This window comes from Typopeltis vanoorti, chromosome 8, assembly GCF_054136105.1.
Source record: "Typopeltis vanoorti isolate ZY-2024b chromosome 8, IOZ_Tvanoo_1.0, whole genome shotgun sequence".
NCBI lineage: Eukaryota > Metazoa > Arthropoda > Arachnida > Uropygi > Thelyphonidae > Typopeltis > Typopeltis vanoorti.
Window position 1 is genome coordinate 86,169,436 of NC_143556.1, and position 72,089 is coordinate 86,241,524.

The following is a 72,089-nucleotide window of genomic DNA, read 5'->3' on the forward strand; positions in this document are numbered from 1 at the left end:
GGTAAGTTTTCCCACTGATAAGGAAAGGGTTGGTTTCCTCCCCAAACAGATACAGAGAAATATATATCTAGGTATAAGGATATCATTCACTGTTCTCTTTAATGTTCTGTACTTCACTTTTCTCCTTCTTATCTATTGTTAATTTGTCCTATTGTCGCCAGTTTATTCTATTCCGTGTCATTTTCTTAGCGTGTTTCCATTCATTAGAATCGCTTTATTATTTGATGTTGTCCTTTGAGTCTAGTTCCTTCGTCTCTTGTTTATTTTTCATTTCATTTGTGTTCAAATTATGATTTGACAATGTAGATGACATCTACAAAAAGCTATATAGTCATATACCGGATTCATGTATAAATTTCTTACTTTAAAAATTCCTGGACCCTAACTTACAATATTTAATAATAGCACCATTGATAATGGAAACAAATATAATGATAAATTCAGTTTAAAGGTGTTCATTATTAAGAAAACTTATAAAAGGCCTGGAGTTATTATTATTATTATTATTTCATTATTATCGTCTAAGACTTCCAGGGAGTCAAGGACTCATAGAGTGAGGCTGTAAATTACCCAACCCAGCTATCATACCTACCCTTGAATTCATTCACACTAGATGCACTCACTACCCGTAAGGACAAATTATTCCACTCATTCACTGCTCTCTGGGAGAAAAACCTAGCTCTTAACCCTTTCTTGACTGAGAACAACCTTAACTTCCATGGATGCCCCCGTGTTGTCTCTCCCCGCCTTCCATATACCGAAATATTTCATCTGTTGAAATGCTATAACACCCATTCAAACGTTTATAGACCTCTATCATATCACCCCTCTTTCTCCTGTTAACTAGAGTCTGTAATCCACATATTCGCAATCTGTCCTCATAATCTAAATCCCATAATCCGGATATAATCTTTGTAACTCTTCTTTGCACCCTTTCCACATCTTCTTTATCCACTTGGAATCTGGGAGTCCAAATCTGCGCACAATAAACCAGATGTGGTCTTATCAAAGCCTTATAAAGAGGCAAAATGACTTCCTTATCCTTACATGTCAAGGTTCGCTTCAACATCGCAATTATCCTCTGAGTTGTATTTGCAACTTTTGCTATGTGACCTTTGAACTTCAAATTCCTATCCACCAATACTCCAAGATCCCCTTGCCTCCTCGGTTTCTTGTAGCATAACCTGGCTAATATAATATTCTGCTGGAAATCTCATCATACCAACAGGCATAACTTTATATATAATATTTAATATTTATATTTAACAAAATATCCAAGATTTTATATCCTATATCCAAGAATATCCACGATTTTAGTATATACATTATATGCATACACTAAAATCTCGATATAAAACAGTATACGACCTGAGAGTGTATACGCGATTTAAGAATGTACATCTCTGTTTTTAACTATAAAAACCGTACACTTTTTACATATGGTTTACACTGACAACACAGAATTTCAATCAACTCTCATAAAAAAACCTGTTGTGATCATTCGTCATTTACGTTTGATTCAGTTTGCGTTATAATTGAACAAAAATGTTTAATAAATAGAAATGCGTATGCATAGTCAGTAATTAATAATGCTAAGGGGAGGAATAAATTGACCATTTTTACGAGTAGTTGTACTTGCATATGTGTTGAATTTGATGTTACAAGAAAGTTAGAGTGAAGACGAAGTACTGAATTACGAAATCTTCATTCCTTAATCGCAATTACAACAAATCTCATTCATAAATATATTACAACATGCTAATTTTAGAATGTGTGTGCGTGCAATTTTACTCCTTTTATTTATGATTTTCCTGCGCTACTATATTAGTGGTGATGACGTGAGAGATTCAGCGTTTTCCTATACTGAAAGAAAAGTGGAAAATTAATTACAACAAATATTTGGTAATAAAGAGCTTTTTTAACCCATGTGAATTGTCAGAATAAAGAACCTCGGCTATAATTCTCAGTTAAATATTTCTACTTTACTATTCCTATTATAAACTTTAAATGCACTAGTATATTTTGCACTTCTGAGAGAGTGTGTGTCTCAGTTTACAAGATAAACTATTTCGCAAAGGCATTTATGATACTATAAGTCCATTAGGTGATATTGCGCTTGCATAGGATACCCTAAGTTTGAAAAATTGCCTTTCAAGCTGTCCCGAAACAAACTGATCTTATTATCCTGTGATTAAGGTCAACCAACTGAAATTAAATTAGAGAATTGCTGGCTAGTCGTCCTCAGCATGTCAACGACAAATTTCCTTGTCACAAAGTAAAAGTGTAAATGATTGAACTTTCATTGTAATCTTGTTAGGTTCTTGAGAAACACAGATAAATAACCTTTTTTCCCACAGCTTTAAAAGTAGAGCTCTGTCCTTATTTAACAAGTATGGCGTAGGAAAGAAATGGATTAATTTATATTTGTATGAAAAATAATTGGTTTTCAACAAAAACAATAAAAAAGAAGACACAACTTGACCCGAATCCTAGAATATAAAATTCTGAACAAAATTAATGTTGCATTCAATACAGGCCTTTCGTGGTTCCTTAAATAGAAATTTCTGCATAATATCCAGTACAATCCTTTAGAGAATTAAAAACAATTGCATTGATTCCAGAAGATCATCAAGGATGCATGTTTGCAAGATTTCTAGCCTGTCAAAAGAAGAGTTGCTCACTTGATTTCAAGGTCAAGGAATGGGGGATGAGGGAAAATTACTTCATTAAGCAAACTTATGAAACTGGTAAAGAAAGGAAAGGGAGGAACGAAAAGTTACCCCTTGTTCCAGAAATTTATACACAAAATATAAGCCCTTTGCAATCGCGTTATCTTTTTGTAAGTATCCATCATATGAAGAATGTGTCACCATGAAAAAAGCGATATGGCGTAGAAAATACTTACTAAGGTGTAAACGCCAAGCCAGCAGTGGTCGACTGATATCAGGAGACTACGCGTATTCCAGAAAAGCATGGCCCAAATCAGTTATATTGCACTTACTGAAAACAATGGATTATGATGCTTTTTATTTATATATTCCGGTGCCTTTTCTCACAGGGATTTGCTGAGGTAGGAATTCATTAAGTCCGTCGACATTGACTTTTTTCCCTCCATTTTTCAGGTAATCAATTTCTCTTGCCTACAGCGTTTATTTATTTATTTATTATTATTATTATTTTTTTAAATCTCTTGATCATAAAAGTTTCGTCAGATACCAAATTTTCCAAATAAACACAACACGATGCATAAAGTTGAAACAAGGCAAAGTGATTGTCTAACTGGGCATTAGGAATGAATTATATATATTTTTCTGTTACATAATATTCAACTAATATTCAATGTAGGATATTATGAAAAAAATAGGGGGGTCTATAACTGCTCTTCTAAATAGTAATTATTTAACATTTCATTTAACAGCGCCGATATTAGTCTATTCTCTCTTCCCTCTTTGAGGTAGATATATATCCCCTTGTGCTTTAACCTCCTATATGACATTCATCAGCCAACTATTGTTAACTCATTACCCTAATGCTATTAGAATATTCGGGGGACATGGGTCATTCTATCTCTCTCTCTCTCTTTAATTTATCTCGATGTCTTCTCTTTAAAATTTCCTTTTACAATTTTAAGGCAAGCTGGAAGGCCTCAAGATGACAGTCCCATCACCAATCTAGACTGCAGATCAGTCCAAAGCAACTCTTTAGAGCCTTATTTAATATATCAAGATAATAAAATATATTGATATATATAAATGGGAATACTGTGAAGTACAATAAATGAACATCAAGCTGGAAACCAATAAATAGAGGAATACGTTAGGGCTGCCCTCTCTCACCGGTTTTATTTAATATATACATAGATAAAATAATAAAAGAATAGAAGAATAAATAATGAAGGAGGATTCAAGATAAACCGTAAGAACAGATTAGCTACTATACTTTTTGCTGATGACCAAATAACCCTTGCAAACAATGAAGATGAACTACAAAAATCATTATGCAGTCTAAATCTAAATATTATATGGTATAGAAATGTATAGAAATATAGAAATGTATAGAAATAAATAAATGGTATAGAAATAATAGAGCAAGTAAATATCATTCAAATAATTAGGATACACAGTGCCATATGAAAATGAAGCTGATATAGAACCGAAACTATCACAACACAGTTGCTGCCTTATATGTTATTTTACATAAATCGTATTTAAAACTCGAAGAAATTAAAAGATAAAGACACTCTATAAAATTAGGTACAGTAAGTGTAAATCTCCACTATTCAAATTTCCTCTCCCCATAACACCTAGAAGAGAAATTTTCGTGAGCATTCGCTCATGAAATGGCATCATTTAGCGTCGTAGGGTTGAAATATCAAGTTGGAAGGACCTAGAAACATGATCATAGCCGACGGTGATTATCCTTATCCGATTTTTACATGCAAACCGTATATGAATGGAAGAAAATCGGAAATATACAGAGAAAATGTTCTCTAAGAGAGCAGGTTGTTGTCGTTTGGTTAATAATTTTGCTAACTGCAGAATCGGTATCAAAATCGAGCAAAGAGAGTGAGGTTCTGCACTGATGGCTCACGGAACCTATCTTGCACTCAGTGATTTCGATCTTTATGAACCAATTATGGAGCGCTTCCGTAACTGATTTGAAGCCTGCTTTTGTTTCCTGGTTAAAGATAATTTACATCATTTTCTATTACGTGATAGACGCCTTGGTAGGAGAAATATATGAACATTGTGAAGACTTTGAGCCATGAGTTAATGTCAGTATAAAGTCTTTATTCCGATATACGTATTATATTATTACCTTATTTATGGAGACTATCTCTTAAATAATTTTCAACATTTCAAAATCGCTTTAAGTATAAGAGAAATATTGTTTTAAAAAAATTATTGTTATTATTATTATCAACTAGTTTAATACTGAAAAAAATAACGAACATCAAGTGAACCATATACGGAGTAATCGTCGCTGTAGTCCAAGCTTTACTCATATCGATTTAGTCACAGTGGTCGGCAGGTGTTTGTAATTTTTGCTTGTAATGTTAACTAGCGAATACTCATAAAATTTCCTTTAGATTCTATATTTAGTAGAATATCAGAAAAATTTCCATACCAAGGAAATCTAGCTATAATATGTGACTATCGACACGTTCTAGTATCGGCTACAAAGAGGCAGAACAGAAGTAATGACTGTACGTTCACCTGTATGTAATAAGCAGCAATTTATGAAAGCTACGATATGAGTGACTCGAATAGAGGATGAGAGGTAAAGTGAAGCCTTCAAGAGCATTTTGGAAACTGCTTTCGATCTTTGTAGGAATATCAGGAACGAGATTGGATACTGAATAAGGGTAATAAATAAGCTACGCATCACACACATTGTCCAGAATGGGATAACTGCTAGAAACATTGATGGTACTACTTTTGTATAATTGCAACAAACCCTCCAGAATAGCTAACAAATCAGCATTGTAAATAAAAAAAAAAGACTAATGGAAGTTTGCATGGAATGATGGATAATGGATTTTCTTATTTCATTCTAACGGCTGGGATGTGGTTTACGAACACAGCATAAACCTACGGATCATTCATTGTGCTCATAACACTAAAACGTAATAAGGATAAAGAGGTAGATAAGACATATTTTCGTAGTACTTTGATCCCTTATAGAGTAATTATGTTAGTTCCATCCCATCAGTATTTGTCAGTATAGTACCCCATTTATGATCACAGTTTATCTTGCATGATAGCGTATTACAGAAAAATAACTCTCCATATCACCCGGCATCGTTCAGGAAAGGTTGCAGGGAAAATGACGGTACTTTTTCTCTGGTTCTCTCTCTCTCTCTCTGTTTAATCCCTCGCATATGGAGTAATGTAATGTCAATCCATTTGATCATCTGCAATGAGATGGAATGAAATGTTTGTGGAAGAGATCCGATATCAGAAAATTTTACGGAACTACCGGAATTCATTACTCTTCCTGGAACGGGATATTTATATCGTGTTCAATACCTGTTATGTCAATAAGTGCTGTTAAATCGAAGCTACTTTGAAGACTCATCATGGGTAAGAACGCAATTTATTCGATATTTTTAATAGTCCGACAGTTTAATGTGAAACACAGCAGAATTCTTCTTCTTGGAAAAATTTGATTGGGAATCAGATCTTAGCTTCAGAAGTGCGACTAAGTTAGTTGGCCTCCTTTGTCTCTCCCGAAGATTAGAGATTTTAATCCCGCAACTAGGAACTTATCCCGTGGACTTGCACATCTCCAGGCATAATAATCCGTCCTTACGAAATGCAGCAGAAGAATGGAAAGCTCTCCTTAATCATCTCCAACGTAACATGGTAAAGTGGCTTGAGCGCACCAATTACCTCAAGAACTGAGACCAAGACCAGACTAAGAGATCTTTCTTAAAAACCTGGTAGACCAGATACCCTGTTGAAAGGTATGCGGATTTCAGCTGAAGGAGAGTTAGCGGACTCATAATAATGTAGCAGGGTTTTCATCACTTAGTCATAAAATCCGAAAACAAAGACTTTTTCATGAGTGAAATGCTCAAAAGTATAATAATTATTGTCTGATTAATTTTGCTCCAAAATAACCGCTTTTGCCGGTGCTGGCAATGTGGTTAACGTAACCAGCTATTGAGCCAACAAGCTGAGGGTCTCTGAACTGTTATTCTTACCCCTCTGTCCACGAGGATTGTTGTGAATATCATTAGGTATGAGATCCTACTTATCGATGCACCTGAAGTAGTTGAAAAAAGTTCGATATTCGGTTTCTAGAAGATGGTTTCGTAATTATGAATAAACTGTTACAAATATAAAAAATAAATAAAAAATGATGTAGAAAAATGAAAAATATAAAAATGAATAAAAATACAATATTAAATTTTAAAAAGAGTAGAAATATAAAAATAAATAAAACAATAAATAAATAAATAAAACAAGAAATAAAGAAAAAAATACGAATATATATATAAAAATCAATAACATAAAAAAATGACCATAATACTAATGTACTGTTGCTCGACAACCTTTCATGGGTGCAATTCACATAAAAAAATATTCTTATAAGTGAAAGAACTATGATTTCGTTAAGAAAAAAAGAGAGTTAGTATATCAAGAGGCATCATATTGTAACATCTCCAAAGAAGTATTTTACAGAAATGAGTCCCCTATGCCTAATATTATGTAACAAATTATTGTCTACAAGTTCTCTTGTGTGTTATGCTTTTTTTTTTGAGAAACTACAGAAGTACTATCGAATCCGACCAGTCCAGTATGCCCTAAGGTAAAGTTGTTCCGTTCTTCAGAAGTCATTTTAAATTGCTCCAGAGAAAATAATATACAGAAACTAGAGGAAAGAAAAAAAAAAGTTCGATTTTTTCACAGAAATCCTCGAGAATGAAATCCTTTCATCTCGAATAACACGTATTCCCACCATCTTCATATTTCACTATTATTTTAAACTTTACTGCAATAACAGGATAACTTTTTCAAGCAGTCTACCTTAAATTACTAAACAAATATCAAGAGATTGACAAATAGTCTTAAAATTTCTTTCTTTCTTTTTTTTATTTGAAAACTAAGTCAAACCATTCTTCCCCATGTTCACCTGCTCCGTATTTGTATACAGTGAAGAGCATCTGATTGGAAGAATCTTGCTCTTTAGTTTAGGGTTCAGAGCTCATACCGTCTCGTCTCCCTTTTTATGCTTTACAGTAAAACCAACTTACTCTTCAACTGCTATCTTGATCCATTCGTTCTTTTTCAGTGTATGCTTTCAAATATTTTATAGGCAATTGGAATCTTTATGAATATTCAAAGTTTCAATTTCAAAAAAGTGATATATTTATCAGTTCATCTACTTCTCTTTATATAAGTCATATGCCAGTTTCCCGCAACCTACCTGTGCTTTTGCGAACTGAATGCTTCTCCAGGTCATTTCCTCAGATGTATATCCATTTACCATCATATGATGGCGTTGTTGTCAACACACATGCGAATATGTTCTTCATCACCTAGATTTATGACTGTTGGGAAGATGCCAAGAGCATGGGTTCCTCAGTACCACGAAGTAGGGAAAAAAGCTGCTGTTGAAATATCTGGTCCATATATAACTAGAGAATTTGCGATTCCCGCGAGCCATAATAATCAAATCTGACGTAAGAGATGACCTGGAAAGTTGTAGGGGAAAGTGACGAAGAAGCCTCTAAGCTAGTGAATACTTTTCGTTACTGTTGAGCAGAACAGAAAGCATTGGATATCTTTCTTCTGATTCTTCTTTTCCGCTATGCGATACTGAATTTTCCATATTTCTTTTCTGAAGTTCCTAAATTGTAATTACAGCAGAAAACATATTTTTCATTTTAAAAATAAATTGTAAACATAAAATTATTAAATATTTTTCATTAAGAAGGATAAAAGTTATTGAATAATGGAGGGTATAGCTTATTCAGAGAGTAATTTAAAAATATTCAGAAACCTTAAATAAAAATTTAAGAATAAAATATGCGATAGAATTTCCAAGGTTCTGTGCGATTTCCATGATATCTTCTACAATATTTTATACAAAGTAAGGTCATTTTTGAGTAATTAATTATTTTTGTAAAATTAAAGCACCTGAAAATTCAATTTAGGTTGCATTTTGTTCATTAAATTAACAGATACACAATTTAGATAAGTTGTATAAAATGGTATTAGTAGGATAAGAAAGCTATATGGAATATGGATAAGATAAATATTATTTAAGATAATACTTATCTTATCGGCTGATTATTATATAAATATTCCTGAAAACTAACATTCATTTAGGGAGACAAATCTGGGAAACAGTACATCGCTGGCATTCATGTTGAATGACAGAGATTATTTTGTACAATTCGAACAGAAGTTAGCATGTTTTTATAAGGATAACCTACGTAGCTCTGTCGGTTTTAACGATGCCTTTTGTTTAGAAAAAACATAGGTTCGAATCCCGTCTATTATTCGTACAAAAAGTGGAATGTTTTTTTAATCCATTTAAACTGGCAAATCTACGAGAACTCATGTAATTGACGAACATACTACACCGACTTTAAAGCTTTAGACGCTTTGCCGTATTCACAACCACCCAATTATCTTATTCTTCTAATGCACTCGTGGACTTTGAAAAACACTAAAGTTCTTTATTTAAATGTAGAAATAAAGTCATGAAAATAAATAGAACGTTTTTATTGTTTTGCTTAACACGAGTTGACAAAATAAAATATAATCGTAAATTAAATTAATTGATTAAAATAGATACAAATTTATACCGGATATGTGTGAATTTCTGCTGGGTATTATAATTTGGCTACTGGAGAAATGATAACATCATAGTAAACCATTTAAAATAACTATAAATGTGTCACGAGTTTAATATTTATTTAGCGTTAGACAATTTGTTTAGACAATTTAATGTCATAAATGAGAAGTCTTATTGTAATGCTTGCATTGTAAAAACAGACACAAAAAAAAGGAAGCAATTTGAACTGAACTACACTCTCATTCCTCATACTTTCTCAGCAAGTCTATAGAAAGTTTCACCGTTGTCGCAAGTATCACTAAATAATACAATGTAAACAGCATAGTCTATGAATGAAAGTGTAAAATGATCATGGTTTCTGATTCCAACTACAAGCATTTGCCAAAAAAATAAAAGTATCGTAACGAATTCATGATGCCTACATATAAGACTGGGTTCGAGACTACATTGTGATGGGTCGGTGAATTTTGTGCTCTTCTAAAATAGGTGATTTTTATCTGCATTATTGTGGTTTTCCCTTAGAAAATATGTGTTTTATGGTATATTAGTTTAACCAGTCACTATTAACAAATAATCAACTGCAACTGAAAAATTACTACTCACCAGTTTATACAATTTGTCGTCAAACCATGCTGATACGAGTTTGATAATGGGCAAATGATTCATTAAATTTGAACTGATACTGTAATTTTTTGTAAAAATTATAAATATAAATTTAGTTCTAGGCTACATTTTGATCAGTGAATTTAGCACTCTTGTAAAAGTTAGTGATTTTTTTTATTGTGCTTTTCCCCTAGAAAAGTAGTCTTTTATAGTAGATTAGTGTACATTTTCGTGTTTTTAGTATATTTAGTGTTTTACAATATATCTTTGTTAAGATATTACAATATTAAACTATATTGCAATGTAATTTAAAATGGCGCCAAAGCGCACAAGAAATGTGACGCTGAGAAGTGCAGCAAAATCGAGAATAAAAAGGATTGCCTCGCTAAAGAGGGTATTGAAGATATTGAGGAATTTATTGAAAATGAATTAACTTCCAATATAGCGAAGATAAAGCAGATTTTTAGAGAGACGACTCAGTAATTGTAGCGGAGTAACACAGCGAAATAACAAACAACAAACCACAGAATCAGGGAAGTTAGTAAGTAACATTCTTGTAAAAAGAAGGATGTTATGTGGTATGGTGACTCTATCATATAACATTATTTAAATTAAGGGGCTATTAAATTAAATCCCACATTGTTTCAAAACCGAATAAGAAACTCAAAGATCGGAATCAAAGAGTTTCATGCCGAATATAGTAAACTATAAAAATATCGGCGAATACTAGCGTAAGCCAAAGCACCTAGTCCAACACTAGGGCAACTCGTTGCAAAGGAGGAGAAAGTTCTGATCACTATTCTTGGTATTTCCCATAATGTAAAACACATCTCCTAGGAGATGTATGATGTTATACATCATGGTGGAAGGTCACTACCCAGACCGGTTTCGACCTTTATTGAGGTTTCATGAATGAGTAGGACCAAATTAAAGCTAGGGTTTGCTAGGCTTAAGCTAGTATTCGCCGATATTTTTATAGTTTACTATATTCGGCATGAAACTCTTTGATTCCGATCTTTGAGTTTCTTATTCGGTTTTGAAACAATGTGGGATTTAATTTAATATCCCCTTAATTTAAATAATGTTACATCGCCGAAATGAAGCCTATTGGCTCTTTATTTAAGTAACTTAATGGGTGAACCTTTTTTGACAACTCGTATAGCAGAGTATATAAGTTCTTTTCACCAATATTTTTATAGTTTACTATTTTTTATTAATCTTTGATTCCGATCTTTGAGTTTCGTATACGGTTTTGAAACAATGTGGGATTTAATTTAATTTAGTGTCCTCTTAATTTAAATAATGTTACATCGCCGAAATGAAGCATATTGGGTGTTTATATTTAAGTAATAAGTAAGCGGGTTATAACTTCAAGTTTTTCCGGAGCAAAAATTTTAAAAATTATATAACACATGCAATGCAAAAACAGAAAAGAGTAGTAAACGGATATCGGAAATTTGGTTGTACTAACAATTTAATTAGCGATAGTTTCAGGAAGAGAGACGATATAAAAAAAAAAGACGCTGGAAGAAGCGAGAGAGTGAAGAGTGAAAATGTAAACTCGTAAGTATGAGTTTACATTTTCACCTCGATATGATAAAAGTGAATTAACACGTACATTGCCAATCACGCGATATCGCGCGATGCGAGTTCTCACCGAACGGCCGATCACGCGTAATCGTGTTGACGTCGCTAACTAAATAAAAAAATAAAAAAAAAAATTGGCCACCACACGAAATTCCAATTTTCAGCTTGGCAATGAAAGTGTTAAGAAAGGATATCAAGGCAAACGATTCAACGGGTAGACTGAGCAGATGGAATGGATGCGAGTTTTTGGATGTGTGAAGTGAGTTTGAGAGAATATTAAATTTGTATAAGAGGACGGCCTGCACTGGAATGCATTTGGTATCAGTAGTCTTAAAAAAATAATAATTTTTATGAGATCGAACCTAGAGAGTCAGAGAAACTAAATATATTGTGAGAAATGGTGAGAATATAACTGTTAATGATGGGAATGAGCATTATCGTGAAAATGATTGCGAGGAGAGAAAGATTTCGACTTTGTGTTCGTCCGGTTCGGACCCATCAAAGTGTGCAAAATAGTTCTACATGTATAAGGCACTAGAGAATACAGAGATATGCAAGTTGTTCAACTGTGTCATGCACACTGCAGACAAGAGTATACAAAAATAACATGCAGGTAGATTATTACGTCTGTACACCAATGCTAGGAATATCGGATTGTAGGCATTAATGAGACGTAGCTGTCAGAAATCGATATACTAACTGGTATCAAGAGTAAAGGATACAGTATTTTAGGAAGGATAGAAAGTATAGGAGAGAAGGTGGTGTGTTGTTAATGATTACTTGAATCCAGTAAGTGTTGAGACCTATTCTTGTAGTACTAGTAACAGGGTCAAAGAGCATTAGACTTGATTATAGTGTCAATGGGTGTTTCAGTTAAAGATTAACTGTTCTGCCTCTGCTTGGTGACAGTGGCCATGTGGTACTCACTCTAGAATACTCGCATAATACTCCAACTAAGAAGTATTGGGTTCAGCATAATGGTTTCGGTTGCTGGATGGGAAGAATATCGACAGCATGGGAAACATTTGCAAATATAAATAAACAATGCAATATCAAAAAGTGTCCAGTGAGTTCGAAGAATAAATAGGATAGGAGACAAATGGATGTGTAATTTTATCAAGAAAGAGACTCCTAAGAAACGAAGGATGTAGAGAGAGAATACCGTTTAAATAAGGATGATGTTCGTTATGAAAATTATAATCAGAAGAGTCACAATTGACTCAGCAAGTTGAAGACAACCCCCAAAGAATTCTATATTTATCGATGTGCTGCAAGTAAAAGAAAGAATGAATAAGAAAGATGACTGTGGTGAATGCAGATAGGACTGAGAGATGAAGAAGAAGGGGTGTTCAGCTGAGTGTCAATTTTGGTAAAAGCTATCAACACGACGTGTGCAGCATTGAGCTCACTACCACTACCGCTTCATGGGATGAAGCTCAGGTGTATGAGGAGGAGGAGGAGGTATCAGAGTTGTTGCTTAAAATGAATAAGAATTCAGCAATAGGTACTGATGGGATATCAGCACAGAATGTTAGCTGAAGTGGCTAGTCCTTTGTCCAGGCTGTATAATTTGACCCCCTCATATTAGGAAAAATCTCCAAGAAAGAATCCATTGCACATGGTTGGTGCAAAGACCGATGGATCCAACAACCGATCAATCAGTATCTCCGCAGTGATGGCGAAGATTTTGGAAACATAGTTAGGGCTTACATTCAGAAATGGATTGATAAAGAATCTCTACTTTGCAATGAACGCCATAGGTTTACTAAGGGAAGGTCCTGTTTTAGCAAATTTATCACGTTCTATAATAATGTTACTATTGAGCTAGACAAGGAGAAATGATATACCATGGGAATTTTGGATTTTGCTAGGGCTTTTGAAAAAATTCTGCATGGAAGTCTGTTGCATAAATTAGATAATATGGGTTTAGATTACAAAATAGTATATGGATAAGAGGAAGGCTGACAAACATATCAAAAAGTGGTATACGGGGGGGGGTGCGTGAGCAAGATTTAAAGTAACCAGCGGTGCACCACAAGAATGAGTCCCTGATCCACTTTTATTCGATATGGACATTGGGAAGGATTTGACCGGCGACATATAGCTATTTGCTGATGATGCAAAGACAGGTTTGGCAATTAGGAATGCGGGAATTCGGCTGATATGCAGTATATGTGGAATCATTTGAATAAAGAGGAATTATGGGCATGGAAAAATGGATATCAGTTAAATGTCGGTAAATGTAAAGTCATGATATGATTAGAGATATAATTTCGCATTAATTTGGTGGAATTATTCTAGAAGAAACATATTAGTTTGGGATCTCAGACTGTTAGTAACTTGGGAGTCGAAGTTCAGTGGCCATGTAGCGAAGATTGCAATTGAACTCAAACGACAATTGCAGTGTAAAAGATGTAATTTTGCCTCTTTTACAGGTCCTTCATAAGACCTCACTTCGAGTACTGTGCGCAGGTCTAGTCTCCTTGTTTCTGTTGTGATTCTGATAGAGTAGTGAGAGTGTTAAAATGATGTCAGGATTGTGAAATACTTTGGTTTCTTCTTTAAACGTTCGTATTGTAGTTTTAGAGAATGAAGTTCTTGACGGAGTTATGTTTCTTTCATCAAATTGTATTGCCTGTCATTTAGTGCATTAATGCTGATTTTGATGTATTTTACCGTTTGCAACATTTCTATCACTGCTAAATTATTATGTTTGACCAAATCTTCATATTGTTTGTTATTTCTTAGCTCTGTTTGTCAAAGAGTTCTTGCACAAGATCTACTAAGCTGGCTTTTATAGTCTCTAGACCGTTTTCTATTAGTATATTTAAAGAGTTGAAATTATAGGACTCACCTGCATTTTTTTGTCTATTCAGTTCGTCATCTGATTTTGCCTCCAGTACAATCGGTTGTGTCATAGATGGCTGCCTTAGGTCGTTTCTTTGTTCCTCCTGCAGATTACACACTTTCATTCCTTGCGTGTTTCATTGGTTTTACGTTGCCAGGTTGTTTCTGAAAAGCCAGCACACATTTTAAGTGTAGAATCCTACTGCATTTCGTACAGGTTATTTGATTTCCATCGGACGATCAATCCTCCAGGCATTTGATACACTTCATGACTCACCGCTCTTCCCTTGAGCAATTGTGGCGTGATTGTAAAAATGCGAGTTCCTTTGTTCTTCGCTCTTTGTTAACGGCGGTCCTCTCTGTTCACTTTTCAACACTTCAAAATTTTGGTTTCTTCTTACCCGATTTCGGTGAATTTTATATCACTGTCTTCGGCGTGACTGGTGGAGTTATTTGGGAACACTTTCAAATTAAAAATAGAAGTTGGAACCACTTTAAAACTATAAAAAACGGCGGCAGCGATAACACCGTGCGCCCGTTCATATGCCTATACAGTGCCCTCTTTTTCTATATAATAATAATAATAATAATAATAATAATAATAATAATAATGACGAAGCATGTGAGCCTCAGGGGTAATTATGTTGAGAAAATAGTCGTGAAAAAATTTTTCAGATTTTAGTGAATCGTGTTGATTTTTACTGGAAAAGGATAAAGCGTTCCACATAAATTCATGTATGCACTTTTATCAATTTTATATGACTGTTTTAGAATGGCTAAGATACTCTCACCTTCGATTTAGAGAGTTACCTAAAAAGATATTCAAAAAGTTATGATTTAAATTAACATCTTTCGGATCAAAACATGCTTTATGCTGACTGCAGCACTTGAGATACTCCATTTTGACAAAATATATTGAAAATTATGATACTATTAGGATATTAGGCTAAAAGTAAACTGTAAAAAATGTATAAATATAGTTTTTTTTAATATATTATTTTTCTCAACTGTGGGTTAACATACACTTTATTTTAATGTCATATCTAAGAAATAAATTTAAATTCATATACAAACTTATTACTAAAATGCGGATACTACTTTTACTGGGTTTATAGTTTACAATGCTATTTATAAGAATATTCTAAAGTCTGAAATATCTATGTACAGAATTTCATTCACCGACTGGGAACTTTCATTAAAATCTCTAGATTTTTTATCACTGTTTATTAGGAAGGGCTACTGCTAAAACTCTTTTTTTTTTTCAGTTTCTGAAAACTTCGGATTACCTTTGATAACATCAAGTGCAATTTATGTTTTCCTACAGCTTGACATTGGAGCTTTAAATTATAAAAGTATGTTGATGTGTATATGCTCTGCGACATTCTTTTGTTGTTTCGTCACCTGGAGTTCTACTTAAATCTGGGATTGATTCAGAATGTCTTTTCTTCCTTTGTGTTCCTTTCTGAATTATGAAGAACTGCTCTCAACGGTTTTAGTGGCTTTCCTGAGAGGAATACGAATCTTTGGTTTTGTTTTGGAAGAAAACATTTAAAGTTCAAGATAAGGTAAGGTAATAAGGTAGTAAGGTAACACTGTGTGTCGGTATTCTGCACGTGAAAAGCCAAACTTGTATGAAATGGAAATTCTGTTTATTCACTTTCAGTCACTCAATTTAATCAGAATTTAAAACATATCGCTAGTTCGCATATATTCCGAATAAACAGCTAGATTTGTTTAATTTGTTTTACTGAATTTGGTTTTATTCATAATTTCTATATAAAAAGATTGACATAATATTAATTTGTTTTACGGAATTTGGTTTTACGGGTTTATTGATAAGTTCTATATAAAAAGATAAAAATAATAATTATTAATCCTGAGTAATTATGTACTATTTCTACAATAATAATGAAATATCTATCTTTTAACAAATTAGTTAAATTATAAGTTAACAGACTATACTATTCAAATATTTTAGCATAATGCCATAATTAATGCAATTTAATAAGGAAAAAATTCTAATTTAGAGAAATACATTTTATTATCCTGTGTGATTTCAACTTACCGCTTATTTAAGGCCTGGAGTTCCATGTTTAGTCTCTAGAGAAGGATTTCTAGAATATTAAGAAATAAATTAAAATACATTTTTAAATATGAATAAAAATACATACTTAAAATATGAATACTATAGGTTTCCAAGAATTTTTCTTAGGTGGGAGCTACAAAATTGGATTTCCACTCACACTGTTACAACTTACTTTCAGTTGAAAATACCCTTACTAGAAATCTTCACCTACCACGCAAAAATAAAACATCGTCAATAACTAATAAACAGGGTGTGAACAACAAATTTAAATTTAGAAAGATTGTTGTACAGAACCTCCGTATCTCATGCAACGATTTCGTTCACAAAGTTAGGGCATCAGCTGGGTAGAGTTAAGGGCATTGATTGTTATGAAAGATCCTGAAGCTTGAAATAATCATTATCAAAACTATGGTTAGCGGTTGTGGTTAATGATAGAATGTAATTTATGGACAGGACTAAAGTCGTAGGTAAAATCACGGTAGGATTAATGAGATAGTTCAGCATTTGCGGAGAAATTTGAAGAGAGAAATCCATTTACTCCAATGTTAGTTTCGTCAAAAGACTTATGGACCAGATCCAATCGAATTTCCTCGAAATGTCACTACCCGAGTTTCTCCAGACCTTTTCATACCTTGTTTTCATAGCTGAAAGTAATGGGTAAGAGACTTGTCGTAGATCCAGAGTTGCAGATTCCACACTGAAGATCACATATTAGCTATGCAGCTTGTAATTGGCAATGAAGAAGTCGGATGGCCTTACCATGATAATCAAAGCAGTGAAGTGAAAACAATACAACAATATCTAGATCATTGACCATTTTGAATGGGCTGATATACGAGTAGTCTTGCTTCCATGCTGTGGACTAGATTTGGACGAGTAAAAAATGTTGAAAATACGATACAAGATGGGTTCTAATTATAAAGCACAAGTGGAGGATACAATCCAGACTGGGACACATATAGAATACACAAGTTGTTTACAATGGTTCTGACTTGTTTTTGATGAAAGCCTGCAGGAGTCATGGAATAAATTCCTCTTAGAAGAATTTATTCTTCTTAATGACTCCTGCAGCCTCTAATATCATGGCAGTGAATTATGGCCAGTGTTCTGAATTGTATGAGAAAATTATATCACAGTCATCTTTTTCTTTAGTTTTGTGACATGTTATTTTTTTTAATCTTGATTTGAATTGGCACAATTGTTGGAGAACTAAGCTTGGAAAATGGCGATAATTTAATTTGGAGTATACCGAGATGCAAAGACTTTCATTCCAGTTGGAATTATTTTTGTTATTCGTCTGAGTAGGTGTTAGGATTAAGTGAATAAAAACAGTAATCAGATTAATGAAAGAAGGAGCAGTAGAAACTTGAGTCCTTACGGTTATCACAGATGCAATGCTAAAGAGGTTATGAAGGCAGTTTCGTAGAAAATCGAACTTGGAGGTTATGGATTGAGTCAATAGGAGGGGTGCTGACAGACAGTATACTGAACAAGATATGGTTAATAAGGAACGGTAGAGCAGACAATCGGATTTCTTGATTGATAGATAGATAGACACTTCTGAATGATGATTGTTAACAGTATTGTTATTACGGCTTAATCCCTAGAAAAGGAGAGGGGAAGTCAATGTGTGTGTGTGTGTGTGTGTGTGTGTGTGTGTGTGTGTGTGTGTGTGTGTGTGTGTGTGTGTGTGTGTGTGTGTGTGTGTGTGTGTGTGTGTGTGTAGGCCGGATTCTCAAATTAAAGATGAAATCACTGTTGCGAGTTTGAGGTGCAGAAAATCGAGGTTTCAAGTTTTAAAAGTTCGAGGATTAGCTTGGCTATCGGAGTTCGAAAAGCAGTACAGATATCAAAAGTTGGTAAATAAATTTCAGAGAGAGAGAGAGAGAGAGAGAGATTATAAATTCAGAGTTATGACATATGGATTTTGTTCTGAACAATGAAAATCTACCTTTCTTTTTAGGGAAAAATTGGGTAATGTGTTATGGATGGTTAATCGACTGTAATCTGTGTTTCTTATCGTTTATGTGCACAAAATACAGGAATAGCGGAGGTGGCAATATTGTTCTCTTTTTTTGTGTTCTTTGTATTATTTTTATAAAATGTTGGTATTGTTCCTTGTGTTTTGTTTATGCGTTTATGTATATCTTAAAAGAATGCAAAACATTGTTTATATATTTATACAATAGGATCATCACTTTCATTTGTGAAGTTGGCATAGAGATTGTTAGCAATAATAAGTCTGGTATAAAATTTGCACAGCCATACTTGAGAAATCTAAGAAAAAATATATCATGGAAGACAAAATGAGAGAAGTACAAGGTCAATACACATAAGGGATGTCAGGATTACATTTTCACTTTACAACAAACAGGTGAGGTATCGTAGGAATATAACAAGGGGCGATCTGGAAACGGTATAGGACAAACTACCAAGTAAAAAAAAAGTTTTTCAAATCGCTACGTGATTCTGGCGTTATTGAATAAATGGAAAACATTATACAGAAAAATCCATAGTCTATATTTAACTTGTATGTCAGCATTTAGGGCTGAAGGAAATACAGGATGATAGTATGATGTACATGACCTAAGAGAAGAGTCTTATTCATGATCTATGTAAATCACATTATGAAAAATAATGATATTTACACCTAATGCCATTTTAGGAGATGGAATAGGAGATATCGAACTTAGCTCTTTACTATATGAAGATGATGTTGTACTACTAAACAAATCCAGTGCAAATCTCCAGGTTTCTTTAACTATATTGAATAATTTTTACAACAAATAAGATATGAAAATCTACAGTAAAAAAACCAAAATTATTAAAATAGGCACGAATATAGAAAACGTGACCTGTTTTCAATGGAGAACCTATAACAGAATTAAAATATCTCAGCTCTCATTTACGCAGCAATTTTGAATTAATTAATTAAATATAGAAAAACACAATAGGATAAGAAAAACTGGTATTGTTGAGCAAGTTGAATAAATTTATATGGAAAAAGAGAAATTTTGCAAGACACTAAAACGAACAGTATACAAGAAAGTGTTCCAATCAATTTTAAATTACAGATATGAGAGTCTCTCATATCTTCCATATGAGATATGGGAGACGAATTTCATCGCCCTGTGTGAGACCACCTCCACACGAAAAATTACAATATATATATATATATATATATATATAATTGATAAAAAAATAGGAAAAAATTCCTTAGCCCACCACAGTACAAATTTACTATAGGTTTACTAATAACCTTTCGTGGGTGGGGACCACACATAAAATATGTCCAGTGCATACTCCTATTGACGTTTTCTTAGATATTATAATCAGATTGTTCTTTAAAAAGCATTTTATGGAATACTTATTAAACATAAAGAAAAAAAAATTACTATAATTCCTTTCATAATTTAGGTTTAAACTTTTAAGCTTAACCAATTAGAAGTTTCTTAAGAAAAAGAGTAGAATTCTAAAAATAAATAGGGTCCCCCCCCTTCCCCTTTGTTTGCTGTCCTTTGAGTTTGTACGAAAGTGCACTATAAGAAAAATTTACATTTCTATAAAAAAAAACTGCATCTGCAATTTCTCTTTGAAAATAGCAGTGCTTCACAACACACATGCTGACTTAAAGTTTGCTAAAACTTCTTAGAAGAAATGCGAAACCATGTTTTTGATATTTTTGCAATATTGAAATTCTAATAGCAACGCAGTGAGATATGAAAATACCGTAAACACATACAAATAATTTTACTTTAAATGGAACATTACAAGCTTTTGCAGGAGAACAGATATCTCACATCTATTCACTTGCAGCTACGCCCTCTTTCAAAGCATGTGCAAGTGGTTAGAAAATATGATGTCCTAAGGCTGTTTTCCTAAACGGAGAAGCGAAACTTTCATTTCGTCGCATATGTTGTCACCCACCTTCACACGTGTTTGATGGAAATTTAGGAAATTAAAACTTTCTTCTTCGTCTATTTGCAGGAAAAGATCGATATTTAGCAACGTTCTAAGCGTGGAGTTTCTCTCTGACATTTGCGATACTTCAAACACGGCCTCCTCTTGAAGACAGATCCAAAATATATTATTAAAATGCTGGAATGTTTGCAAAAAGAAGAAAATGCTGGAATTTTAATTTCTGTTTCAATTATTCCTTACTTTGATATACCGAATTAATATACTTTCCTTCAATAAAGCAAGAATGGAATAATTATTTCTCATTAATAAATAAAATAAGTTATTTATTTATTTCTCTTAAGGCAAGATTACATAAAGGGGATCAGTATAGTATGGTCTATTGTAATGTTAATTATTACTGCAAATTTTAACATCCATCTAACATTATGTCTTCTATTTGAAACACTGTGACGTCATCATTAATAGCGAGATCAATGGAAGTAATCTCCCAACTCATGCTGTGCGCTCTGGAGGCTAGGTATAACACTGAGTAGGTTACTATTATTCGCTAATGATTATACAGAAAAAGTAATCACTATCCAGTGAAAGTTAATTGCTTTTATGTCGATACAAGTGATTTTCCCAATACTATACATAAAAATAATAGAAACGGCCTATGGGAAAATTACCAAATTTAAATAGTCATTGTTGTATGAAAAAAAAAAACGTTTGTAATAAATTTTACCGATAAGCAGATGCCATTCAAATCATATAGTGTGCATTCTTTTACAAGATAACATCTGTTCAGTGAAATACAAAAATAATAAAAGGCACTTATTGAATAAATAAGGAATGTTTCTCTTCCCTTATTTTCATTAAATATATATACCGTTATATGATGAAACATTGGTAAGGGGTAATGACACTAGTTTCCGTACAGTACAGGTTTAATATCCGTAGAGTGATGGTTGCCCTACATATCTCCGCAAAGAGAAAAAAAAAATGGAAAACAATAATACTTATGCATTATTTATTGTTTCAGAGTTTTCTCAGACCTTTATTACCATTTCATGATACATTAATAGAAAGAATGTCAAAATATGCAATGATGGAAGAAACCCATCAGTATGTGAAAATGGTGAAAACTCAACTGAGAAAAGTAGTGGCTATTTGTTGGCCGTTTTATTTGATTTGCATCTGGGAGCATCATGCATTCAGTTTGCTTTATGTTTATTAAATGCATATCCTTCAACCCATTCAAAAACATATTCCCTAGTTGAGCTAAAGTTTGAACCGAGTTATGAGAAAAATCGTGGGTTTACATGAAATATAAAATAACTATGAATACAAATACAAAAACCCTCTAGTTTAAATGTTATCGAAATGCGTGGAGATAAAAATTCGGCAAGTGTATGTTGATAATGAGAGAATACTTATCCTGTATTTCTGAAGGAAAATATAAAATCTATAAATAACAAAAAGTAGTAGAAAGGGGGGGGGATGGTAAATCCCTTTATGTTTTAATAGCCGTACCCGGCTATTAAAACATAAAGGGAATTACCATCCCCCTTTCTATTAACATTGGCGCCGGTAAAATAGCCTTTCGGCTTATTAAATTAGTAATTAACATTAAATATAGGAGTACACCACTTCGGCAATTCGATAGTAGAGGTATGTAATTTCATGTTAGCTTAAAACCTTGATAAAAACAGTCCTTTGTAGGACTTCCAGGGTAACAAATGGCAATGATGTAACCAATGAAGTTTAAATGAGGCTCGGTTATTGCCGTTACCAAGCCATGACTAGAGCTTTGTAGCTCAATAACACCCCATCCACACAGATTTTCTTCATTCAGATGACCGGATAAAGAGTCAAGGACTCAGTCCATCGCCCAGTTCTTATAAGAACTATAAACCTTGATATTCCATGTATATATATATATATATATATATATATATGGAACATGTTCGCCGGTAAAATAGCCTTTCGGCTTATTAAATTAGTAACAAAAAGCAGTTTTGAGAATAAAAGAAATATCACTGAAGTATCTCCGAATAAGCAGTTATTTCAGGGATATATTTTCAACAGATTAAAAGACTGTTTTTTGAATAGACTGCCATCCTACTTGTCTTACCCATAGTATATACTTTTATATACATAAGACAAGAAGTATATACTGTATATATACAGTATATACATAAGACAAGAAGGCTACTTGTCTTACCCATAGTATATACTTTTCGTCAACACCATTACCATAATGTTATCATAATAGTAATTCACAGGCACCGTCATAATTTATTCTTCACAAGAATTTAGGACATCATCATAATTTAGTATTCAATAGTTTTATGGATGGTTTGGTCATTCATCTTTTTTCCGACTTCCCAAAACGAAAATTATTGTTTGCTTAGTCTTTCTTTCCGCATTCTTTTAATTTTGTTCAATTCCACCTTATTTATATTTATTTTCTTTATTAGTCAACATTGGTTCAATTCTTTTATTATTTGTATTACCATCAAATAAGTTATATTTTTATGCTTTTCTCATATCTCTTAATCTGGTTGCGTTTACTCTTTGTTTATGTTCTTGAGTTTTCTCCCAGATTTCAATTATTCCATAAAAGTGGTGGTATAGCAAATTCGCTTTTAATCTTATCTAAATTTCTAACTTTTGTTAGAAAATTAGACAAGATAAATTAATCTCCTAAATAAATAATATATATATATATATATATATATATATTAATTTTATTTCCGATTACCATTTCTGTTTTAGGTCATTTCTAAAGGGATTTCCCGATCATTCGTATTTTGTGGCTTGTAGGTTAGGTAAGTTCCTCTTTATCAAATTATTAGCTTGCAAAGGGGAATTCGTAGGCTGTGTTTCTTACTCTTCACCCATGAGAAAAAGAGAATAGAACTGCTTGGAGAAAGTCAACAGATCCCCCCCCCCCAACGAGAAAAGTGCATCGTACCATGTAACGACTCAATTGTTTGTAGCCAGTATAAATTGGAGGAATATGAGACTCCCAAGTCATTGCAACTGTGTCCGTGTGAAAAGGGAACTTATGCAGTTTGAAACAAGCATTGTCGTAGGATGCCATGTCGCATGCCTATCTGTTCGGCAAATTGTTGACAAATTGAGTCATCTCAGGTCAATAATCAGTGATACCATACTGAGATGGAAGTGCAGGGAGTCCACTGCAACTACAAACCACAGTCGGTGACCCAACACACTCACCGAACGTGACCGTAGGGTGCTACAAGGGATAATATGTAACAACCGCCATTCATCCACCGATACGTTGAATTCAGAGTTCAGGACATGGACTGGAATGAATTACCCGGACCATTTTTGCTTCAGTGATGCAAAGAGAGTGAAAAGTGTGACATGAAATCTTGATTAGCTGTGTTGTGGAGCGACGAATCACGCTACATCTCTACCGATCATAATGACGGGTGTGGGTGTGGCGGATGCCCAGTGAACGTCTCTTATCAGATTGGAAACTATGAAATCCGAAGGTAGCAGTGTAATGGTATGGTCCTGTTTTTCTTGGTTTGGCCTCCAACCTCTGATTGTATGCCAGGAACATTGAACGTCGAGAGGCATGAACATTCTGGACAATTCAATGCTTCCTACTTGTGGATTTTTACGGAATTCCATTTTTTCTTTCAGCAAGACAATGCACCCTGTCCTAAGGTTGCTGTTGTAACTGCGCAGTTTGTGGACATGAATGTCACCACACTTGACTGGTCTCCATATAGCCCTGATTTCATCCCTATTGAAAGCATTTGTGGGATGAACTGGAGCGAAGGGCGAGGTCAAGGGTCGCCCACCCCCACACATTCCAGGACCTCATTACATGCCTACATTGATGGTTGTCGTACTCCTAAGTAAAGTACCCCTTAAGATTGCTAAGTCATCGCAGAGAAATGAGAACCTACGGGTACATCTTATTATGGCAGGCGTCGTGATTGTTTGTACCTCACATCATGGTGTCCGTTGACTTCTTTCCAAGCAGTGTATATGGTCTGTGTTGTATGTAAACGAAAGAATTCTGTGTTTTTATAAGTACTTTATATTTCTCCCATTTCAGGTATTTTCTTATATGACTAACTATGTACCTATGCAAGGACAAACTAAATTTAATGTTGGTATGGTACTTCTAAATAAATTTAAAAAAAGTTTTTTTTTTATTTAGTTCTTCTTCTTCTTCATGTAGCTTCCTCAGTGAGAGGGTGCAGTACCATGTCCTTCCAGTTCTCTCTATTGGTGGCTTTCCTTTTTGTTTCTGCATAGCCATGTGATCCTGTCCATGATCTTATATCTTCAAGCCATGTCCTTAGTTTTTTGCCTCTTGATCCTTTTCCCATAATTTTTCCTTCTAAAACTGTTAATATCCTCTGTCCTGCTGAACCTCTCAGTACATGTCCTGCCAATCTCATCTTTCTCTGGATCATTTCCTGTAATAAAGATCTCTGTGTACTCATTCTCTGTAGGACATCTGTATTTGTCACATGTTCTGTCCATGGGATTTTCAGAGTTCTCCTATAGCATCACATTTCAAAGGCCATTATCTGTTGCCTTACTCTCTTCTTGAATATCCAGGTCTCACTTCCATATGTGAAAATTGGCCAAACTTATGTTTTTATCATTATTTTCTTTGTCTCGATACTCACAGAACTTCTGAGCAGATCTTTATTTTTCCAGAATGTGTGAACTTTAGCTATGGCTGTTCTTATTTTTATTTCTTTATTTTGCTTTCCATCTGCAGTAAAGTAGGTGCCTAAATATTTGTATTCTGTTTTATGTTCAATTTTCATATTGTTTATGAATATTTCTAGCTCGGATCTATTTTCTTTTGAGATTTAAATTTGGTTTTTTTAGCATTAATATCTAATCTAAATTCTTACCTTCTTCGATTAGTAGTTACAATAATTTGATTAGTTTGTTTCTGTTTTCTGCTATTATTATGGTAATATCAGCATAGCTAAGATTATTGTATTTTATACCATTGATACTAATTCCTGTTTTTTATTTTTCAATCTTTTTCATCACTGTCTAACTATAGATATTAAATATATTTGGTGAAAGGATACAACCTTGTCTAACTCCTCTTTTTATTTTCACTTCGGAAGTCTCAGAGTTAAACAGCTGCATTTTCTGTCTGGTGAAAATCATTTTTATAATCTTAAGTACATGATCTTCTATTTCTAATGTATCTAATATATTGAAACTTTTATTATGTTTTACCCGGTCAAAAGCCTTCTCAAAGTCTATGAAGCATATGTAAATGTTCCTATTTCTTTCAGGTGATCTTTCTATTAGTAATCTTTAGTTCCAGGATAGCATTAATGGTTCCGATTCCTCTTCTGAAGCCTTTCACTGTTTTTGTCTCTTTCAATTTGTTTGCTAACGAAGGTTAAAATAATTTTAGATGCATGGGATATTAGGCTCACAATTCTATAATCCTCACAATTTTGTGCATTATGTTTCTTTGGAATTGGTATACAGATAGATGTTCTAAACATTTAGTTACTTACTATTAATTTACATGCCACAACAACCCGCTGTATTTCATGAATATCACTATTTACTGTAGTCTATTTCAAGGAAAATAAATGTGGCAAACACTTAAGTTATCCGTAATCGGATTATTAGATGACGGTTGAATAAGTACCAAATCGAAGAGAGACAGCTAGGCATCACTAGGTAGCATAAACAATGTCATAAGACCCCTTTAGTAAATCCCCAAGAAAGCAAAGCCAAAATGTCTTTAGTAAAAGTGAAATTTCCCTGAAATATTACGAACCGAAAGGAACTCTTTATGCACAAACATTGTTTTTTTTTATTAATTTTTATAGCAATTTTGCCTATTTTTGTTTATGAGTGCCCCTTTTATGATTTCATTGACCTTTTACTCAATTTTAGGGAATTACTTATATTTTAAAGATATAGATATATGAAGAATATAAGGAAAGAATAATTTTGGACATACCTTTGTAGGATGTTCCTGATTGTCATCTTAATGAGCAGCATCCGGCGTATAGCGATATTACTGAAGTATGACTAAAAGGAGGGGGGGGGATTGGAAATGTGGAGATAGAGAAAGATGTGGGAGAATTGTGATTAAGACACAAGGCATGTGAAATTTAAAACCTAGGTTTTAAAGTTGGTCTGTAAATTCTTTGGGAAAATGGTGAAAGATTGAAATTTTTGGGGAAAGGATAAGGACTGGATATGATGAAACAGGATTAGAGGTGGCAGTAACGAGTATGAGCCGTTTCGACTGTGTGATGTCTTCGGACCTCGTGGGAAAAGTGGAGTCTATATCATGTCGACTCGCTGTTTTTGTCTTGGGTGTTTATATTTTTTAAATGTTTATTGGTCATTTAAATGTTTAATTTTTTTAAATGCTTGATGTTTTTGTCTTGGATGTTTATATTTATTAAATAATATCCATTATTTCTGTAGTATTCCAAAAGTGCAATTCCTTTGTGAAGATATCGCATACGATGTTAACATTGACGTAAATTAAGCATACATTTTTCCGATATTTTAATATTTGAACGTATACAGCTGTTGGGTTGTGGTTCACGATGACGGAAAGACATATTCATTTCAGTTTTACTACTGCAAATGCATCGTCATGATATTCAGGCTGACATAATCTAAGTTCTATGAGTATAATTCTCTAATCTGTAAGTATGGAATACAAATAGATTAGAGAGCTCATACTTATAGATGTCATAATCTAGGAGTATGAAAAAAACTTTATCTTTTGGATTCAAATACCTAACTGCTTAACCATTCAGGAAGTCAAAGCACTAATAAAACCCAATCTGCAACACGGATATTAAGTTTTATGCATGTGCTGTAACTATAACTGAGGGCAGTATTCGTCATACTTGACAGCTATAATTTATTACTCTACTTCGGTGGCACAATCGGTTAGAGAGAGAGAGAGAGAGATCCAGCTTTGAATTCTGAATTCGAGTAAGGACCATTTATCAAAAACGCCACCTTCCTTTAATTTAACAAATTAGGCTCAAACCGTGACGGCTAAGTTAAAAATTATATCAACTTCATTAACACAATATTTAGGCAGTCAGTCTTGTCCACATTCACTGCCACATATATAGATTTTCCGCAAATGTCCATCTGTCATGAGATGAAAAAAGCGCTTTTCAAAGTTCCTGCCACTTTCACATAAGACTGGATAGCGCGCATTTAGTTGAAAAACTTCATAAATATTTTGGCATCCTTGACGGGATTGAAAAGAGTTCAGTCCCATCGAGAATCTTTCAAATCAAGGGATCTCGTTACTACTAAGTGCTCTTGTATAAATATTTCTAAAGCTATGCATATTCTAGAAATATTAATAGTTTATATCAATGCCGGTCAACTAAGGGTGAGTCATCTGAACAGTCTCACGACAGAATGTGTGTGTGTATATGTATATATATATATATATATATATATATATATATATATATATATATATATATATATATATATATATATATATATATATATATATATATATATATATATATATATATAAATTAGCTAACGCCTTTTTATTCTCATACAGGATAGTAGGGAAGGCCGTTTCAGCCCTCTCTACTTTTTTTGGAGACTGAGTGGATAGTTCCATCTCCACTGGTAGCCAATCAGGGACAGCTGCACAAGGGTATCACTAATTAAGCGGCACGCAGTAAAAGGCCGCCATTTCGTGGTCCCTAATCCTAACACAACATACTTAATGTCTGAAATAGTGTGGGTTCTACGGTAGATTTTCTTGAGTTTCGGGACGAAAAACCCGAGTTTCCTGGAGAACAAAACTTGCTTACCCGTGCCAGAGACCGACTAACTCGGGAACCGGTCGAAAAAAGCTTAGAAAAATTTCCTCTAGTCGCTAACTAGATTCCAACGAAGTCTTACTTCATGCAGTCAAGCGCTGTAGTGTGTAAACGCCACATCCACTGAAAAAGTGGTTGTGGCGTTTACACACTTGATCTTGCTCGGATGCAAGAAATGAAATCAGTTTTAGAGTTAATATTGCTTATTAGTTATTGATTATTCAGCCAGTTTGAGACACACGTAGAAATAAAAGAGCTTCTGGACTTCAATAATTCTGACCTTTACATCAATAAAAGAATAGGACTTCGTTTTGGATAGGAACGAAGCCTCCAAGACCTCAGACTAGAGGATAAAATGGCCTTAGATAAAACTGCGTGGAGGAGGTTGATCTGCTGCAGTGACCCTACCTGAGTGGGAACGAAGCTCAGGAAGAATGTTCATCGCCGGTCTAAATTTTTCGTGTCAGTTTACTTATGAATTTATACAATAAGTTTATTTAACTGTCGATTGAAAACTGAATATAATTATAATCCTTTATTTGGGTAGTTAATATCCAATCATCTTTGATACAATCGTCAGTTAGCTGAAAGACAAAATGAAAGTGCGGATCAATAATCTGAAAAAATATCGATATTAATACGTTTACTTTTCGCAAAATGTTACACGATTTTAAAATATAATTTTCCTACCAGTCAGCATTAATGAAGCAATCGCATTTCTTTTAAACATAACATAAATTATCTGTGTATTTTAAGCAAAATCACCGAATATATGAAGGCATTCTGTAACTTTATTAGAAGATAAACGAAAATCCACTCGAAATTTACGATCCCTTTAATACTGCGTAATTGACGTAAACCCATTAATGACTTTTTAGATGAACGCAGCGGTATAAATAAATTTAATAGTAAGGTTAGTATCGATTAAGTCCATAATAATTAGCACTGAAGACAGGAATTAAACTTAAGTGCATAGCTATAGCTGTGTAAAATAAATGTGTTCAGCCGACACTCAATAATCTCCCATGAAAAGAGCAAGAACGAAATTCAAGAAGAAAATATACGTATTAAGAAGAAACAAATGAGTTCTGTCTGTAATTATCAATCAATATACGACTCGCTTTGATTTCTTTTGGCTTTGTGATTATCACGAGACCGGCTCAGTAATTTTCTTCAGCAAGAAATGTTCTTTGAAGCAAAAAGCTTGTGGATTTCTGAATACTTTATATCTATCTACAGGCATTCAGAGGTACTGCGCTTAGCTATCAGCTTCTAACAGTCTCATGAGACACAAAACAGAGTACAGATATATTGGCTTGGGGAACGCGAAACTCCCAAAGCATCCAACAACTCGAAGCACGTGGATAGTCTTCAGGAATCACGGTGGCCTCTAATGAATATGTGTTATTCTGTCAAAAAATTCCTTCAGGCAAACTCCATTTTGCTCACATGATTGTAAATGCAAGGGAAAAAAGGAGAAAAAAGGTAGTTTATTAAACGCTTATCTCTTTAAGCATAATTCATCACACATGGCTTGCTAGGAAAGCTGTCTAAGAAACTGAGGTAAGGAAGGAAGAAAATGTAACGAGGGATACGTTTTTTTTTTTTTTTTGGAAATAAATAATATATGGTGTTATGTTTTCCATTTCATAATCTTTACCTTTAGGAAGAATTATTTCTTCGATGAAATTTATTATTTTCTAATTTTTTCCTTACTTCTGATCAGAATGTTTTTCCCTTTAAGGCTTTAGCACTTTAAGTATGAAAGCCTTTAGAACAAAAGAACTTAATTGCTTGGTAACCGAAACAAAAGATCTTAATTGCATGGTGTCCTACAGAAAAATAGTGAGGCCAAGTTTCATTGTAATCTGTTGGTGTTGTTGTTTATGATTTACGCCAAAGCAACCATGGCTGTGAGGCAAGTACATCATAACTGCTAATTGAGAGTCTCCTCCTAATTTGCTGTCTGTTTTATGTATGTACTGGAAATGAAGTGAGTGAAAAACTTGATTTACTGTAGAAAAACCTTCAGTCATCTCCATAAGAAATTAATTACTTGCTTACCTTCGAAATTTCAGTCCTGATAAAAAAAAATCAAAACTTCCTGCATGGAATTCGAACCCAGGAGTTTTTATTTAAACAAAGGCCTTACCTCTATGTCTAGGAAGTCTTATTAACTACGAACGTACAGCATTTTTGTTTTATCCCGTTAAGTCGGTAATTATGCAGACTGGTAGATTACTGGTAGAGGACTGTTGGCTTGTATAGCACTAGTACTGAGGAAGCTTAGGATATGAGGCGAATATATTATCTCTCATTTCCGTGAGAGATAATATATTCGTGAGAGATAACCAAACAGTCTCGTGTATTCAACAAGGGACTGTTTGGTTTTTCTGAGTGAAAAAAAAATTAGTGGAATTTCCTAGCGTGTCCAAAACTGGAGAAATACGCTTAGTATATACCAGAAAACACATCATTAGATAATTTTTATCACTCTGGTCAGTTGGTTGTCAAATCTTTGAAATCTATGCAGCGAAATCACTAATTGATAATCTTTCATCTTTAGAATGGACTGTTCTCAGAAACTCTGCAAGCAGATGAAGGAAACTCTACAGTTATTCTTGACTCAGATGACTACCAAATTAGACAGCTCCTTAATACTGAGGCTTACTCCATTACGGATCATGACCGTACTAAAGAGCTTCAAAATCGCACAAATAACCTTTTTAAAACTACCTATGACTTTATTAGGAAATTAGTTTATTAGAAATTAGTAATATACTCGTATAGGCCATATATTCGTAGTCTAAAATCATGGAGTACCTTCACTTCGGCATTTTCATGAATACCTCGGTCGTCAACATCCTAATAAGAAATTTACCTATGAGTTAGAATCTAATGGTTCACGTAGATTTCTGGATCTTCGACTAACTAAGGAATGTGGTCAATTAAAAGTCTCTATACTTCGAAGGCCTACATACACTGACAGAAATACACATACCTCTTCCCATCATTATAGACCTGAAAAATTGGATATTATTTCTACATTAAGAGGAAGAGCACACGTACTCATTACTGACATAAAGCTCTTAAATTTTCTTGTTGGTTGGGTTTGTTATAATCATAAATGTTATCTGATTGTCTGTTAACAATAGAAGGTACATTTTTTCATAAATTAATCTCTAACCTATTTTGAAGTATATCCAAAAGGTGTAATTTTTAGGCCTCAAGAATACCAAATACAAAAAACTTTAGCATTAGCATTAGCATTGGATTCATTAAATAACACATATTTGTTTGCTCTAGGTTTTAGACGCTCTAGATGTGTGAAACGTTTATTTAAATTCAATAAATGTGAAAATAATACCAGACAATTTTAGATCGATGAAGGTAGGCTTCACTATCTTTCTTAAATAAAAGGCCATGCTATGTTGTGCCAGCCACATTTATGATGTAGGTAACCGGATACGGTTTTAATGTTCAGAAATACGTTTTGTTTATTGCTTTTTCAGTTTGACTATAATACAACAAATTTCAAGAATATAGAGGGATCATAATCTTCGTTAAACGTTCGTACATGCCTTTGGTATAACGTAGGGAAGTTCTGTGTGACTTTTTCCTTGGATGATGTAGAGAGGACTGTTAATTATTTCTCTGTGTAATTCTGAGATTATAACCATTTAATAAGGCCATCTGTTAGATCCCTTCAAGTTCTTCTTGGAAAGATCTTTCGGAGGAGAAATTTTTCTATGCTGTAGACTCTAAGGATTTGACTACAGTGTAATTTTGTGATGAATGGTGAGTGAGCAGAAGCATAATGAACCAACCTTTACAGATGCATAGCGATCTGTAAAGGTTGGTTTATTGCATGCAGAAGTACACAGCACCCAATAGATTCTCGAACAGTATGCACATCTCAAAAAGAAATGCTTCCTGATTATTCTTTAGATGATTCCCGATGATTTCTTCAGAGTAAATTTAATTTGAAGATCTAAAATATTATTTATTTGTAGAAAAGAGTTCTGACTCAGTGTGATTTCAAACAGCAAAAACTTCATCTATGTAGCATAGCCAAAGAGAGGTTTTCTGTCGAGAGAGAGAGAGAGAGAGAGAGAGAGAGAGAGAGAGAGAGAGAGAGAATTCTTTCATTTAAGGCGCACTAAATAAAAATATGGACAAATTATGCGATAAAGCAGCTTAGTTCCATAAACTAGTTTGTACAAACTTTTGTTGGCATTATGTCTTATAATACTTGCTGTCGATCGTACGTAATAAGAGGGTATTGTTTTTGGATGATGGTTATCATTTAGATGATTGGAAAGAAAGAGTCATGCATACAATAGCGTACAAAAGCTAACCGAACTACATTTTTATCCGTATATGAAAAAATGTTCATGGCTCCAGCCAAATGTGGGCATAATCGTACAAATTAAACTGCAATACATTTTAGGCAAAAGTTACAAATTTCCAAAGGACGTAGTTAAGGAATTAATGTACAATGCTTACTGAATTCTATGCGGAGAGTATATGGACATATTTCAGTAAGAAATATGTCCATCCCGAAATTCGATGCAGCTCTCACAACGTGGTACCATGCTTTACACTAAGTGTTTCTGGAGAGATTGAGGCAAACTGGTCCACTTCGCCTTCAGAGTAAGGATAAGGCCTTGTTTTTTTTCTGGAGGGAAACTTCGAGCAGCAATGACATCACAAACGTTTTCTATAAGTTTGAGATCTGAGAGCGTGCTGCCCACTCGATTCGCTTAATATCCTCGGTATCCACAAGTATCTACACTCTCGTATGTCCATTAAGCATGACGCCTCCCACACTATGACCCCTAGTACCGCCGTATCTCTCCTTTTCAAGAATATTCACGCAATGGTAATCAATACCACTTTCACTCCAGATTACGTGTCGACTACAGTCGGAGGAAAAGTAAAACAACTCTCATTTGTAAAGAGTACATTAGCCCAGTTGGTGTCTTGTTCAATTTTTCTGTATACAACACCACTGAAAACGTGCTATACGATGAGCTGTGGATGAAGGAAGCAGACTACAGGCCTTCCAGGATATAAGTGATATAGGTCTACTTGTCGCAGAAGTCTTGCCAAGGCTTGCCGGCATATCCGCGTACCTGTTCTTGAATGGAGCCGACTTGCAATCTGACTTGCCGTGGTTTGTCCATTACGTTTTGCCGTTATAGCCAAAAGTCTGTTTTCAGGCTCCGTGGTAGAGCGAGAGCGACCTGTTAGCAAACGTCGGGAACACATTCCATTGGTTTGAATCCTTCCCAGAACCTGGATACAACGCTGTGTGAGATTCCAAACTCTGGTAATATCAGTAATTCTGCGGCCTTCTTCAAGCTTTCAAACAATTCTTCCACGCGTGAAATCAGCTAGATGATATCGTTGAGACATTACAAGAGATCCAAGTTTGTAACTTTATTCGTTCAAACACAATTTGCTTAGCACAGCCTTATGTCTTTTATTCTGTTTAGTGATACCACTTGACCCCTTGCGCGCGATTTGAAAATGTGAATGTGTACCTACTTTCTACTCGAAATCATCTGTTATACAAGCTGATTAGCCTGCGGTTGAAATCTTCAGAAATAGTGTTTGACCTTAGGTTTAGGACACCAGTGTATTGATGTTGAAAATTTCTGGATTTTTGGAAAAATAAGTTGTTGGCGACAACTTTACTAATAACTGATTCTGAATAGATTGGCATGACAAATCTCCTCCAACGATATTCAAAATATATGTTATGTATTGGGTATTTTACCAAAAACTACCAGAAAGGGTTTAAGTGACAGATGCTGAAAAGCTTCTCTTCCTGGTGATATTCCACAACTGTAGTTAATAATTGTGCTCTAGAACTCCATACCATGTATGTAAAATGCAATAAGGAAAGAGAAAGAGAGAGAGAGAGAGAGAGAGATTAAACAAAACATGCTTTTCGTAAGAGATGAAAGGAAAGTCCTTTGCAGACAAAGAAAATTAACGTTTTCTTTGTCTGCAAAGAAAATAAATAAATTGGAGATAGCAGGAGAAAGAGGATTGCCCATTGATGTTCCTTCAATTTGTTGATACAACGTATTTTTAAAGGAAAAATAACCAGAATGTATTACAAAACCAAATACGTTTACAATGCGTTTACGTTCTTTCTCCTGCTATCTTCAATTTCTTTATGGAACATTTTGAACAACGTATCTTTGACAACATTTCTCCCAGACTTACTCATTGGTTCAGATATGTCGATAACAGTTTTGCTGTATGGAATGGATCTTCAGATGAACTTCAACAATTTCTCACTAAGTTAAACGCACTTCATCCTAGGATCAAGTTTACCCCCTAGAAGTAGAATCAAATAAGCAGTTAGCCTTTTAGATCTTCTAATTCTTCGCCAACCAGGTGGTAACCTACATTTCTCAGTTTACAGAAAGAAGACTCATACAGACCATTACATCCATGCGACATCTCATCACCATCCCAATCAAAAGGCAGGAACTATTAAAACACTGGTTCATTGGGCCCACTTCTTTTGTTCTTCAGACGATCTTTTACAGAAAGAACTACAATATATAACTTCTTCCTTTCTATCTAATGGTTATAAGAATTGCTTCATTAAAAGAACTTTGAGTAGTTTTAATATGTCTTCCTCTTCAATCACAGAAGAAATAACGCGCATTACTGTCCCTTATGTACAAGGCATCAGTGAACGTATAGCAAAGGTTTTAAACCACTGAATATTTTTGTTGCCTTTCGACCGTTTAGAAAAATCTCCACCTTTCTCACTTCTCCTAAGGACAACTTCCACATCTTAATCATCCAGGTGTCTACCAGATTCCGTGATCTTTTGGATTATCTTATTTCGGACAAACTGGAAGCTTTGCCTCTATTCTGCTAGAAGAATGCCAATCTTATATTGAATACTTTAAACCTGAAAAGTCTGGACTTGCAGAACATGCCATCTTCACTAGACATAGAGTTCATTGGAGAAAGACAAGAGTTCTTCACAAAAGTCAGTTCCTCATGGAACGCCTTTATAAAGAAACATGTGAAACTCTACCTCATTCGTCTAACTTAAACAGTTCCGACGGCTTACGTCAATCCCCTTTATGGGAGATAGTACTTTACAAAATCAGCTAATCTTTCCTAACTTTTTATTGTATTGATTTTTTTTAGGAAATTTATTGACCTATTCAGTTATCTTACTCAAGCTACTTAGGTGGCGCTCTTTAGAATTATGAGTTATTGTTTAATTTGTGCTTAATATGTACTGAAGATGCCTGTGACACATAGGCGAAATTTATACAATTAAATAATCTTTGTACGTGAGTTTTTTCCGTTATTAATTTTGTATTGTAATAGGTTCGTTTCTACTCGTAGTCACAATAGAGGAATTATTTATTCTATACTTTCATAAGATAATTCTAGAATTTCTGTTTGATTATAAAACGAAACTTGTTTATATTCGTTGCTACTTTCTTAGTTAAATGAGTTCGACCGTCCTTTATTTGAAAACAAAAGTGGGTCTGAATCTCAAATAGAACATGGAACACTGTATCAGGGATTTTTAACTTAACATCCGTTAGCTCCTTCATATGAATGTTGGAGTATTTTGCTTACTGAAAACTCTCGTTTCTTCATCCTACAAATAGACGAACTTGTTTCCGAGAACGAACACACTTTTGATTCAGTATAACGAATTATGGAGACAGAATTATGAACTTATCGTTCCAAAATTAGTTTATAGTAAGCAAGCACACTTCTCATTAATAGATTAGGGTGTAATATGTAAATAAAGCTTTATTAATTCTTCTAATGATTAGAAACTATTTTAAATTACTTCCTTGGTATTATTGGTATTTTTAAAATACTTTTTGAGTCCATGATTTTCAATGATTAAAATCGTATAATATATTCTTTATTGGCTGCTGTAACATTCGCTACTGATGCTTTAGCGCGTTCGCTTCGATTCACTCTTCCATTACACTTTTTGGATTCTAGATTCTATTTTCTCAAACTAGGATTTCCATCTGAACAAACTTTTAAAGAAGAGTCTCTGCTTTTCAAATGAGCAAATTTCAGAAGAAGGATTTTGACATTACAAAACACATCAGGAAAGGCAAATGTTCTCTTAATGGCCCGAACACCTTAAAAGGGTGAATGCTTTAACATCATTCAACTATCGGCTTACGCAGTATTTTACATTAAAATAATGCAATGCTCGCAGTACTTTGTCCATTTGTGACAGGAAGAGAAATCAGTGACGATTTAGTTGTCAAAACAGAAGAGAATCTGTGATTAATGAGGTACACGACGTAAGAAAAAGAGACTTAAGAAAGTTATTTCTGAAGAGAGAGAAAAAATGAAAAGAAAGAATTAGAAAAGAAGCTCGTTCTTCATTCACACACGAGTGAAGAACAGAGAAGAGGCAATGTAGGTTAATAATCCGGCGCCACTTCACGTCTTAAGAACATTGTGGCTAAAGTTATTTCATTCATTTCGAATTGTGTAAGAGACATGATTTTCTATTAAGTATGCCGATAGCCATCTTTAGAAATGTTCTACAAGTGAAATTAAATTTCCATTCCTTATTTAAATCAACATATTAAATAATGCTTTACTTTTCAATTTGAAAATCTTTTGTGCAATATTATTTTTATACATTGCATGTTTTACACACACACACACACACACATACACACACACACACACACACACACACACACACACACACACACACACACACACACACACACACACACACAGTGTGTAAAAATAATAATTATACAGTTAATTTCAAATAGATTGCTAATGAGTCGAACTGTTCTAATGCGGTAAAATATTCTAAATCTACTTTACTTAGTTCTGAAAGGAAGACGTTTCTTGCTTCCCCATCTAGAACTCTGGCTTGCTGTCGATAAGTCGTTCTCCCTTTGCTGACTTATTGCAGTATCAATTCTGTAATGCGTGCTTCACTCATTTTCACGCAATCAAAAATATCTGAATTCTAAAATTAATCGTTTAATTAAAATTATTATAGTTTTAAAAGTTAATATTGAATATATTCATTCATTCAAATGTATTCTTCATATAATAATAATAATAATAATAATAATAATAATAATAATAATAATAATAATAACAATAATAATAATGACATCTTGGAGGAGGAGGTGAATAAGGCTATAAAACATCGCAAGAACAACAAGAGTCCTGGATATGACAACATAATAGGCGAGATGCTAAAATATGGGGGAGAATCAGTTGTAAAAGAAATACATCAGCTATGTAATGAAATATGAAGATCAGGATATGCCCCCGAAGGGTGGAAAAAATCGGCCTTGGTTGTTCTTCATAAGAAAGGCAGTGTTTTAGAATGCACCAACTACAGAACTATTGCATTAATGAGTCATCTTGGCAAAGTACTAATGAAAATACTAACAGAACGCCTGAAGGGGCATATGGAGGCATATATTCCTGATGAGCAAGCCGGATTTCGACAAGATCGAAGTACAGTGCAACAAATACTCGCACTAAGACTAATAGCAGAGAAAGCTCGAAGAAAGAATAAAACGATATATTGCTGTTTCGTGTATTTCCAAAAAGCATTTGATAATATTGACCAAAATATAACATGGGCTGTCTTGGAATCCTATGGTGTGGACAATAAATTGATTCGCCTGCTGAAAAATATAAACAGCCAAGCACAAGCAAAAATCAGGATAGCAAGTGAGACTGGAGATTGGTTTGCCACTAGTCAAGACATAAGACAAGGGGACCCAATATCACCAATCATCTTCATCACACATCTGAGAAGAGCACTAGATAAGATTAAAGAAGAAAGTGGAGGCATTTCAATAAATGGCATGAGAATAATCTACCTCTGCTTTTCAGATGACATCGTCCTGATTGAAAAAGACGCAGCAAGGCTGGAACAGACATTGAAAACACTATACATAGAAGTAAAAATATATGGACTAAATGTCAACTTTAAAAAAAACTAAAACAATGATATTCGGACAACAGGAGTTACTGAACAGAGTTACGATAGACAGATTTCAACTAGAAAATGTGGAACACTTCACATATCTTGGATGCCACATGACACATGACTTGGACCCCAAAAAAAAGAGATAAAAATTAGAATTGCCAGAACAATAACTATTTTAAAACACATGAGCAAAATATGGAAGAGCCCAGCTATAAAGATGCAAACTAAACTGCGCATAGAAACCTGTATCTTCAGCAGCATGCTCTATGGATGCGAGGCCTGAGTACTCCTGAGAGAATCTGAAAGGAGGATATTGTCATTTGAGAGGAAGTGCGATAGAAAGATCCAGAGAATAAGTTGGATACAGAAAGTGAACAATGAAGAAATCTACAGACGATTACAACCAAAAGAAAACCTGATCCAGAAAATAATCAAAAGGAAACTACATATATTTGGCCATATATGTAGAATGAATGATGAGAAAAAACTAAAAACGTTGCTGTTTGGAATAATTGAAGGAAAGAACAAAAGAGGAAGACCAAACAGAGAATGGGGCGATGACATCGTCGAATGGTGCAAAAACTCTATACACAAACTGATTCATCTTGCACAAAATAGAATGCAATGGAAGAATCACATCAAGATGGCAGCAGACACCTACGGGCATTGAACCATGGTTGTTGTTGATGATGTTGATGATGAATTAAATATTTTAATTAAAATAAAATAATTAATGATTAAAAGTATTACATAACATGGTTGATAACCGGAATTACCTATATTTTTATAATAATCTCACCCACTAAATGTGGAAGATTATTGCATATTTAGTGGTGAGGAGAGGTTACATAAACCGATTATTCTTCTGGAGACCAAATGTTTTTCAAACTTCTCCAATTCCGTAGTGAAATCTTTATTTTTAGACCAGGTGATAAATCCATGTAACATTTAAAGATTTTCATCTACATCCATGCGACTGTAACTTTCAGTATTAGTATATAGAAGTAGATAGTAGAAGTAGTATATCTGAATATTCAAGATGTTCCATATCGAATATTTTCAAGTCTGATTCTCTTAACTCTGCACTGAGTGGGATGTTAATGTAGTGGATTCAACGCTACCAAACTACAGCCGTGTCTTATTTCACATAAAAAATATCACTTTCTATTTTATTTTATTTTTTACTTTTAATATAATTCAGGTCTACAATAAAGATATCGTATTTCAATTCTTGGGCTAGCCCCTACCTCAACCATTTCCTGCTGCAAATACCTCACATTCATAAACTCTTCAGCCTTCAGAGCAGCTGTATTCTCTTTCATTTAAAGCACAACATCTCTTGCATAGTTCCTGTTCTGATATAACTCTGAAATCTGCTCAACTTAGTAAAAAAAAAAATATCCCCCCATCCAACGAAAATCATGCTGCACCAACCAAAGCAAGATTCTCCCATAGACATACAGACAAGTAGAGAACAGCAAATATTACAAATATTATATATCAAATTGCTATATAGTCAGGCCAGATTTGAACTGAACCAAGCTGACAGAGTGAATTCACCAGAAGCTGGAAAAATCAGCTCAAATCTTAAGGCTCATTGTTTGTGGAGGAAATAAAGTGGTTGGAATAGTGTCATAATTTGTGGAATGATTCCTGGAAAAGATGCATTTTTCTCCAATGCTTATAAACCAATATGAGTACGTTAAATACTTTTATTGTTAAGTAAAGTTTATCACAAATTAGTTACATCCTTGCTGGCTTAATGTTTATTCCTCTTAGGATGACTGTTTCCAGCAGTATAAAATTCGCCGTCATCAGGCTTATACTGCAGTTGAATGTTTCCAACAACACACAAGAGTGATTTCTTTTTGGATTTCTTTCTACATCATTGCCCTCTTCGGTCACCTGATGATATAGATCGATCATGTGCATTGATCTTTCGACGTCTCTTTTCCACTATTCTACAATTGAAACGCGTTGTGTTTTCTACACGAGTTGGTATTTCAGTAGGCCCTTTCAGACATCTTGTAGAGTGAATGCTTGTAGAGTTACTTGTAGAGTTATCGCTATAGTGTACTATGTAATAGTATACTAGTGTAATAATGTGTAATAGTGTACCGTACACATCTAACAGAAAAACAAAAGTAAAATTAAGGCTAATAAAACTAAAATAGCATTGATAATAGGACTAAAGCTTATCTAGAGATATTGGAGGAGTGATAGAAATAGTCCAAAATGTAAAATAATAAAAATTGAACGATGAATAAGAAATAAAAGGAAAATCATCCTCTGTTTTTATTCTTTCTTTTGGTGGCTCATCTTTAGATTTTTTTCCATCTTCATTTTCCTCTATTTTTCCTATCTTTTATTTATTTATTTTTCTTTTCCCAGCGTTTCGCTCTTTAGTTTCATTATATTAAGATGCAGTATCTTATTATAAACAATTCTTGGATCATTAAATTTTGAACTTATAAAACATTTTAACCGATTTGATTATTTGACTCAGAATTATAAATATTTTTCTACTTCGCTTCGCATATTCGTCCAAATTTAGGACGTTCTTTCCACGGTTGACGAGTGACAATTATTCCTATTGACAGTTATTCCTATTTGCTATTCAATAAACGTATATATCAGCCCATTTATAATTCGAGATTTACAAAGCTAATGTTTTGCAATTTCATTTAATTGACAACTAAATTTTTTACATATCATCGTGTTAATAGGTCACATAGTGCTCTATAGCGATGTTAAATAAAGGCATATAGATTTTTTTTAATTTTATAAATACTCTACAAACATACCTACAAATTTTTGAATTTGATATTTGCATTTAATTCATTTACTGAAATTATATAAGAACTTGACTAACCTAGAAGGAAAAAAAATAATACAAATTAAAGGTGTACTAACATCGACTATTTTTGCAGCATTTGACTCTAACGACAACCTTTGTATCCAAATTTCCTTACTATGATAATCTAAAACACGTACACTTAATATCCTCGCAATTTAATATCACCAAGTATATTTGGTATCACGCAACTTTCCTTGCTTGTTAGATATGGGCTGAATCCACCGAGAAGGTGTTGTTTAATGGCTCGTATATTACACCTATGATGACAGCCAGCTGCCAGCGACGTTAGGTATACAAATATTGATGACTTTATTGATTGAAACCTGACTGCTAAATGTAGCGCGAGCTTGTATCATAATAGGCCATCTTTCAAAATTTAGCTAACTACTGTTAAGTTTCAGTACGAAGGACGATCGCTGTAATATTTAATTGTTTCATATTTTATTTAGTTCTTCACACTTTCATTGATAACTATTAACTTATTAAAATATGCACAGTGTTCAACAATAATCTTTTCAAAGGCTGCGATTTATCGATGCTGGTTGTGCTGTTTTGCTACTAACACACACACACACACACACACACACACACACACACACACACACACACACACACACACACACACACACACACACACACACACACACACACACACACACACACACAAACCAAATCAGGAATAAGGCATTTCTTACTACTATGCTATATATGTATAATATATTTGCATTTTTATTATCTTTTGTGAAATATTCAGCATTTACATCGAATTTTAAGTGACTAATAAAATTATGTCATAATGAATAAAGGCATTGACTCTTTAAAGACATTGTCTTGTTATTTTGAATAACAATGGACCAAGGGGACACATCCAAACGTTATCGATGCTTATTTTATAAGGTGTATTTGCATTCAAAGTAAACAAATATCTACATTGGAGACTGTAGCAATTATTCTTATTATTCTTAATTGTTAAATTCTTAAATTTCATAATTAATAATTTACATGAAACAAAATTCGAACCATCTTTATACACTTGATTTCCACCTTCCCTTTACGCTCAAGTGTGAAAACCTTGTGGGAACAGGCCAATCGCTGTAATATGAAAAACAAGAAATATAGTTAATAATACACAGTATGTGCTTTTAATTCTGTAGAAATGTTTTAACTTTCTTTCATTATATAACAGCTGCTGTATATTTAAACATTCCCACTTGTTTTACAATCATTAACAATAAAATAATTCTCCCCAGTTTTGAAATAATTTATTAACATCCAAGTAGCCCCAGTCAGAATGGATAGTATCTCTTCTCTCCAACCTATGGAAATATAGGTGTGTGTGTATATATATATATATATATATATATATATATATTTTTTTTTTTTTCTATGTTCGGAAACCTTTTTCTAGAGACCAAACCTGGAAATTTGTAAACCACTTCAGGCCTCCAATAAGCGAGACAGTGGTCTCACACCGGGCCATGGAACTCATCTTCCACCTGAATCACAAACATCCATGTCCACAGCTGGATGGGATTCGAACCCGCGACCTGTGGTTTGGAGAGTGGGTACGTTAACTACTCGGCCAACCAGACGGACCATGGGCTTACTGGAGATCTGATGTGGCTTTTAAAAAAAGATCATGTTTTCTCTCTATGTCTTCAACTACAGGCTCTATTCCAGACTCGACTCGAAAACGTTTTGCATCTGATTTTAGTTAATCAATCTTAAAGTTCTTTTTGTTTTTGCTTTGGAAGAAACTTCGAATTTTAATCCCTCAAAGCAGTGAAATTGACCTCATAACATACGAGTAGTTTCAATAAATAGAAAAATTGCTCTCATCTCTTTTGAATTTAATGTATATTCACTACTTTCGACGATGAGAGAAAGCAACCGGCGGCCTACGGATTCCCAAAAAGCGATTAAAGAAAGTAATTTAGGATTTATTTTACTTAAAATAAATTATTCTTAAAATTATTAAATTTTAAAAAATGAAAAATTATTAGAAATGAACCTCGACATTTCATCCTGTCTTTATATCTACTTTATGTTAGTGTTTCGAGTAAATGGTTACTATACCTGATAACTATTTGTTTTTTGATAAATGTCTAGAAGATCTATAATGCAGACTCACTTGCATTATATGGATAATTACATCGAAACCTCTCAGAGAACGATGAATTTCAGGCATTCTCCCTTTCAATCAAAAAGCAATGGTTTATAATATGGTCTCTCAACATAACATCTAAAAATCCTAAAATATAAAAATATAGAAATTTCTTTATAAATATGGAACTATTATCATGAGGCCTCAAATCTGCTTTATCCATCATAGAGAACATGAGTGAAACATAATATCGAATAATCTCTTCTTATTGAGCAAATAACTCTGGACCGTCATTGACTCTCATATTAGATTCAACTGCTGATGTGTATTATTTTAATTAACGAATAAAGTTCTTACATGCAAGTTACTACTGGTTACAATATCCTGGTTTACAATAACACTCCTGTAAAAAGCCTATTTAACAGAATGTTCTGTATCCACTTCCAGAAAAGAAAATAAATCAGAAAATCACGAATGAATGGCGAACAAAATGCCGATTCCTCACTCAATTAATAATGAAAAGATTTATAAATGACTTAGTGAGAAGGAATCCCCCCCTCCTTTTTTTTTCAGCTATTCGCCTGTACTTATTCGGCTTCTGTTGTTGAACAAAAATATCAAATTCGCTCAAATTGGATTGAATCGGGACATTTTTATTAGCACAGTTTAGGAAAATGATTCAGACTGATAGAAATAATATCCCTCTCCGAGATAGCGTTCAGTAAAATGGTTTTCTATTATATATTCTGAAGTCATTTTAATTTTGATTTCAAGCGAAGGAGTGTTTACAAAATTAGACAAAATAAAAGTGTGTTAACGTGTCTACAATGCTTAAGTGGTCGATTGCGACAACGGTTTGTTGTCTATTTATTTATGCTTGTTTGTGTTGCCAATACTTGTTTATTTATGCAATTTAATTCAATTTATCATCATCATCATCACCATCATACGTATCAGCATTATTATTTTATTGGAAATCATAATTTTCTCTTTAAAGCTGGTTTCACTTACAAGAAAGGAAGAGAGAGAGAGAGAGGGGGGTGGAGGGATGGAGGGAGGAGAGAGAGAGAGAGAGAGAGAGAGAGAGAGTAAACTGATTAATATAACTCACATGATAGTGTTAACAATGTTTCTTATATATAAAAGAAATATACGCATATTTTCTGAACAGTCAGTGAACTTTACTAAGAAGAAAATTATGCATTTTTGATGCTAAACAAATTTCTTTTAGTACTTAGAATATTAAAAAAGAAACACTTCTTCATAAATTAAGAAACGAAACTTGATTTCCCAATTACCAAATGCCGCTATATTGCTGGATGATCGTATTTGAGTCTAGTGTATTCGCTTGATTATCTAAGTGGAGTGAATTATAAGGATTTCACTGATATTATCTTCAGCAAGACAATTTAATGAATGCAATTTGGGAAGACCACTTAACGTAAACTGATTATTTAAGGTTATTTTCTTAGGTGAACTTAATGAGCTCCTTTACTTAGAAACAATAAAAGCATTGTTCGCTTCAAGTCTCCAACACTTGGTTTTATGGTACATTTTGTTGTTAAAAGATGCTTCTTTTCTTTCTGAAGACAAAGCTGTCATGTGGGAATTGCGTGGAATGCAATATAAACCCATTAATCTAAATATCACATTACTTAAATTTGTTCCTAAAGAAAAGAAGTTAGGCAAATTAAATGGTCGGTTATTGCAATTATATTTCATGCTCTTTGGCAAAAATTAAGATTTTTTTTCTCTATTCAATGGTAGACAGAAAAAAAATTAAAAACACTACTAATACACAGCTATAAGGAGATATTATATTAACTTATAATATGCTTGATGCTTGATGCATAATTGTTATTGTTCAGGTTCGCCATTTATTTTTAATTATGTTTTCAATAGTACGCGGAAAAAATCTAATGAATGTGTAGAGCTTTGATAAATGCAAATCCATTCACCTAAAATAATTTACATTGAATAGTGATTTAAAACTATCAGTTTTTAAATCGCACATTTTCTACCTCCAATAATATTAATCTCAATTTTTATAATTAAAATATACTGCTATAATCATTACTAATTTGGTACTAAAACATCAAGTGCATTCTTAGGAAATTCCTTTGCTTAATTTCGTCTGGAAATGTATTAGCGGTTACTGAAATTGCACATATTTAAAGGTGAGTTACTTTATTACTTATCCAGTTTGATATCTTCTAAAACGTTAAAGATAGAGATCATAAATTTGGGGAAATAAGAACCATTTCATGGCTACTTAACTCAGATAACTTATATGTCGAACTCGGTATCAAGGGATTAATCTATGTTAAAGGAAATAAAAAATTAAAAAAAAAGCCAAATTATGAATCTATTTTATGCCCCCATTTACCGCACATTATTTATTAGAGCTATAAAAGCATCTTATGATTTAATTAAAATGTCAGTAAAATGCCTTAAAATGCTTATGGAAGAAATTCCGTCATATTTCTTAGTGAACCAGACAAATATCTGCAGATCCTAAACATAAATTCACTTAACAATGATTGTTATAGCTTTATTTCAATTTTTTTCGAAAAATAAAGAATATTAAAATTTAGTTTAGAGTGATTATTATTGTAATCTCTAAATATGCTAGAGGATGATGTAACTCTGTTTGAAAATGAGATATTCTGATGCAGTTCTTTAGGAATATCATGATTTATTAATATTATGATGTATTTGTTGTTTCTGCAGTTGCCATCTTAGTGTTTATCTAACAACGAACACTTCTTCTCTTTAAATATTCCCGGTTGAATCTCTGTAATATTCTTATCCACAGGAATAGCAAGCGATAAAGGAGTTTGGAGGTATACGGTAGAAGCAGTACCTCCAAAGCCAACATGTTACATTTTTGGAGAAAAAAAAACTCGAGTTTCGAAACAGAAAACCCTGCTACAAATCGTATTAGATCATCTTCTCATTTTCAGATTATAAGAAAAAAAAGAAATCTACTAAACGCATTTTAGAGCAGAATCGAATATAGATCTTGGCAGGCACAAGGCGTTGTCAATAACATGAGATATACATTCCTAAATTTCTCTTTGCTTCCGAATATAGAAAATTAGATTAATTTAATTTTCCTACTAACTCCAAATAAAGTGAAACGGGGATCATGCCATATGTGTAATATAAACCTTGCTAAATCTGTAGAGTGTGATAAACTATACGGACTTTATAAAGGTAAGAAGCTAATACTATAATCATTATGGAATAAACAAAGAAATTAGTTCATTTGGAGGAAGAAATAATCGGTCTAATAAAACGCTATGATGCTAAGTAGAGCCATTATAAACCGTAACTCCAAAATCATAATAAACTCATATAAGACACCGCATTGGTATGCGATATCTTGGATGAGGGTAATGACAAAAAATCTAAAGAATAATCTTTAGAAAGCACAGAAATGCTGAATGAATTAGGTATGGTTGGAGAGGGGCACACTTTTAGCCTTGAGAAGCTACTGTAACAATGAACACTTTGAATGAACCCTGCAAATCTAGATAGAAATTCTGATAGAGAGAGAGAGAGAGAGAGAGAGAGAGAGAGAGAGAGAGAGAGATATGGAGCTCTTTTTATTAATGGATTGAGGATGAAAAGACACGATATCAGAAAGGCTCAATTCCAGAAACTTACCAGCATAGTAAAAACGATTGTATTGACTGTAATACTACGAGATGGAAGACATTAGTGCCTTATCCTCTTATCTTTTTAATATACATTATGGATCAAAGGTTAAAGCGCTTTAGTTATGCAGAAGAAATTGGACACTCTGTGATGGTCTGTGCTCTACTTACATGGAAAGAAGATACCAAAAACGGGAACTCTCTAAGATGAACTCCAGTAAAATGGTTTAAGAAGGTGTTAGGAAGATCAATGCTATTAGGAAGATCATCGTTTTATTGTCCATATAAAAACAAAGAATAGGCTCTTATTAAGAGTGAAATGGACTGTCAGAACGCTATACTAAAGTGCAAGCTTGAGAATTTAATGGGATATATAGTAAATATGAATTTAGGCACATATGAGTTAATAAGAGAAAATGAACACTAAATGGAAAGAATGAAAGAGGCAATTGTACCTTCATATAATCAGGAGGTAAAGAACACACAAGAAGTGTCTGAATCATGATGAAAATATACTTCCAAAAGAATTCTTGGATATTAGCCTGTAAGTGATAGAATCAATCTAATCAATGAAGAGTTCTATGAGGAGATACAAAAAAAAAAGATGTGAAATAAATAAAGATATTATTCTGATTGTTATGAGGATATTTAAAAGCAAAAGTTGAATCCACAAACGAGGAGTGCCATTGATAACTTCGACTTGTTGATATGCATGAACGACCTGATGTCAACAACTACATTCATTCAGCTGTCATGAAGACCACTATATACCTAAGAAAGCGAAAAAAAATATCAGAAACTCCATTTATTACATGACGATTAGGAAAAAATTTCGTAAGAGTATTGTACAAAGAGAAGAGTACCCAGCAACAGATATAGATTCAACGCACTATAGTAGCACCAAAAGTGCAGGTATTACTTAAAAAACACAAAGAGTATATTATTAAACAGCCCAGTCCGAATTTCAGTTAGCTAAAAATCACTCTCTTAAAAATAAGTATGCCACAAAGATTAAAAGGTGTTTATAGCATATTATAAATATTCATTAAGAACATGAAATGAAACTAATAGCAAATTGAAAATATAAAAGGAATGAAAATGTAACGGTGACTGCTGAGGATGCTGCCTATGATTGATTCACAAAAAATACTGAAACTAGAAGCAAAGCATGGATAGATAAAATCAAACTAAATCAGTTCAGCAAAAGACTCCAATAAAAAAAATAAACCAAACTCCAACTCTAAACAAAGTAATAAGGAAACATGCAGAAAGATAAAAAAAAATTGAAAATAAGTGCAAGGTAATAAATAGAAAACAGAAATAAAACAACAGACGCTAGGGGCAGGCACATAAAAATGAACGACATGACGAACAACACAATAAAAGATTCACGAAACTTTTTAATCAAGAGCAATAATGGCAAAAGGTTATTTGTAACTGAAAAAATTAAGAAAATGATTCGAATGCATTTTAAATCTTTTCAGAAATAAGGAAACAGAGAATTAATACCAGAGTTTAACAATTTTAGACAGCCCGTTATTATTTAAAAATATTAAGTGATGTAGAAATGAAGTGAATAAAAGCTTAAGAAAAACATGAGGTAAAATGACATTCTTAAAGAAATGCTGAAATCCTTATAAAAAGGGAATAGATGAGCTAAGAAAAAAACTGCTTAACTGCATATATTAAAGTTTATATAGTTCTGATCGCAGTTTGATGTAAAGATTACAGATGAATTAGCCTAATGAGCAATGTAACAAAATTACTATTGCAAATTAATTATACTGGAAAGAACGAAATCAAAAAACAAACAAAAACAGCAAATGAAATAAAAAAAAATTGGTTATGAAAAATTTTTCAAATTGTTATGAAAAATGGAGAAACAAGAGTGAGTACGTTCATTATCAGAATGACACTAGAAATAAATATGGAATTGCAGAACAATGTTTGTCATTGCTTTATAGGTTATAACTGAATGATCAGAATTTCTGATAGTAGTAATGAATATTTTGGAAGCATTAAATTGAGCTATGAGATCGAATACAGAAATACTTTAACAGAGAATCTAGGTGATGTTCGAGCAACGTGCTCACATTTTATAATATTGTTATGAATTGAGATAGATAAAAATGGAGGAACGTAAGCAAGGAATTCAACGCCACACAGATCAGATATAAAAGATTTGCCAGGTTTGATGAATGTAGAGGGCTAACGAATAGCCCAGATAGGTAAATATGTAGATACACATCAGCAACCTTTTCGGGTTGGTGATTGAGAGATAGGACCATGAGAAATTTGGGAGTTATATCTGGCAAGATATTTATTGATCCCCATTGATTGCTGGTTTTCAGCTTATACAATGCAGTATTTTATTGAATATGGTTATATAATCTGCAGAATGTGGAAGTAACATTTCAATTGGTTTAGGCATCGGATAAAGCAGCTCAAAGTCATATTATTCCCAGTTTCGTTGTTCAGATGAATGTAATTGATTATTTTGAGGTCCATGATATACAGTATTTTTCTGCAATATACTTTACATCTGAGAGATAACATGAAGTGGGATGAACCGCACATTTAGTTGTTTCTACTTCTTCCGCAAGTATTTTCTATTAAGCAATGAAGGTTAATTGCAGGGAATCCAGTAAATTCACTTTGGTTTGTACATATGTTAGTTACCCGTGAATAGTCAAATAATAACAACATATTTCAATTTTCTTAATTCCTTAAAAATTTCCAAATTAAAACAAAGTGTGATATTTCGTACTGAAGTTTTCGTCACATAGTTCTTTAATTAATGATCATTTTAAATATATTTTTCCAAGTGTTAGTATTTTCCTTCATTTGAATGACTAATATGATATAAATTGAAGGAATTCAGAAGTTAGTAACATGAATACTATGTGATTTTGTTAGTGGATTACAAGCATATCTTCTTTGATTACTGCACTCCAAATAGACTTGATGGCTTATTGAAAAATCATATGCTCCTTAATATTATGTAATGATTAGATAAAAACATCTTTCCTAAGGTAATCAGAGATAAAAATAGTATTTTTAAATAATATTACAAACAAAACTTATTTATTACTATTATTATTATTATTATTATTATTATTATTATTATTATTATTATTATTATTATTATTATTATTTCTGATATGGGTAATTTCTTAGTAAAATACTGCTAGCTAACTGCATAATTAAACATTAGTATAATTGCAAAATTATCAAAATTATCAGTTATTCGAAACATTTCACTTCAGGTTATGAATAACTTAATGACACTTTATCAGACAATTAATTACTAAGTTTTTATCATTTTCTTCATTTTTGTCATTTTTATCATTTTATCATTCATCATTAAGTTTTTAGTTAACATTCTACCTCTCGATTTGTTACTTCTAGAGCAATAAAATATACCGATTAATATATGCACTTACAACTACATTCTTAATTAATATATCCCAGGGAAAAATGCAAACATGTATATTACGTGAATATCCAGTTTTCATAATCATGTTTTCAAATACTGCATTGAAGGTGGATTCAGTTTACTTCACAACTTCTTAAAACATATGATTAACATTTAAGCTCATACTTCCTATTTACTCAAGATATTAAAAAAAAAACTTAAACATATTTCTGTTAAAGTTGTATTATTACACGTTCAAAGTTTAATAAAAGATGGCGTTATATCACTACAGATGTCACTGTTCATATCTGTGTGAATAAAATTGATTCCCCGTGGCGAAAATCTCATTCACTCATTCACAGCGTTCAAGGAACGATCCTCACTTGTCAGTGATATCTTGATGGTGAGTTCTTCTGTTGACATTTGAGAAAAATCGAGGACGTATGGTACTTGAACTTCACACTGGCGACGAAAGGCGAAGTCGAAGAAGATTAAGCCATCCTGTCAACTGGCCGTAGCGAAGTCGTTCAAGCGAAAGTCACCGAACGTCTGTCACTCTCTACTGTTTCGTATTTGTTTTGCTTTTTTTTTACTCTTGTTGGTTACCAAAAAAAGTTTATATACATAGAGACAACTTTAATCAGCTGCTTATCTTCAACAGATTCATTTTTCAATTATTTTCGGAAGAAGTCTTAGCTAACCACGTTGAAAATAAAACGTTATTTAAACACTCCGTCTTTATATTGAATTTTAAGTAATTCATGCTTCAATTACATAAGGAAACGAACTAATGAAATAACACAACACAGAATACGAAACTATATTGCTTTGCATTTATTTGACAGAGAGAGAGAGAGAGAGAGAGAGAGAGAGAAAGAAAGAAACGGTGCTGATGCACATTTATGAGAAGTAGAAGATTTAGTACATTTTTAGCTGGTAATGTTTCTTAAAAGCTATGAGTGCTTGATATTTTCTTATTTTAACTGCATATTATCGCATGAGTTAGTTTTCATGAAGTTTTCATTAAGTTTTAGTCTGGCAGTAGTTCTATGATGTTTCCTGAAGAAAAGAACACCATCGTAAGTTTGATTCTAGTAGCTAGTTATGAGGAACTTTTTTCTGGATATTTCCAGGCTTTTCCAGAGTTGGTTCACCTTTCATGAAAATAATTTGGATTTTTCTTCCAAAAATCAATAATCTCGACCATAAAACATCCAGATTAAAGTAAACGCTAGCTATGTTTAGGAACATCACCCGTCACCACACAACTTCCCTAGCACCTTCCGTATCATGATTGAGGACTGAAGTAGTAGTAGTAGCAGTAGTGACAATTAATTTGCTTTATTCAGAATTATTCGCCTATATTTCTAGGCCACGGAACTAAGTTTTGTTTTAGCGGAAGTGACTTTATATTTTTATAATGTAGGTTATCGCATGCAAATGCAAATGTTGCAGGAGACAGTACTTCTCAAAAGTTATATAAAATTATTCTTAGTAATTGCAAAGTTTTCATTCATTAATTACTAACCGCTTCATACACCGAAACTAAAGAAATCAGAAATTGTTCTCTGTTATCCTATACTGGAAACTTAATACGATATCCATATTTCGTGTTCAGTTTTCATTAAAAACTGTACGTTAATAAATTGACTTTTAGATTCTTTTCTTTCTTTCTTCTTTTCATTCTATAGGTTCACTGTCGACAATGTCATTTTCTTTCTTTCATTTTCAATTAAATTCATCAGTGTTGTCATTTTCGAGCCTCCGTAGTTCAATCTGTTTCAACTCTTCATGGATTTGAAAGGACAAGGTTCGAATCCAGAATAGAACGTGAGGACGCTTTCTCAAGACCCATTAAAGGAAAATTAGTTATCCGGTGTCACACGGAGGTGTTAGGTTTCTTCCTCCAAAAATAACATTCCGATTTTTGATCCTAGAACTAGGTAAACCTGTTTTGTTACTTTAATTATTCGATTAATTAAAGAAGAGACTTACTGTGGATTTTTTTTTACTGTTAGTGCAAAGTAAACAACCCCTTAATACACGAAGTTTACTTCATTGGAATAGTTTATATTTAATCAGCTGTATTATCTGGATCAGATATTTTTCCCCTCTGTGGATGGGGGAGAATAGCCTGCTTTGTTATTATGAAAAAAATTAACCTTACAGAGAAAGTCTTTATTTTACAAATCTTAAAATTATTCAAGTGATATCTCGATAACACTCTTTTTATATTCCCTTCCCCTCTCCTCCCGAAAAATAGCGTAATTGATGCCATCTACTTAATAGCAGATCATATATTTGAGATGGCGATATAAGACGTGTTCTGAATGTGTTAGTATTCTAGCGTATAAAGAAATAAATTGCTACAATTTACGTCACATAAGTTTTTACAAGTGAGCAATTTCACACGTTTCTTCAGCCTTGCGGAAGGAATGCAGTAAAATATTTCCATGTAGGCGACGCAGCACAAAACGAACGTAAAAGCCTTGAGAGTCATGGAACATTTGTCCGTAGTATATGGTAACAATTTCTGTTACAGAGAGAAACCACCATACCAAAGTAGAATGCTTTGGAGCGAAATTTCAAAGTCCATTACACTGCTTATGATGTCACTACATTAAAGTAGCGGATAGGTAATTCACTAAGGTCATAAACAGAGTCAAAAGGAAATAACTTATTTCACAGACTTCTTTATGTCTTCATCACTTTAGCAATCTTCCTTACGCTGCGAGATCTAAGCATTTTTTAAAGAATTTTGTTTTTGAATATGATCAGAGCTAGATATACAAATTGTTTTCAATGCTTTCTTGTTTTCATTTAAGTTTCATATTTTCTGTAAAAACTAATCATTATTTTTAAAAAAGTTTTTACTTAAGTCAGCTTTTAACATAGTTTTTTAACCACTACTCTATAAAATTAAGTTATACTGAATAATCATCATTTATTATTATTATTATTATTATTATTATTATTATTATTATTATTATTATTATTATTATTATTATTATTATTATTATTAAATGAATTTTTCTATATTCATTGCAATTATATATCTATTGTTAAGATTATTTTTGTTTTCTTTTCGTATAACAGCCTAGAATTTTCCATGTGCTTAAGCTAGAAACTTGGAAAAGTTCGTCTAGAGTTTTTCCATTTACAAATATCGCGCAACTTTTAAAATTTTACACACCAACACAACAAGATATATTGAAAAAGATGGTTTCATGCACCATGCGTTAGTTCCCTCTTGTTTTCTAACCTACTTCTCTAAAAGTTGACCAGAAGAAGCAGTCGCGTGCGAATTCACGGATTATAAGCTCCGTTAGTTCGACAGCGCGATATGACTAGAGAGATCGAATAATTCCCAGGTAGCTTTATTTAGACAATTTTCAAGGTTCAAAAAGTCATTCATGCGTAATTCCGATATGCTACTTTCTAAACAAAAGTTTAAGAAGAGTTGGTTAGTTGTATTTTTCTTTCTTTTTTTTTATTTCTTATTCAGTACAGTATCGTTTTCAATTCGTCCCATTTCTGCTTTGATAAACAAAGTTATTCAGTTTAATCAAGTTGACTTTTTTACAAACGACTGCATCTTGGTGTTGTTGACTTCCGGGTTCTTGAAGAACTGTCTCTAACCTGAGTATAAATATAGACAGACTCTTAATTTTTACAGTGTTTGATTACGAACGGGTTTATTTTATTTTCGTCATGTTCGAGAAGACAGAAATCCTTGAGATGATCTCTTATAATTATTGATTGTTTCGTTGTGCTGCAATTATTCGTATAATTGATCGTTTGTAAGAAAGAAAAAAAAACAGCATTACTCTGGACTATTTCCCACCTAAAGACAGCCAAAATCATCGAATCCGCTGCGGATTCAAAACCACGACCTCTTGCTTTACGAGTGGGTGAGCTAACCACTCGACCAATAAAGCTTGCAATTGATTATATAGGCTATAATTAATGCTTCGTGTTTGCAGCATCATTCTGGGAGATTTAAATAAAAATGCAAATTTTGAATTATGTCACTTTTATACTCCAAATGCGATAACACCCGAACTCTTTATATATTAAAAAATATCGACGACCGATTTAATTCTCATTTTGAAAAATATATCACAGTATTTTGGAATATTTTCCAATTTTCAGAAAGTGTCAAGAATATTTTTTAAAAAATTTTTTTTAAATATTGTCTTAGGAAAAGAAGGTGTTTTGGACTGTTTTCGAATATCATTGAGAACAACTGACAAAGAAAAGATCCACAGAAAATAAAAGAAAAAAAAAGAAAGAAAAAAGAAAAATACTTTTTAAATAAGTAAAATAATAATAAATAGAAACAAAATAAAAAGGCACAGTACCCTAACTGGGAGATAATCAAATGATATAAAACATTTCAGTTCCAAGATAGCTAAAGATCTTCTCTGATATAAAGGGAGGATGAGCGTTATTTAAATTATTATTATTATTATTATTATTATTATTATTATTATTATTATTCCACCCTCCATGGATTAGGTCGATTCATCGTGGGAGGTTCATTCAACTGACAATTCTCCATATACAAAATCTACTATTCACAACCACACTTTTACCTAACTTTCAGGAATGGCCTCTGGTTCTTCCCCTCTTGCCTTCTACTTCTTTTATAATCCCCTCTGGAATAATCCGATAAAATACCCTGACTAATTTAAACATCTCTATCATATTACTTATATTTCTCCTATCGACAAAACTGCATTCTACATTCCTTCACCCTCTCTCCATAAACAACATTCCAGAGTCCAGATATTGTCTTAGTTACTCGTCTCTGAACTCTGCAATGTTTCGACATCACATTAAAAACCAGGCAACCAAATCTAAGAACAGTAGCCCAAGTGTACTTTGCCACCTTGCCTTCTAACACAACTCAAGGTTCAGTAGGAGGTGTCATGGTGGTACGGAACTGATCCACTGATGTTGCTGGAAGGTCGGTTGTCCTGCAGGAAATATCTCAGCATTGTTGGCGATAAATTCTATTCATCAATGTTGTCTTTTAATCCAGAAGGGAGGTTGTTTCATATACGATAATGCTACTGTCCATCTATCGCGCATAAAGTCTTCAGCAGTCTTCGTGGTTCATGACCATGACAATGATTTCCACCATCTTCCCTGGGCACCACAAAGTTTGAATGCAATTGAGAATATAGGAAATGTTAGGAAATCAGATAAGGGAGGAAAGGCCGCTTTCAACAAATCTGAGCCAGTTAAAGGACTGTCTGGTAAAGGCCTTGTATGGTTTAGACGTAGAATCTAAAAGAATCTAAAAGACATAGAATGTGGAATCTATGCTAAACCGCATGTAATCTATAATTCAGGCTAAAGGAGTTCCAACACAGTATTAAATAAAGGTTTCTAATTCAGTGGCTGGTTTGTGTGTGTCCATTAACTCAAATTTCTGTTCTATTCCTAACCAATATTTTCAACACTTTAACTAAAACTTGTCTCTAGCTGGAACTTTTGTCCTAGAACGGTGCTTGTGAATGGTACTGTTTTGCCTTCCACTCCGTAGGAACCTTTCCCACTGCATTTACCATGTCAATGGCAGGCTAACTATTGTACACATTCCTTAAGAATACATGGTGATATGTCATCCATTCCGACATCCTTATTAAAATCTGACCCACATCCGATATTCCTTTAATTCCTTCACTTTCAATTCTTCTAATACTTGCCTACCTTCTGTAAATTGCACTGCTGCCATGACTATTCACCAGTGTTAATCTTCCATACAAAGGTGCCGATCATTAATTTATTTTATACAAAAAACTTCATTACACATGCTAATAATGATGAATTATTGGATATTTGGGCGGAAAGTAATCACTCATCATCATCATCATCATCATCAAATTCCTGCCATGTACCCTCAAGGGGTGTACAGGATATGACAATACTACATGAAAAAATTACATCATTACTAACTTCCTATCTACAATTTTCCTCCAAATCAGTCAGTTACTTGTCAAGACGCCAACATTATCAGATCTTATATTTCTAATGTCTAAGGCACTTTGTACCGTATCGGGAAAGTAATCAATAGCTTGATAAATTTACGTGGAATTTCATTTAATTTTAAATGCGTTTCTTCTGGCGAATGCTCGTACACAATTTCAAACACAACTACTACTTGTTCTAAACTCTATTTTTGTCTAAAGTACAATATATTTTTAGATGTTGTTTTCTCCATGGTGCTGTATTCACCTGAGGAAGTCGAGAAGTGAAACCTTATTAAATCTTTTGTATTTTTTCTTGGTGTTTAAGTCAGTTAATAATTATAAACATGTCATTTAACCAAGTCAATTACTGTATAAATAAATAAATAAATATATATATATATATATATATATATATATATATATATATACATTATGGGTGGGGTCACTACCCAGACTGGTTTCAACCTTTTTTGAGGTCTCCTCAGTGAGTAGCTAGACCCTAAATACCAAGGTTTTATTAATATTTAATATTAATAAAATGACAAGGTTTTAAGAATATTTAATAAGAATCTCTAGAGGAGATTCTTATTAAATATTCTTATTAAATATTATCCACCTTTACAATGAGTTGCCCTGGTGTTATACCATCTTTAGACTTGAATTGTTTCAGTAGCAAACTTAATTGTTTGCATACTTGGAATTAGAAGTTAAATAACCAAGCTTATAAAATTATTTGGTAACCCTAATATACAGTATCACTAAGTTAAAAATTAATTATATCTTTATCTTCTCCAGAGATTCTTATTAAAAATGAAAACACCTTGCAGTAACTTCTATAGTTAAAGTTGATAAGGCTCTAGGGTCTAGGTACTCACTGAGGCCAGTGGGATTCATTTAATCCAATACCCTTGGAGGGTAATGGATGGCAATGCTGTAGCCAATGAAGTTCTAACTGAGGCTCGGCTATTGCTGTTACTCTCCTGCCACGATCAGAGCTTTAATTGCTCAATAACACCTTATCCATACACTGTCCTCTACATATCCATACACTGTCCTCTACATATCCATACACTGTCCTCTACAGATAACGGGGAAGATCAAAAGCATTCTTGCTTCGCCCCTTTAAGCCAGTCCTTATAAGGACTACTCACTGAGGCCGAAGTCATAGCAAGAAACCTAGAGAAACAATGCAGTCCTGCATATGAGAACCTAAACATCAGCCATGTATACAAGAACCATCGTAAAGTGAGGTTTACAGTAAATCGTCCCGATATCAATCTAATCGGCATCATCAACCATCTCAAGATCAAAAAAGCCCCAGGTCCTGACGGCATCACTAATCAAGGCACTACCACGCAAAGCCATAGCACATCTGGCAAACATCATAAACTCCATCCTCAAATGGCAGCACTTCTCCCAGTCATGGAAAATAGCTGACATCATCCCAATTCACAAACCAGGCAAAGACCCACACCTACCTGAAAATTACCGTCCCATCATCCTGCTATCCAATTTAGGGAATATAGCTGAGAAAATCATCCTCATCAGACTACACCATCATGTCAACCAACTAAATATCATTCCACAAGAACAATTTGGCTTCCGTCAAAATCACAGCACCACCCAACAGATCCATAGACTGGTAGAATACATCACCACAGGATTTAATTGGATTCAACACACTGGAGCAGTCTTTCTAGACATCTCAAAGGCCTTCGATAAGATCTGGCACCAAGGCTTCTTCTACAAACTTATCATCGCTAACCTTCCACTAAACATGATACACCTGATCAAAGCATACCTCTCCAACAGGAGGATGCAAGTCAAAATCAATGAAACAGTCTGAACCCAACGGAAAATCCTCGCTGGAGTTCCTCAAGGATCACTGCTAGCCCCGATCCTGTTCAACATCTATATGGCAGACATCCTTCAAAATCCTCTCACATCCACCATCGTCCTTTATGCAGATGACATGGCTATTCTAGCCAGATCTCGCCAACCATATCTCGTTACCAAAAACTACAAGGCACCATCCTGAATCTAGAAAAATGGTTTAAAGACTGGCGACTGCAATTAAACCCCCAGAAAAGCAAAACGATACTCTTCACAAGAAGACGAGCATCTCCCAAAGGAGACATCACCCTGTTCAACTCCAAAATTTCCTGGAAAACTGAAGAAAAATACCTCGGAATAATTCTCGATAAGCGATTATGCTTCAACAGCCACATCAAGAGCACATGGACCAAAGCTTCAAAAGTTATCACCCAGCTATACCCCTTGATCAACAGACACAGCAAACTAAGCTCAAGAAACAAAATTCTACTGTACAAGACAGGGATCCGTCCCAAAGTTATATACGCCTCCCCAGCCTGCAGCCGTACCTCCAAAACAAACATCCTCAAGCTACAAAGACTACAGAACAAGTGCCTGCGAATGATACTGTACACTCCGTGGTTCATCAGGAACGTCAGATCCACCGGGATATAAATATCCCCTACATCTCTCCACTACTACGCTCCCTATCAGAAAAATTCTTTATGAAGACATCTACGCATCCAAACCAACTAACACAGCAAGCCGGAAACTATGACGGTAATGACCACTGGAAACATAAAAGACCGAAAGCCATCCTAACACTCAACGACGAATAACCACTTCTGCCCACTCAGGGCGAGCTAAAATAGCTCACAAATCTCTCCCGTCACTGCTCCCGAAACAGACAACAGGGAATATGAAAAGCCTCAAGCTTCACCCTCTGCGCCATGTATGTCCTGCGTCCTACTCACTGAGGGATTGGGAATAGAATCGACGGTGACATGTGGCGATTAATGCCCTTGGAGGGTAATGGATGGCAATGCTGTAGTCAATGAAGTTTTAACTGAGGCTGTTACCCTCTTGCCATGATCAGAGCTTTAATAGCTCAATAACACCTTATCCCTACACTGTCCTCTACAGATAATGGGGAAGATGAAAAGCATTCTTGCTTCGCCCTTTAAGCCAGTCCTTATAAGGATACTCACTGAGGAGACCTCAAAAAAAGTTGAAACGGGTCTGGGTAGTGAGATGTGCTTTACATTATGGGAAAATACTAAGAATAGTGATCAGATCTTTACCCACCTTTAAAATGAGTTGCCCTGGTGTTGTACATCTTTAGACTTGAACTATGTTTCAGGCGCAAACTTAATTGTTTGCATACTTGGGACTAGGAGTTAAATAACCAAGTTTATAAGATTACTTGGTAACCCTAATACACAGTATCTCCAAATTAAAAAATAAAAATTAATTTATTACATTTATAATAAATGTAATAAATTACATTTATTATAAATTAATAAATTATATTAAATATATAATATATATATATATATATAATTAATTAATTAATTATGTATATATATTACAGGCAAAAAATGCAATATATAATTGACTCAAAAACGTTGTATTTTTCAAGTTGTTCTATCTAACGCGCTAATGTTCGTTGCATGCGAGCTTGCAAGTTCTTGCAAATACAAAGTTTTTGTGTCAGTTATGTATTGCATTTTTGCCTGTAATTCTCAGTTTTTTGTTACTTCAATTTTTATTACTCTGCTCTACCTTAAGTAGATACCTGAAGAAGACTGTAAAAGGCTGAATCTAGTTGTATTATTTTCATTAAAATTTCATATTTTGTCTCGGTTTAAGTCATTAAATATTTATTCTTTAAAAAAAATATATATATATATAATTACACACACAGTATAATTAATTTTAATTATACTGTGTGTGTAATTATTGTTATTACTGTTCATTGTTATGCTTGGAATATAAACGTAAGATTTATTATTTTTTTTGTTTATGAATGCATGATCTGATGTTTTGTTCCATCTGAAATAAATTCTCTTAGAATTACTTAAGCATATAATTTTTACATGTCGAATACCTGGGGGAGATTTAAGAACAGAGAGAAAGATCTTGTTAAGAAAGTTTCTACTATTTAAACGTTTTGTCTTACTTCTCTAGAACACGACAGCTGATTTATTTTGTTGAGTCCCGAAGTATTCTTTGTTCTCTTTTTGCCATCAATTTCAAACTTGACTCTATACAGGCAACCCGAGAAAGGCGGGATTTGTTGAAGCTGAAAACGTGTTCAGGCGAATACGAAGAAACGAAGTAAAGAAAACCTACTTACTTCTCATCAGACCATCTCCTGCGGTAGTGAGGGTGAAGAGAAATAGGGTCATCATGCTTCGTTGATTGACAACTACCTAGCACTGATGGACACACACATTGAGAGAGAAAGAAATTGAACGAATCCTACACACAGACATCTCTGGAAATTGTTGTAATTAGACTCTTTGACCACAATATTTTTCTCCCAGTTACCATTTAGTAAGGTTAAAGTGAAAACTATGGCAAATATCACGCAATCCTAACCAATTTTACGCAAAAGTTATGTAAAATTAAAGCTTCTTTTGGATTGTTGAAATATCTTCAAATTAGGTTTTGAAGCCACTGTTAGCAATGAATTTGTCAAGCAGTGCTAGTCATCAAAGCCTGTCTAATCGTTAAAATTTGCTTAATACAAAGGAATCATCTTGGATTGTTTAATCAACTGGAATCCGCGTGTCGGGCAGGAGTTATATTACACGAGCAGCACTTCTGATTTGTTGAAAGATAGATTTACTACTTCTTTTCTGTTTTATGTTTACGCGTAGAGCTATATATTAAAGTGCATGATTCGAAACTAATCCGATAGAATAGAGGATTTAATCCTTATTCCCGTAGTATCTTTTGCATGTGCAGTGTATTGTGTGTATTCTTCTGCCTGGTATGCCGAATGAAAAACTGGTTTCCTGGAGAGAAAAAAATAAAACCTACAGACTCCTTATGAGACCAGCTATCTCATCTTCTGATGAAAAGCCGTGAAAAGGTTATTCGCGTTCTATACGGGATCAGAGCCTTGGTCATTCCAGCCGACATTAACCAAACCATCTGAGCTACGAACGCAATATAAATTTGTTAACATTTAGAAATTATTAATAAGAAATCATTCTATAATTTCATGAAAAGAAATATGGATCAAGCAAAGAGATCAGAAGAAAATGCGGACGTTTCTGAAAATACTAGCGTTTTCGTATTCAGCAACCTACAATTGTATGTCGCTAACTTATGTCCAGCATAGATCAGTTCATTGTATTTTACATACGAATTCCACACTATTGGATAACAGTTTTTGATAATTGCTTTTCCGGTGGGCAGTCGTAGATGGAATAGAGGAAAAGGTGAAGCCGCTATGCGAGGTTTGTCGTTTGTCGTTAGTTTGAAAATTGGAACTATCCTTGCCGAATCAAAAGGAAATAACTTTGGAAGGGAAAACATGAAATAACAGGCAAATTCAGTTATATCATAGAAAACAAAAATCTGGTAATTTTAATTAGTCTAATATGCACATATAAAGCTGCCCTTTGGATATATTTACCACCCTTTACCTGTAATGTTAGCAAGTAAAAAATTCATTGAGTGGAATATTACAAGAAGCTGATGTGTAGCACGCTTCTATTGAATTATGCTGAAAACAGAATAAAATTTGAGAGTTTCAAAATGACGAATTCAATATAGTGGTACAAACTGATATAATTAGGTAACATTATCTAATTATATCATTTTGGACTAATCGAATTTACGATATTTTTTCTGTTGAATAAAAAACAGTGCGTTTAATGTGAAACAGTGTGAAAAATATAAGAAATCAAAGAAATTTCATTGCAGCTGTTCTAAAAGTTAAAATGAACTCATGAAGAGGTCATTCCCACAATGTTGATTAGAAACTAAAGATATTATCCATTGTCTAACTTCTATTTAATTGCCTTCAAGCGATTTATAATATTTTTATGGAAAAAATTCCTCTAAGCGTTTGTACTACAACAAGTTAACCAAAATAATAATAATAATAATAATAATAATAAAGTGCAGTTCACAATCAACCTAAGATCTGGAAATGCAAAAGGAAATCCATGAGAAAGTTTTCAAAATGGCTGATACAATATGTCGGCCCAAAGTTCGTGCCTTCAATAGAATTATTCAACTCAATTCAATTGAATTATCCGATTTACATATTCTGTATAATCTGGTTAAGATAGATTAAAGACAAACATAAACATAAATATTCTGGTATTGCGTACTTCGGTATAAGACTAAATATGACACTCATTCACGCCTTGAAGACAACAGAAAATACCAATCTAAAAAAAGTTATATGAATTAAGTTGAAATTAAATCCAACATCATTTCAATGTCGAATATAGAAACTATAAAAGTTTCGTGCGAAACTTGACCACAGAGCTAGCGGGAATACACTCACTCCTTACTACGAATTGCCCTAGAGAACCTTATAGGAGACAAGCACGCTCAAAGCGGCCGTATATTCGCCTCCTATTGCTCCATTTTGATGAGGTTTCACTCACTGGTCTGACAGCTTTTTCAAACTCATTGGTTTTCGTCAGAGACCAGGCAGAAACCTCAGAGAGCAACAAATTTCAGTACTAAGGAACTCGAAGCGTCGGAGAGGTTTTAGGCTAATATACACATATAAACATATACACCTCTCCGACGCTTTTCATAAAGCAAAATAAAATGTTTTGTTTTGCTTTATGAAATATAAACATAATAAGTAATAGTATTTATGCATGATAATGGTAGCATTTGTTTTTTATCCGTCGAACTTTGACCTTCAGCGGCTATATTTTGTTATCTAAACAGTATATATTAGCGAAGTTATGATCTGTGAAACAATTTCTAAAGATAATGGCAATCAAATATTTTAGCACAAAACTAGTTAGAAATAATTGATTTCTGCATAATTTCGAAGTAATTGATGAAATAAAAATACAATTCGCTTATGTTCGTGAGCAGCTTATGTAAATTGAAGAGAGAAAATTAAAACTGCAAGTCTTGTTGCAACACTTTATATGTCGAACCATCATTCTTATTGCCGAATCTTATGCTGGCCTGATTGTTCAAGGGCACAATGTACTATTCACTCTCAAGGCTATGAATTCATGTTCTAAGAAGGCATGTATATTTTTTGAAGGTCTTTAGGCAGTAGATAATTTTCGTCGTCGGTGTGAGAACATTGTCATCTTAACTGTAGATCAAAAGTGGCTTGAAAACGTGCCATGCTTATTATGTTGATGAATGTGGGTTTCATCTGTTTAATGCAAACTGTGAAGTGAGATTTAATGCGTTGTACAATATATGGTTTTTCTTGAGATAAGACGAGAGGTTTCCGAAGAGTAAGGTAACACTTTTGTTTTCTCTCCAGGTTGTTAATTAATAATAGGAAGTCCAAATATACTTCAATAAATAAGTTAACATGCAATAGTTCTCCACAGAGTCTGCAAATTTATTGACGCACTTGTATCAAATAGATCTGTTTATCAATACTGTTGAAGTCCGTGCCCAAATCCCAGTAATCAACATCGCGCCGCCTAATGAACTTCCTCATCCGTAGTGAAATGTTTTACGGAAAGGTATTTCTTGAGGAGAGCAGAACAAATGGTATTCTGAAGGCGCTAAGTCTGAGCTGTAGGGGAGATGTGGCAAAGCTTACCGACGATTATTGGACAACCACTCAGAAGTAATGTGCGCAGTGTGTGGAGTAGCGTTGTCATGCACCAAAATCACGCCACTTGTCAGGAGACCTGGACATTTGCGTCGAATGTTGGCTTTTAGTTTGGGTTGCGTTGCACAGTAAAGCTCTGCGTTGATTATTCCGCCGTTCGTCAAGAAGTCTACCAATAGAACACCTTGACTGAGAATCTGAGAATAATATGGTCATGACTTTTCAGACAGTGGAAATTTTGAAGTTTTTGAGCACAGGAGATTGTGGATGCTTCCAGGTCATGTAGTCTTATTTGCTCTCCAGGGGAAAATGATGAACCAACGTTTTGACATCTGTGACTAGGTGAACGAGAAAATCCTCATCTTTGTATCGCAACAAATTTACCAGACACATCCCTATGCGTGTTGACTTGTGCTACTTTGACAATTGTCGGAGCACCCAGCGAGAGTATACCTTTCGAAATCCAAGGACATCGTGAACAATTTCATAAACATTGGACTTACTCAAGTTCATCACTTGTGCAACTTCAGGTAGTGTCACTCGCCGGTCATCAAGAACGATGCCTTTAATGTGCGAAATGTTATCTTCTGTCTTGCTGGAGATAGACCTGCCTGCCTGTTGTCGATCTTCAATGCTCACCACATCCTACTTTAAATTCATTGCATTAGAAACACACTTGCTTCATTGACATCACCTTTTTGCCATACACAGCAACCAGTTCACCGTGAGTGTCACTTGGTGAAGCCTATTTTGCTATCAATAAACGAATTTCACTGAATATACTCGCACGGTAGCAGTCACCTTGAAACCGGAATGAGTTGTGAAACATCAGCAGCGCCACACTGCAGTAGCGGTCTTTTCAAAAAAAATATCTGTCCACTGTGTTTTACCGATTCCCTTTCACCATTATTAAGAAGAAAATGAGTTACCTTACTTTTCTGAAACCCCTTATCTATGGTACTGCATCATGAAGTTCAGTTGTCTATTTTTTTTTTTTTTTTACTCTGCATTGACTTCAGATATCAAATGCTGTTTTGCGATTTTACTTACGTTTCTCAGCATTATCTTTCTAGAGAACCTTGTTGGTAAATCTCAACTTTCTTAGTGAAAACTGAATAACCACTGAACTTGTGCTACACTTTTTGTATATGATTTAATATTACTCCTATGGTATTTACAATCAATCATTCAAAATATGATAATTAAACTGTTATGCGTTTCCCATTTTTGATTTAAAATATTACATAAAATATATATTGGATTTATAGCTTTTAGTTAGTTTTGAGAATCTTGACAATTTATCAAACGGGTTGAATATTCGCTAACATCCAAATCTCTTTAGCTCACTCTGTAATAACGATGGTGCTATCTTTTGGTTAGTATATCGTCTGCGATGCGAATATACGTTTCACACAGTAGTAGAAGATAGCTTTACCCCCCTGAAACCTAGATTTTTCATCCCTCAACGCATGCAATCCAGCCAGAAGGTCAGGCTCAATATACAAACATAGAACACTGGTCTTATAGATTTACCAGCCAAATGTTCTAAACATTTACTGAATATTTCGATGGACATTTTAAACAACTGTGATATTTTTCTAAATATTTTGTCTGGAGAGAAACTGTGATATCTAGGAGGAGATTTTGTCATGCTAGAAATCAAAGTAAGCCATACGGAGATATTTTTGATATGTAGTGCAATGTTCTTGAAGCCAAGTGCTTTGCTGGCTGCCAGGGATCATCTCACGTATCCATAAGGTTCGTAATCCATAAATGCTATATCATTAATAAAATTTCAATAGCCTTTAGCACAGCTAGCGTCAGAGAATTTCTTTCAGAAAAGATTTTTTTTTTTTTTTTGAGCTATAATTGCAAATTCCACATCCAAACATCATTTATTACAGGCTTAAATATACTAGCCAAGAACTTGAATGATCTTTCATTAAATAAAAAATACCCGTAATTCTGATGGTCCATCTCCAAAATATTCTCAGATAGGGATTGCGATGTATTATCTGTTGTTTTGAGTGGCTTTATTAAATAGTAAGCAGCCCTTTATGAAATAGTTGCTTGTGAATACTTTTAGATGGAAAATTGCATTTTGACATTTCATCACTTAGCATGAGACCATAGCTTGCTTATATCAAGCCTGAAGTAGATTGAGAAGTTTAGTCTCTGGAGTGGGATTCTTTTTTTAAACCATCAACCATTTAATGTACTAGATGTGATCAGCTTATCCTGGATGCGATTTTTCTTTCAAAAAACCCAGGAGTCGGAATATTAAGAATACAGTGAAAAACAAACAGATTATCTTAATCAACGAATGTGTAAAGTAATAAAGTTGTATAAACTACACACACACACACACACACACACACACACACACACACACACACACACACACACACACACACACACACACACACACACACACACACACACACACACACACACACACACACACACACACACACACACACACACTCCAAAACGGAATATGATTTTCATGACATCTTTAGTTATGTTGGTTGCTCGAAGTAATAGGCTTACTTTTTGCATTTTTTATTTTTTGTTTCTAATCCGCATTCTTATCTTTCTAAGAGTATCGGGTTTTCTTGGAGGTAAATTTTGTTTTCTTTATTTTTTTTATTTTGTTTTGTTTCAGATACTTATTACTGTATCACCAAGTCACATTTTCTTTCCATTCTTTTGTCTTTTTTACTTTAACGCTGAACTGCGCAAACGATACTTTGTTGTTCACATTTTGCAAACTTTAACAGGTGCTAAACGTTAGGCTGCCAAAGTGCAAACGGCAGACATTTTACTTTATGTCCTTCCAACCCCGTAATAAAAGATGCAGTCACGAAAGGATAAAGTACACCTTTAGGCATTTCTTGATAAACAGTTCTCTTTACATCGAAAACAGTGGTCGTTAAACTGGAATCTCATTAGGTTGCTAAGGAGATTCAGCCAGTTATTGGACACTTGAAAACAGCAGAGCTACGAAACAATGTTCTTTCTACGTACTGCGGGGCACAAGTTTTAAATATTATGGATCTCCTTGTTTCCGAAGATAATAAATACCTTACTTTAACCCCACGTCCCCTGGCATTGGCTTCTAATTAAAGAATGCTTAATTTTTGTAAATAAACTTCATACTTTTATTGTTGAATATCTCTTAAGAAACAACGAAAAACTCTTATGCACCTTCAAGTAATTTAAATCAAGCATTCGATATTTCCCTGCAAGGAATTTATAATAATGTTAAGGTTCGTTAACTATCGCATTCAGATAATAAGAAACGATAAAAGTCGCATCTCTGTTAGTACATGTGTACTGCAGAAGTGCGCTACTTATTCTGAAAGCTAAATACTTGAGATGAACAACTTCTGTCTAGTTCATCGTTTTTAACTGTACTTGAAGGTTTACCAGATCTTTCCGATGTTCTTCCCAGTTCAATTCACTAGGGCGAGTAAGATGTTAGGAAATTTGATTGTTATTATTATCAGTTTTTGATATTATAATAAACTCTAATATAATCTATTTTTTGAGTTATAGAAGATATATAGTTCTAACATACTTGGGATGCTCTTGTTGTACTGATCAGTCTACTCAACCATGCTGACGTAGATTTAAATCCGCGATGTAATTCAGTTAGACCCAGATAGGTTAATGCTTATAATATTACGATGATTAATTCTACATTTATTGAGTCATATTTAAACTTAAATGTATTAACATCAGATTGCTTTTGATTTTCATTCAGTTAACCTGAAAGTAACAGATATATATCGGAAACTGTTGGAACCGTATTCAGTCAGTTATTGTTGCTAGGGTTATGGCAGTGCTTTGAATTACAGCCAGTCAGCTTCTTTGTTTCTCATTCATTGGATAACATTTGTTTACATACAAAACCCTTCATGAAATGCATATTTTTCAGTGAAGTATGTGAAAAATCTACAATAGCCGATTTCTAACTTAAAGACAGTTTCTTCTTTAAATACCTGGAGTTCTTCAAGAAACACAAGTAACCACATTTCATAATTCATTAATATGGATTCGTCACTGGATTCATTAACATAGTTATTGTTTTAATATTGTTTATCTATTACAGAACCCTCAGGTGGAAACGCGAGCCTTAAATTAAGTTTTCTACTGCAGCCACTAAACCAATTGAGCGTGCTTTCTTTTTATATTAAAAACGATAACTGAGATATATCCACTACTGCAATTAATTAATTTTAATTAGAATATAGAACACCATTGTGATGAATAAAAATGAATAATATAAATGACATCATTTTCAATTTAAACAAAAAAAACTCAAAAGTAAAATAATCTTCAATAACGAATTAACATAAGATATAATAAATAAAATATATAATGAATACATATACAATTTGGAAATTTTGCTTTGTAGTGTAGACTAAACCCTTAACGATTGCCAGTCTGTGATTTTCATTTCATTTAACATGGCAGACAGGCAAATCTTTTTCTTGCTATGAAGATGCTTAACATGCTTTGAATAAGTTTCTTTGACATTTGCACTTTCGACAACATGATGCAGTTTCTCAATCTATCTCTCATCATTATCTAGCACCGCACTTTAAAGTTAGAGCTTAGATTACACATGGTTAAATGCTATGGTCTGTATTGCTGCACTATGCACAAATCTGGACCTTGAAGACAAAATTATTAAAACAACTTGAAGTCTTTAAGATGTGGTTATGCAGACGAATGTTAAAAACCCATGGACAGTAAAATCGTCTAATGAAGAAGTACTGGAATAAATGGGGAAATCACGTGAAAGTTTAGATACCGAGAAGAAAAACTGCATATCGTGATCACCTACTTCGTAATGAAAAATATGAATACTTCAATTTATTATAAAAGGGATGATAAATGGAAGAAGAGGACAAGAAGACGAAGAAAATCTTCGTCTTCTTGACGAAGACATCAGACAGTGGACTGACATGAGCTCTGAGGGACTGTTCAGAGCGGCTGAGGATCGCTCAAAATTTGCCAAGGTGATCACCGATCTCCGATAGGAGATGGCACTCAAAGAAAAAGAGGAAAGAACTAGACGAATCACCTCTGAAATACTATTTTGGGTGATTGCTCATTCTCATCTAGGGAAAGAGAGATCCTGTGGAGAATTCAACACACAGTTATGCACGTGATTTTTATTGCTGTTGATGTTGACTTGGTGGGATGCTATCTAGTTGTAATAATATAGGAGAAAACCATTAAATCCGATTTTAACAGAGAGCAATCATTTTCAATGCGAAGTGATTATTTTCACATTAATATTTTGTACATTTTTATGATACAATACATTTAAAGCAGAGAAAACAGTTACTTGCAGTTAAAATTACAATTACTTTTGATTTACTTTGCAGATGGGAAAATTTCAAGTGCTAAAATTATCTATTATCTCTCTATAGGGTTCTGTTTGTTCGTGTTGTGACATGTCTGCTTATATTTTTTTTCTGGCAACAATATGTTCTATTTCTGTATACCAAGTGCCACGGTACTCATTGTGTTTTCCTTGAGATAGAAAGATATTGCCTTGCCATTTATTTATTATTTATTTTAATTTATTTGTTTGCTATTAAACATTTTCTAGATAAAATAAATAAATCTAAATCGTTAGTTATGCATTACAAGCATCAGCATTCTAATTCTACAGCGTGTACTTTCGGTCAGAGGCCGTGAAGTAACACATGCTGCTACAGGAAATGTCACGCTAACTCGCTTGTTGCATTCTAGCGCACTATACATGCCGCAAATTCTTTTTTAAATTTCTTTCGTTTTATTTATTTCGTTTTTTGCTTGGATTTAACAGCTGTTTAATTTCACAAGATATTTTCCAGAAGCGGCACTTTAATGAGTACAAACGTATTCATCAATGTACCGGAATTTAATGAATACCGGAAGCATTCAGAACCGGAAGTTCGTCTTTTGTAATACGAGCATCAGCTTCATGTGTTTCTTAGGTGAGACTTAATTCATTATATTTGATTTTATTTATCGCTTTTTTACGACTTTCAAGGACCAATTCAAAGAGTTGAATTAGCTTCGTGGAATATTTTGGAGTATTTCTAAAGGACATTTAGGGTTATGAGCAGTAGACGGTACATATAAATCATAGGATCTGTTTATGTGTTTCATTCCATCAATTAATTTGCATTATCAATCGAAACTATCTTTTTTATCTCTTAAGTTAAATCGCACTCTTTATTGCGAATTGCAGAACGAGCTGCACGTTCAGAATAAATTTTCGCTCGCCGTCTAGAGAAGATAATATACCTCAGAAACATTCTGACTTCACAAATGGTAATGATGCGCTGGATGAAACGAATATATTCCAGGTTCCTTTTACTCGTACCACGAAGGAGAAATTGACTGTTCGGACACTGACAGGAAATGACGTGAATGTGACAGAGACGGATGCATTTACTTTCATCGGTAGCAAATGATGAATGATTGCGAAGGATAACCTTAACAGGATTGAGAGTCAGCAGAAGATATAAATTCAAGTAAGCTCCAAGTATTTGCTTCAGATATATCTCCCAGGGTGTGGGTTGCATTTCAGTTGACGTATATATTATAACTTTATGACAGGCAGACAGAATAATTTCTTCCGAGATCTGAAACCTCACAAAAATTCTTCTGCCTACTGACTTCTTGAGGATACCTGAAAAAAATCGATTTGGTCTAAATAACGAAGTGAATCAAAATCTGCAACTTGCGTTTTGTTGCAAACTTCAGGGGGAGGGGAACAATCATCTTTGTATAGAAAAATATCTAATTTATATACTTTTTCGCTTCCGGAGCATTTCATTTTATTTTTTATTAATTTAAAAGGAAGTGATTCAACAATGAAAATGCGATGTAAAATCCTAAACATGCACTGATCAAAATAGGAATGTATTACATCTAAAGTAAAAAAGAAACAGGCAATATTTTGGGCAGATGACAAGTTACACACGTTCAGGCTTCATTTTGTACAAATACATGGTGAGTGCGATATATATCCTACGTGTGATCGAGTGAAAGCAATAACACATTAATGCTCTTAGTGGACATAACATATTAATATTGTTTGTCAGCAAAAAAACTAAAACGTTTCGTGTCCAAAACAAAATACAAGGAAAATTAATTCCAGAATTAATTATTCTTAAGATAATAATAATAAAGAAAAACACTGTGATTAATTTTCACGAAACTAGAATTCATTTTTTAGTAACATATATGGGATATAGTAGAATAATCGTCTATTGTATCCTTGCTTGAACAATGCAGTTAAGTGATGTAAATTATATAAGTTATATACGTAAACTGTACCTTCCGGAATAAATATGAAAACACCATTCTTCTTTATTAAACTACAAGTTCTATTTCAAAATGATGTACTCATTTTTTCCCAAGTAAATTCTCTTTATCCTAGTCGGGTCTTTACTTACGTTTTTTACTGATTATAATCTATAATTGGATATACTTTAAGAACAAAAAAGAAGTACATATTTCATAGTTATGCAACCTGTATGCCTTCTACATTGAAGTAAACAAGTATACTGTATATGTTGCTGCATAAGCAAAATAATAATTTCGAAAATGCTCTATATATCCTTTTAAAGCATTTGTTCTCTTTAGGATTATTCCATTTAGAAAAATTCATTTAATAATTCCTTGTTCATATAACTTCAAATAATCCTAAAGAAAATTTGGTTTGAAAATATTTCCCCTTAAATGTCAACGAAGTGATAAAGTTTACGAAGACACAGTAATGAACTATCGTTTCCTATAAAAATGTATACACAACTTGTAAACTGCGCTTTAGCTGTCTGGTACAATCTTAGTGAGAAAAAAGTACACACGACAGTTCTAACTCTGAAACGGTAGTGAGGTGTCAGTCACGTTGAGGACCTAATATCCGTTCCACGAACTGCATCTTTAGGCAACATGTGATCACTGCTTCTACATTCGCTCCCAGAAACGTGTTGTCTGTTAGAAGTTCTCAGTCGTCTTTATTAGATATTTCAGATTCCACGCGCATTCTAGAAACGCTGTGGCGTAACAGGATAGAGGAAAAACGAAGAGGATATCGTACATCTTAAAAAGACGTTTGAAGAGATTCTTGTAATCTTAAGTAAGAAATAAACTGTTTTTCTTTTCTAACTCTCTTAAACTTTATATATATATATATATATATATATATATATATATATATATATATATATATATATATATATATATATATATATATATATATATAT